At 36.6% G+C, this 72,089-nt stretch overlaps 1 long non-coding RNA gene across 2 annotated transcripts; it reads left to right on the top strand.

The window, feature by feature from the left end:
* Positions 1-19,903: 19,903 nt before the first annotated feature.
* LOC109275246 (uncharacterized) lies at positions 19,904-38,808 on the top strand. Of its 2 annotated transcripts, none has more exons than XR_002084015.2 (3): positions 19,904-20,014; positions 37,088-37,301; positions 38,225-38,808. It is a non-coding gene; the product is annotated as an uncharacterized LOC109275246 (long non-coding RNA). The 2 variants fall into 2 exon arrangements; XR_002084014.2 differs by lacking the exon at positions 19,904-20,014 and adding an exon at positions 23,907-23,979.
* Positions 38,809-72,089: the final 33,281 nt, after the last annotated feature.

Here is a 72,089-nt window from a genome sequence, read left to right as displayed (position 1 = left end):
AGAGTGTAGCTTTTCTTTTTCCATTTGTCTATCTTGGCCTTCAGGATATAAATTTCCTCTTCATAACTATGTAGTTTCTATCCTCATAAGTAAACATCTCTTCTAAGGAAATTTGCCCCCTTACCTTGAGCTGAACAGCTCTATTTTCCCTTGTTCAGTCTCATCCTTCTACCTCCTTGTCTGAAAGCAAACCTGAGCTGGATTTTACCACCTTGTTTTAAAAATATACTTTATTTTTTAGGCAAGTTTTAAGTTCACAGCAAAATGGAACATAAGGTACAAAGACTTCCCATATGTCCGCTGTTCCCACACATAGATAGACTTCCCCATTATCAACATCCCCACCAGAGTAGGTACATTTGTTACAGTTGGTGGACCTATATTGACACATCATTGTCACCTAGAGTCCATAGTTTACATTAGGATTTGCTCTTAGTATTTTACATTCTATGGATTTCGACATGTATCCACACCGTTATAGTTATCCTACAGAGTAGTTTCATTACCCTAAAAGTTATCTGTTCTCTGCCTATTTTTACCCATCCTTCCCCACTAGCTCTTGACAACCACTGATACTTTTTACCATCTCTGTAATCTTGCCTTTCCTAAACATCTTATAGTTGGAATTGTACAGTATGCAGTTTTTCAGATTGGCTGCTTTCACTTAGTAATATGCATTTAAGTTTCTGCCATGTCTTTTCATGGCTTTATAGTTCATTTCTTTTTAGTGCTGAATAATATTCCATTGTTTGGATGTACCACAGTTGATTTATCCATGTGCCTACTGAGGGGCATCTTAATTGCTTCCAACTTTTGGCAATTATGAATAAAGCTATAAACATCCATGTGCAGGTTATTTAGTGGGCCTGTGTTCTCAGTTCTTTTGGGTAAATATGAAGGAGTGCAATGTTTGGATCTTATTGTAAGGGCTTATAAAGTGGTTTGGTATGAAACTGCTGGACTGTCTTCCAAAGTGGCTGTTCTCTTCTGCATTCCCACTAACAATGAATGAGCATCGTTGTTCTTCCACATCCTCACCAGCCTTTGTTGTCAGTATTCTGGATTTTGGCCATTCTAATAAGTATATCATGGTATTTCATTGCGTGTTTTCAAATGCCATTTACTGTGCTTTTTTTTTTATCACATGTGTAAATTCGACTTCTCAGATAGCGTTTCAAGAACAGGCTTTTGAAATGCCTTTTTTGGTCTTTGTATCTGCAATAATTTAAATGTGTTGGTTTTCTGCTCTAAGCAGAGAAGATGGCACTTTCTATTTCTAATATAGTCTCCTTTTGCTTTTTGTTAATTTATACAATCTACTCTTTTGCTATGAGTGAATCAACTAAAATCTATAGTTAGATCATATATAATTTAATCATTCCAAGCCAAGTTTGGAACATGTAGAGCAAACAATCTTGAAAAGCTCATAAAAAGTCACCTTTCTCAGGTATCTTCTGTGGAACTGAATATAGTGTAGAATGTAGAGATAACAATAATGTGATTGAGGGCAGCCAGTATCAGGCTGAAAGCTCAGTAAGAAAAGAAAATTTGTGTTTTGCCACCCAATTGAAGAGGTCCATATAAGAAAGAATTCTTTTTCCTTGATTCAGTTGTTGGCCTTATGTGCTTAGTGAATGATGGGCCAACATAGATCAAGGAGAAGCTACAGAAGTTCCTCATTGGAGCCTACATCATCTAAAGCTTGAGCTTTTGCTGATTGTGACTGTGCTGCCTTTGTAAAGCTAGTGAAGACTGCTATGGCTGAATTTATCTTGTTGATGTCCTTGAGACCTCTTGGAATTTGCTAAGGCCCAGCATGCTTGAATAAGGCTAACTAGCTCATTTAACCCAGCCACCAGCCAGTAGAAGAAACTAGTTTTATCAGTGAAAAAAATCCCAAAGCACTTAGGGCTGAAAGTGATATTTCTAGGACACACAAGTTACTACTAAAATATGATAGTCAATGGACCGAATCAGGGCTTTTCAAAAAAAAAAATCATAGGTGAGCTAGTACTCAAAATCTTTTTAGATAGCAGTTAGTAGTTAACTCAAAAATCATTCACACAGAACAATTTAAACTGCTGAAAACCACCCAGTTTCAACTAGAATTTAGGTATTATTGTGTTTCCCAAACTCCACTTTTTCATCCAACCTCAGTTCAAAACTCAATGTGATAGGTCTTTTCATTTTCCAGATAGGAAATTACTTCTACATTCCTTACTCCCTGCCTCCTGCAGGAACAACCCTTACCTTTTAGGATATAAGGCACAACGGAAGAAAGAATGCATGCTGTCTGATGTCTAAAAGACAGAAGTGACTGAGCTAGACATGTCTGGTCCTTTCTCAGTCACTTCTTTCCCCAAAGAAGGAGTGAGGAAGTAAAAAATGATCTGGCATTTTATCATAATAATGGAACTCCCTTCAGAGAAGTCACATGGGAGTAGGGAAGGTGTATTTACTCTCTGCATTATTCCCCCCCCGCCACACACACACAAAAAAAAGACAAAACAAAACATGATAAGGAAGAAAGCATGGCATAGAAGTTTCCTAGGAATTTTGCTTCACATGCTTATTGATTGAATTGGCAGGTTGGACAGTTTTCTACTAAAAGCTTTTGACCAAAAAGAAAATTAAATTGAACATAAGTAAGTAAATAAATCTGAGACCAGTCCCTATTTGGAGAACCTGTTTCTCTGAAAATTATAGGCTAGTTTTTGTACTAAGGTGAAAAATGCTTCTGCCAGGATTAGAAAGCTCAGTTAATAACTGGGAGTAGAGCTGGGTGGGCCTAACAGGAAGGAATATGGTTTCCAGATTAGGATTTTATAAGTGAGAGAATAACAATAGAGAATCTCTAGAAAAACTTACTAATTATTTAAGCACATGATAACCAGATAATTTTAACCATAGACAGGGCTCTTTTTCAGAGAGAGAGAGAGAGAAAGAGAGCGTTTTGTGTTGTTTTACTCAGTTGTCTCCAGTTTCTCACTGATTTACCAACATTTGAGAAACCCTACTGTCTTTCCTGTGTGGTGCTGAGGAGAACAGTTTTTCCATTTTATTTCTTTAAATTTATCTCTTTTAATCAGTATGCACCTGAATTTTATAGTGGTTTTGTTGCTTTATATTTTAATCCATTTAAACAGGAAGAGAAAAATGATGACTTATCTAAGAGGGCACAATAAGCTAAAAAAGGATGATTAGGCATTAATTATTACACTATGGGTTTCCACTGAAGTAGAGCAATGGAAAAGAAAAAGTCTGAATACAAAGGCATGAAGAAAGATATTCAAGGGAAATGTAAACAAAATGTAAGCAAAAATGACACTACAAATATAAGACATAACAGAATTCAAGGACAACATCATTAAACAAGACAGAGCTTTTTATTATACAATGATAAAAGGTGCAAGCCAAGAATATATCTATAGTTATAAAACTTTATGCACCAATCAACATACCAGACAAGTCTATAAACTCCTAAGAACACAGAGAAGACTGTAAAAATTTTTTTAATTTATAGTGGGTGATAGTAATATGGTGTCTTTTTCAGAATTTGCAAACCAAGTTGGTAAAAAGAGGTAGATTAATAATATAATCAATAATTCTGTTTTAACAGATATTCATAGATGTTTATATTCTAGAAAGAGGATTTTCCTTTGTTTTGGGCATATTTAACAAAATTTTATCGCATTTGCCAGAGGCAATCTTATAAACCAAAAAATATTATTTTGTGAAATTCTATGGAGTACATTTGGAATAAAATTGATTTTTTTTGGTAAAATAAACAGAAATTGATACAAGAAAAGGAAGAAACTATGAGAGAATAATAACCATGAAAAAGAAAAATAAACAGGGCTTTAAAGCTAAATTCTATTTAAATCTTAAAAACAATACTCCATATGTTATTTAATTCATATTATAGAAAAATATGGAAAATGCCTTATTCTTGTTAGAATCCCTAGACAACTTTAATACTAATGTCTGGGAGATACTGTGCAACATTCCTAATAGAGATATAGAAAATCTTCTTTACAAAATAAGAGCAAAGTCAATTGATAAATGTATTAAGAAAACTGACACACAATGAACAAGTGTGAAATTACAAGGATGGTTCACTATTATGGAGAATATCAGAGCAACTCATGTTAATGTGTCAAAGAAGAAAAAATATATGATATGATCAAAAGATGCTCCGAAGACACTGGGAAATTCCACAAACTTTTTTTTTTTTTAGTTTCTTTTAATGTTTATTTTTCAATTTTGAGAAAAAAGAGAGAAAGTGGGGGGCAGAGAGAAAGAGAGCGGGGGAGGGGCAGAGAGTGAGGGAGACACAGAATCCAAAGCAGGCTCCTGGCTCTGAGCTGTCAGCACAGAGTCTGAACCTAACCGGGAAGCTGAAGTCAGACAATCGCTTAATCGACTGAGCCACTGAGGCACCCCTCAACAACCATTTCTAACTGAAGCTCTACATAAAGTAGGAAAAGAAGACTGCCTAGAATAATAAGGATTGTCTAACAGAAATCAAGAACAAATATGTTAAATTATAAAATACTACAACTTCCATTAAAATTAGGAATGAAACAGTAACATTCATGACTAATATCATTTAGCATTGTAGTGGAGATACCATTGAATAAGATAATATAAAAAATAAATAAATAGGATAAATAGACAATTTATGAATTGTGAATAGACAATAATATTTTAGCTCCAAATTATATAATTACCAAAAGAGACTATAGGAAAATATTTTAGTATTAGAAAAACTACAATGTGTCCTTTATAAAAATATGTACACTCAAAGATCAGTAGCTATTTTATACAGTGTTAATCAACTGGAAATGGAAACATAAAAAACATCCATCCACAACAGATTTTAAAAGTATTTGGATTAAGTTAACTAAAAAACACCAAGACATTATAAATTATCATAGCAGTAAATAAATAGAATTTCCACACTCGAGCAATATAGAATACCTCTAAAAAGGTAATGTCTTAAAGTTGAGAAACCTTTATAAACTGACATGTAGTTAATGCAGTTCCAAACAGTACCCTGGAGTACTGACAAAACTGACTTCACCTTTGGCCCTCCACCTTGTTCATTTGTGTTTACTCAGTGACCTCTCCTGGGGCAATATATTCGGGGCCCTTTGGAGATTAATATACGTACCTTAGAATTCCCCACCAGGGCCAGTATCCGGGACGACTTGCTTTGACTTCCCATGAATCTGTTAGAGAAAACCTCATCTTTCTCCTTCCTGATGCACAGGTGGTGCCACAAGTTAGAATGAAAGGATAGCTGTCAATTAGGAGGATGCAAGCCCCTTGAGGTGCATGCAAACCCTCTGATGTCACTACAGTGGCCTTCTGTGGGTCCCCTCACTCTATGAAATCTGTGGACTGAGGTCTATAAAATCTAAGGTAGGGTCCAGATTTCATGGAGAATAACTATTCAGCTATGGATAGTCCTCTGCCAGATCCTCCTGTCAGTAGTTACCCTGAATAACTCTGTGAAAACAGTGACCTGCTTTATTTTCTGGTTTCCACATGCCTTCTCAGGTGAAGAATACTTTCTTGCCTCTCCTCCATCTTCTAACAGTATATTTTAGATTTGGACATATAAGCCGTTGTAATAACAGAGAATATTTTGAAAATGTATGGTGAGGGGTATTTACAAAATATTGTAATTTGCTCTACAACGACTCTATTGCAAGCAATATATGGGAACAAGATAGCTTCTATTAGTAGAACCAACATTTTGTGGGAACTTAGGAATTCATTTTAACTTGGTGAGAATGAACGATTTCTGCTTACAACAGTGTCACACTTCATGTCTACAACAAAGACAAAGGAAGAGTACATAAAATATAACCAGGGTAACTTTAAAAGACATGGTTTTGTTCAAAACCTAACTAATACCTCTATCTCTTAGAAATTGGAAAAAAAAAAACCCACAATGTAGAAATAGGAATAAAACTATAGGACTCTTGCTCTGTATCAGAAACCAGCAAAGGTGGCCAGGGGTTCTATTGCACAGGGCATGAAATCAAAATGCCCCACTGAACAAGGGGACTGGAATGGGCTCGTTGCTTGAAACTAACACCAGAAACATAGGCCAAAACAGTTGGAGCTAAAGTTTCTGTGAATTTGCACGCTGCAAGGGCTAGAGGACACACACACCTCGCGGTGTGGATGTAGGGCATCACAAATGAAAATAATGTGATCTGTGGTCTCCCCAGTTTCAATACAAGAAAAAACTGATGGATTGGAGGCCCCAGTGGAGTTGGTGGAGGCAAAGGGTTACAATGACTTTGTCAAACAGACTTCCAAAGTGTATAAATAAAACAAAAATGATTTTGAAATATGTGTTTAGGTTGTGAAAGGCAGAATGCCATCTGTAGAGAATGAGAAGACATTATGAGAACAATGGACAACCAACTAAAAAAAATGGAAAGAAGTAATTATTCTTACATATGAAAAGAGAATATTTTAGAATTTTTGGAAGTTAAAAATACAGGCTCTGAAGGGAAAAAAACCCACCTCCACTAGATGAGATATGCTCACGTTTGTACGTAGTTGACAGGAAGATTATGTAGTAACTGTCCTGGTATAAGTGGCTTGCTTGATGAAAGAGAACAAATCATAGACACCTTCTTGCTACCAGATATCAGCATAAATTTCCAATGCTTTGGAGTTTTAAAAATTAAGTTAAAACATATAAGAAATTTTTAGAAAGTATTTAGAAGAAAGATTTAGGGAATATATATAGTGTCTTCTGGTATGAAGAGATACGAGACTGAAAAAACATAGGCTGTAGGAAATTTTATATCCATCTATAAATACATTAGATAATGTCCCATATTGAAAACTACAGAAATTCAAAAATGCTAAGAAACTATTTCTAACATTTATGTACATATAGATTCTACAAACTGATAAGTAAAAGGCAAATAAAATAGAAGAGTGGGCAAAAATATGAACAGAAAAAAGAAAGCCAGATGGGCGGAAAAACTATTTCTTGACTGGCAGTCAGGGAAATGCAAATTATAACTACAATGAGAATACTTTTTTTTACATATATACCAGATTGGTGAGTATAAAAAATCTGATTTCCAGTACTGGAGAGTGTGATGGGTAATATGTGATCTCATAGATCGCTGGTGAAAACATGAGTGGCTACAACAGAACTAGAGCTGGGATGTAATCTAGTGGTATCCATACAACTTGAAATACCTTTTAACCTAATCTATTTTGGTAATCTTTAGGAATAAACATATTAGTTTATAAGGATCTAGCATATTTACAGTGAAAACACATTGAAGCAACATGTTTTATAAATGTCCTCATGGAGGAGAATGCTATGCATCCTGCAGGTAGGTAGGCTTTGAGAAAATATGGGGAGAACAATGCCTACCAAGATAGTACAGCTGGCTAGTTACTGCTAAGTTGTGCTGATGTTCTGCTAAACTAAGGAGAGAATGAAAGTTGTTTACTAGAAGTTAGTTGCTAAGTTTGGGAAGGAGAAAGCCCAACTGGTGGTTTCTAAAAGAGACTATAATCACCTGTAGTAGAAAGGCAGGCATAATTGAAAGGCAGACTGAAGATCTAACTGTGAGAGCTCCGAGATAGTTGCAGTCTCAGCCAAAGCAGGTCTCTATGCCAAGGTCAGGGCCCTGGTAGGGAAAACCTAAAATCCTGAAAACAGGAATAAAGACATCTAGAAGGATGTACCCAAGGATGTTGATTCTGTGGTCCCCTCAGGTCTCCAGGCCTGCAGAGGTAGCCCACATTTCCCTAGTAAGAGCTAGCATACCCACTGTGGTGGAAAGTACTGCAGAAGCCTCTCCCCCACAAAGTAGCAAATGCTCTCACCAGAATCTTCCCATCTCATCTCTCAGCTCCCATGTTGACTGATAGGATTAAATCCCAGCATAACTCAACTGGTGACATGCTGGCACAAATAAAGGAGAAAAGAGACTATACATGTAAAGGATTATAATTACTAGCTGGCATACACTTGCAGGAGACAGGAAACTACTCTGAGACTGGATGTTGAGTGCTTGATCAAAGGACTGGAATGATAGTTTAGATAGCAAAAATTCATTGACTTGGGGATACTTTCTCTGACAAGGGATTTAAGACCCCGGCAAGAACCCCAGGGGATGGGTTAAATTCACTGCTGGGTAGTTCTTAGGAACCTGGAATAAACAGTGGCCAAGTCTCAATGAAATAGATGCTTAAGTTTCTTTAGCAGAACATAGAGGACATAATATAAAGGTGGAGGAAAGTAAGTGGTAATGATTATTTATTAGGTAAAGACAAATTTATTAAATGAGGTCAGAAAATCCCCTAGAGGAGTATGAGCCACGAGAGGGTTTCTGAGGAATGTGGTGGTGAGAAGGGCACCAACATTACTAAGAAGTTCAAGGGTGCTTGGGTGGCTCAGTCAGTTAAGTGTCCAACTTTGGCTCAGGTCATGACCTCATGGTTCGTGGGTTCGACCCCCACGTTGAGCTCTGTGCTGACAGCTCAGAGCCTGGAACCTGCTTCAGATTCTGTCCCCTTCTCTCTCTGCCCTCCCCTGCTAGCACTCTGTCTCTCTCTCTTTCTCAAAAATCAAAAACATAAAAAAAATTTTTCTTAAGTTCAGCAGTGACTCTTCTGTGCAGGCCAGGCATGAGGGTAGAAGCAGCATTCACACAGTTGAGCTCATGAACATCTGTGGGGATGAAGGGCCCTGAATAAGTCATAGAGGCCAAATGGCAGCGCTTAATCACTGGAAACTAGGACCCACAATTACCAAAATATGGACAAAGTAGGAAGAGAAGCCAAAGAGGCTTAACTTGTAGGAAGTTGTAGAGATGGATTATATAGTCCTTAGAGGTAAACAGATGGGAAATAAAAAAAGCCTAAATTTCTGCTTAAAATCTATAATACTAAAATAAATTGAAAATGTTGAAGCAGGTGATAGAGAATGGTCAACCCAAGAAAAAGTTGCTTTCTCTTGCTCAGTTCCAAGATCTGAACCAATTTTCAGATCCAGAACCCAGTGATTGAAGAAATGGCTGGTTCTCTAGGAAGAGGGAGCCTGAAACGCCATGATAAATATCTATTGTCATGATTCATCCACCCTTCCAAAGTAACCTATGGCCATACTTGGGCTATTCTACTTTGGGAATGGGAAATAACCAAACAGACTATTAAACATAGTGTCTGAGTTGACATTGATACTTTAAGACCCAAAGCTTCCTCTTGGTACTCTGGATACAGTGGGAAGTTATAAAGGCCAGGTAATAACTGGGTCCTGGCTAAAATCTGGCTCCCAGTTGGCCCACATATCCAAGATACATTGGATGAGCAACTTCCCAGTCACTGAGTACATAATTGGCATTTGTAATAACTCCCACGTTGGACTTTTTATTTGCAAAATAGCATAGTGATAAAGCTAATACAGTGGTAAAGGTCAAATGGAAACTTCTGTAACTGTCCTACCTGTAAGATAGCAAACCAAAACCAACACCATATTCCTGGAGAGATAATAGAGATTGGTGCTACCATTAAAGACATAAAAGATATAGGGTGGTGGACTTCTTCATAGCTGTTTAATTCTGACTGCTGAAGAAATCAGAGGGATCCTGGAGAATAACTACAGACCATACTATAAGTAGAGCTAGATAGCAACCCCATCACAGTTGCTGTGCCAGAGATAGTATTATTGTTACAGTGAATTAGTAAGACCTCAGGTACATAGTATGCAGTCATTCTATTTCTTCCCAATTAGAAAGAAGGATTAAAAACAGTTTGCATTCACATGAGAAGACAAAAATGTTCTTTAAAATTTTGCATCAAGTTATGTTAACTTCCCTGCCCTCTGCCATTATGTAGTACAGTGAGATCTGGACCACCTGAGAATCCCATAGAATGACACTCTGGTCCATTCCATTGACATCCTTCTGACTGGACAGGACAAGTAACAGGTGGCTACTATACTGGAATCGTTAGTAAGATACATGTGGTCCAGAGGGTTGGAGATAAGTCCTATAATGATTCAGTGACTGAGCAATTAAGTGAATGTTTTAGAGTCCAGTGGTCAGAGGCATACTGGAAAATCCCCTCCAAGGAACAAAGGGCTGCATTTCCCATCTCCCGCTACAAAGAAAGCAGCACATTTTTTGGTAGGCCAATTTGGGCTCCTGAGGCACCATATTCCATAACTATATACTCACACTGCAGGTAACACGGAGGGTTGCCAGCTCTGAGTTGGGCCTGGAACAGGAAAGGGTAATGCAGTAGACTCAGGCTGAGTACAGTAAGCACTGCTGCTTGGGCGTTGTCTTCCATCTATCTACTAGTCCCCATGGTGTTAGAGGTGTCAGTAGGAGGACATGAGGCAGTATGGAGTTTACAGCAAGCTCCAGTGAGAACACCATGTTATAGTCCCTTAGGAATCACAAACAAGTCCTTGCCATCAGCAAGAAAGGATTACACTTCCTCGGAGAAATGGCCTGTTATGCAACTCTGGTTGAGATGAAATTCTTGACCACAAGCTACCTGAGTTCTCATGCATCTAGAACCACCCATTTTGGATTGGGTTCAGTCAGACAAACCAAGTCATAATTTGGACAGGCCCTATTTCCTTCCACATCAGCATTTTCTTTAACACAGTTTTTGCTTTTTTAAATTTTTTTTTTCAACGTTTTTTATTTATTTTTGGGACAGAGAGAGACAGAGCATGAACGGGGGAGGGGCAGAGAGAGAGGGAGACACAGAATCGGAAACAGGCTCCAGGCTCCGAGCCATCAGCCCAGAGCCTGACGCGGGGCTCGAACTCACGGACCGCGAGATCGTGACCTGGCTGAAGTCGGATGCTTAACCGACTGCGCCACCCAGGCGCCCCAGTTTTTGCTTTTTTAATCTTACATTGGCATCTGCTTCTCAGAGGACCTGCACTAAAACTAATACCTACTCTATTCAGTTTTTCCCAAATGTTTATTGAGAAATTATCAGATCGAGAATATAGCTCTCCCATAATCCATGAAGACAGGGATTTTCTATCTGTTTATCTGTTTCTGGAACCGTGCCTGACTTTCACTGGCACCTAAGAGATAGGTGGTGTTCAATGAATGAAAGTGTCACACGGGGTAATAAAATAAATGGGACAAGGATTTCAAACTCACATACATTCTCTGGCCAAGCAGCAGATTATTTGAGTGTTGGAGAGTAAGGAGCAGACAGGACTGAGTAGAAGTGGAAATCCCCTACCTAAAAGCATTTAAGCTTTAATGTTTTAATAACACTTCACTGACCAATTAAAACAAGTCCAGCAGTTAAATCTAGTTAGTGGACTGCTGGTTTGTAACCTTTGAGTAGTGTAAAGTAAAAAGCGATTCTCATGGTAATAACCTGCAACAAGATGAGATGCCCGGAGTGAATAACAAGGGCAACTGATAACACGCAGGACTCAATTAGTCAGCATTTACTGAAAATCTTAAAGCCAGGGTCCACCAAAAAGCAGTGTGTTTGCCTTCGCCTCAAGGAATTTAGATTAAGAAGACAAAACATGTGCCTGAGAAATAGTATGACAATAATTGCGGTGTTTCACATAGTCAAATGCAAAATAAAACAACATAGGGTCAACTGTCTGTGCTCCCAGTGCCTGATTTATATGGTGATTAGAGAGCTGTACCCCTTAAGGTTGGAAAACAAAGCTCTGTTCTGGGTGATTCACAGAAGTCTGAACCTGGGGGCTGAAGAAGTGAAGGTCCAAGTTAGAAAATTTAATTACTTTCTATTAAGCTTGGGAGGGCACCACTCCAAACTAGGAATTTTAGAAGCATCTCATGTATTTAAACAAAAGAAAAGAATCGTTTTGTGACCTCTAAGAACCCTTTGGTTTCACTATTAGAAATAGAGTACGTGAAGTGCAGCCACCTCTCTACAGGCAAAGCCAGCAGTGGTTTGGGAACCATTCTCTGAAGCATAAACTTTCTTAAAAATGCTTAGAAATGTCTTTTAAAAGGCTAGCTACACAGAAAGTACAATTCTGACTTAAATTCCCCCTCAAAGTGGGAGATGACTAATTTTCACTGTCCAGCTGGTAACAATAACATCTTTGTAGAAACAAAACAAAGCAAAAAAACCTTTAAGAAACCGTGAGGAACTCAAGAAGAAAATGAAGAATTAGCTATTTTTTTTTAATCCACAAAGAAATTCACCTGATTTAATGGTACTTGAGGAATACTTATTTTTCAATAGGTGAGAGTTTTGCCTTCCTTTGCCAGATTACAAACTCAGGCAGAGAAAAAAAAAAAGGAATGAAAACATGCCTGCAAGGTGTTTCATTCAAATATGAGGGAATATCACAAAAGTCAGTGAATGTGACTATCAGGATAGGAAATAATAGATCTAAAAAGTTCTTATGGATCCAAAACAGCAAGAAATGAAGATGCTTGTTTTCAGAAATGCTTCCAAAAGTAGGCATGAAAAATGTACTTTCAAATGTATGACAAAAGCTGATTAAATTCACCCTGAGAGCATGTCAATTTGAAAAGGGGATTATAAATGCCCATGCCACCAGGTGCTTCCCTCTGCAAGGGGGTGGGGGTTGCATGTATCCATTTAAATACTGTGTTAGCACTAGCACATTTGGAACAAGAGCAAAACTGGATGAGAATTGGAATAACATTGGCCTTCTGGAGGGTTAAGGAGGCTGTCCCTGCAGCAGGTTGGCAATTTGTCACATCAGCTCCTTCATGAACTATCAACCTCATTACCGTGGTTCATTGCACAGTTGGCCCTTGGGAGTCTAATACTAATAGCATGTAGAGGGTGATGAGGCTTGTGGTCTCAACTACTTCATTATTGATTCACTTAAAAACATACCACCTACATATTCGAATAAAATAGGTAATATATTAGAGAGGTAGAAACACCAAAACATCTAAAATCAATTGAATTAGGGAGGAAAAAAACGAGAAAGGGATGTAGGCAGTAATAGCACCGTGAAAGCAAGTCGTCTTGGAAAGATAGAGGGTGAATAATTTTGTGTGACAGCTACCATTTGTTTATTCTGGTGTGTGAGGCCATGTATCAACCAGTAACAGCTATAACTGTACATTAAGTAGGACTACTAAATGAAATAAGTCTTGGGGATATTTTTAAGACACTGCAAAGACACACAGAGCTAGGGTGTTTGAAGGACATACATTTAATCAACAAAAAAAATTTGAGATTTTCTTCAATGACTTTAGACAAAAAAAGAGAAAAAATGGCCCATTTCCAAAGTTCCAAGGTGATAGGGAATGTATGGAAATGTACTGATACATTAGTAAATATGAAATATTTTTCTTTTGTGTCAATCCCCCAAATCAAACACTTCATAGAGACCCTTCTATGGAAAAATAGAACTTATAGATAGTATTAGAAATGACTATCTGGTCACTTAAGAGTCTATCTTTATCCAGCAGCAATGGTTTTTACTATATTGATTGCTTTAAGCTTTGACAGAACAAATATACATATATAAGATATATACATCAAGGGGTTAGAATGTTAAGTTTCCTTTGTATTTGATATTCATTTATTTATTGATAATGCAAAAAATATACAAGCACAAAACTAAATTCTCAAAAAGGTTAATATATACACTGAAAACATATTTGGACTACTTGCAGACTTTATATTGTACTGTTCAATACAGTAGCCACTAGCTTCATGAGGTTATTTAACTTTAACTTCAAATTAATTGAAATTAAGTAAAATTTAAAATTAACTTTCTCAGCCACACAAACCACACGTAAAATGGCCAATACATACGACTTGTGGCAACTATATTGAATAGCACAGATACAGAACATTTCTATTAAGTACAAAGTTCTATTAGATAGCAATGCTTTAGAGGATAACTTCTATTTCCTCTCAGTAAAGTCTCAAATAATGTATCTGAAAAGAAATCCAAAGTAAATTAAAATACAGAGCAAATTTGAATTTTCATAAAGTTACATGTTTTTTTCTGGCATCAGTCACTCACTGTATTTTCGACACCATCATCTAAAAATATTTTGCATTTAACACATATATTTAAATTACTCGTGGTGAACATTTGTAAAATGACTAAAATATGGTTCTCAGATTTGATCATGCAAATGTTCTTTTTTACATGGAAATGTGGATTGAGGCAGCTAAATTTTTTTTGGTAGATGTAGGGAACCTTTTCTTGTAATTGCAATTATAAATAGTTTTATTACTAGTCATCACACTTATGATTTTAAATGAAGCAGGATGGAATTTCTAGTTGTAAAGTGCCAGCTGCTGAAAAATCATTAGATTTTCAATACTTTAAGGTATGCACAAAAATGTCTGAAAGTGGTTTAAAGCAGAACTTTACTAAATTTAGAAAGTCAATTAAAATGTGTTTTAGCATTACAGCTTTATAACATATCCCTATTTCTAAGGTCATTTCTATGGAAGAAAAAACTAGTGAGATAACGTGTGCATGAGGCCCCACACCAGGAGATAAAGCTAATCTCTTCTGATATTCTTAAAGATGTCTGTAACTTTTCTTTTCTACAGGCTTTTTGTCCGGTGGAGTGTGTGTGCATGCGTGCCTGCACGTGTGTTTTAAGATAAGGCAAACCCATATTTCAGGAATAAAAGGAATGGAAGTTTTGAAACAGTGTGAAAAGTGGTTCAGCATAGCTGGAGGCTACCTGAAATCTTAGGAGGATTTGGATAAAAATATTTCTAGCTCAGTCTGACAGAATTCTGAAGATGGAAATTGCATCAGAACTTTTGAACCTGAGGCTTTGTTCCCTCTGACTGTCCCCTTCGGGGCTGCAATAGGCTTAAAGAAAAAGTATTCACCACATTCAAAGTAGCTTGTTGCTGTATGTCACATATTTTTCTCAGCCGTAATTATGGCTGCTTGTGATTTCGTGGGGCTTCTTCTCCTTGAATATTGTTTAGGTTGAAATATCTTCATTTCCCTTTTTATCATCACTGTTGAAAGAGATCTGGAAGACCTGCTGTATGTGGTGACTGCTTCACAGTGTCCCACTTCCTCTATTGTTCCCTACTACTTTCAAGCTGAAAATAAAGTCCATAGGTTAGAATTCACGGTTTTCTCCAATCTTTTTCAAGTTCATGATTCTCCTTTATTCACCTTCTGCTTCAGACTAGCCTAATCATTGCTTCTCCCAAGTCCTGTCCTTTTCACACCACTATCCCATTAGAGGGACTCTGTCTAGAATATTCTCCATTCTCAAAATACCACATCATCCTTAAAAATTCCATAAAACTGTCATGACCTGTTATCATCTAATTGACCCTCTTTTCTTAGTTCTCAGAAGAACATATAACACAGTGTTTAAGAAGATGCTAGGTCAGACTGCCCACACTCTTAACCAAGCTGGGCTAGATCTTAGATGACTTAAGCAAGTACATCAACAAGTTTAGGGTCTCAGATTTATCATAAACATAATTCCAAAATCTATCTCAAAAAATAATTGGCATGTAGTAAAGACTAAATAAATATTAACTATTATCATTGTTTAGTATTTTTATTACAGACTCCTTTGTGACAGGCCTAATTGCCTAACCAACTAAAACAGAAACTACTTGAAAGCAATAACTTTTTTGGTATTAGTGGGTTCAGTTTTTCCCCTCACAACATCTAGTGCAGTATTAAGCACCCTTTAGCTACTGATAGCTAAATTGTATGCAAAGAGTATATTAGAAATAATGTTACATACTTCAAAAATTACTTTAATTTTGGAGCTCTAAAACAATAAAGTAGACAAGGAAAATATGATTCATTTCCAAATTTCAAAAAAATTACTTCGTGTACATATGGTAGCAACTCAGAGCCTGACAAGTAATCTAACAACTTTAAGAACAATAAAAGTAAAAAATCTAGAGGTTAAGTCCAAGAGTCATTTTTGTAGTAAGGAAAGGAATGATGCTCACTGATGCTCTTTCTAATTAAATACAATATGAAATAGAAGCAGAGGTGTTATTTTGTTATAGGAGACAGTATTCTGATTATTGATTGACAATATTATTTTTTTTTTAATTTTTTTTTCAACGTTTTTAATTTATTTTTGGGACAGAGAGAGACAGAGCATGAACGGGGGAGGGGCAGAGAGAGAGGGAGACACAGAATCGGAAACAGGCTCCACGCTCGGAGCCATCAGCCCAGAGCCTGACGCGGGGCTCGAACTCATGGACCGCGAGATCGTGACCTGGCTGAAGTCGGACGCTTAACCGACTGCGCCACCCAGGCGCCCCTTGACAATATTATTTTAATTGAAATCCTCGAAGAATCAAATTAATAGAAGAGTTGAATAAAGTGACTAGATACAAGATAAATACCCCTAACGCAATGGTTGCCCATGTACCACCAATAACCAATTAGAAAATATAACAGGAGAAAAAAAAGAATAAAGTATCTAGTATGCATCAGAAGTTATTGTAATCTGCTGAAGTTATGGTGTTCTATTTCTATAATAAACATAGAAATTTATAAAATCTATCATGAGAATATTTTATTATTAATATAAAATAATGGTGGTTTTCTTAAAAAAATGGGGAGATTGAGTAAATATTGATCATTGAGATTGGAAGTAATAGCTGACTGTGTAACTTTAGCACTTTCTCCATGGTTCAAAGTGTAATTCTCCAACAAGCTCAGAGTGATTCTATATATGATGAGGATAGTCAATTTTGTTTAAAATAATTAAAAATTCAAACTTTAATTCAATATATCTGCACACATTATTAAAAATACACATTTTTGAATACCATTACTTCCTTACATGTATTCACCTCAATATATCTGTAGTATTAGTAATGGACTCTTTTCCTTCACAAAAACAAAACAATCTTTTGAGCTGTTATTTGTCTGTGATGTCCAACCCCACCTTCTATACTTTCTGTGATCTTGGGGCTGAGTCACCACAAAGTCTTCTTCCTGGGCTCCCTTTTGAACTGACTTCCAGCTGGAAGGGGAGGAGGATACACTGCAAATTGAGGGTGGAAAGAGGGGAGAAAAAAGTCACTTTCTTTGTATTCTAGCTTTTGTCAGTGGCTCTTCTGCAGCAAAGGACAACTGTGACTCAAACCTCCAACTGTTTTTTGGCACTTCTAGCCATGACCACCCAGACATACAAGAACCAGCCAGCTTTGTCCACATTGGTAACCCAAGCACCAGTTGCACACAACCTAGTTTTTTGTATTTAACATTTTTTAATGTTTATTTATTTATTTTGAGAGGGAGAGAGAAGGGGAGAGTGGGGGTGGGGAGAAAGAGAGAATGCAAGGGGGGAAGGGGCAGAGAGAGAGAGGGGGAAAAAGAGAATCCCAGGGAGGCTCCACTCAGTGCAGAGCCTGACATGGGGCTCAATCTTTCAACTGTGAAATCCTGACCGGAGCCAAAATCAAGAATTGGAGGCTTAACCAACTGAAGCACCCAGGCACCCCACACATCACTTAATTTTTTAAACTCGTGTCTCAAAAAAATTACAAACTACTTTAGTAAATTTGTTTTTGAGATCCCTTGGATGATCAGAATAGATCTGCTGAAATGCCAAGAATCTATTATATTTCAATAGAAGTTTCAATTATGAGTGCTGTTTCCTTGCACTTTTGTGACATTAATTTAACAGATTAAACTAATATTCCTAATAGATTTTTATATTGTCAGACAAAAGTAACTCAGTTAATAACTTGTAACGTACATCTAGAAATATATTTCTAGCAAGGTTTTAAAAGGTAAATGCCTTTGAATTATGTGCAAAAATTAAGAAACAGTGAATAATCACATAATACAATTATTTACATATTTGTAACTAAGGAATAAAGTTGGGAATTTGCACAGAATTTCAGTTATATGTCAACTTTGCTTTTCAAGACCTGAACTCATTTTGTATTTTGCCTAAGACTAGAGAGACCTCATCAATCTTTTTCACATTCGTTCTTTCCCTTACTAATTTACCTCAAACCCTTATCCTCCCAATGTATCCTTTCTCTGTTTATGGGATTTTGATAATGATACATGTTTCAAAATAAACGATTTTATGTTGTACTTCCCTTATTTATATACAAAATATGTAATTGTTCCTCCATCCATGAAAATACTTTTACTAAAATAAAACTGTATTATGATGTTTGTGCCTTTGATTAAGGGAGATAATAGGAGTTTACATAACTCAAAAGAGTAGATAATACCCCAAACCACGTACATGTTTGTCTGCAGGTAAATTTTCTATTTGTATTAATATATGAATATGTTTGTTGTTCTGCTAATACAAAATTTTTCAAAAATAAAAAGAATAAAAATAACATTGTGAAAAGCCAATTTAGAAGGAACTGGAAAGTTATTTTGCCTAACTCATTTTTATCCTCCATTTCACAATGCAGATGGAGAAATTATGTTGTATTTTTAACCTGAAGACTCACATTAGCATTTGCATTTTTCCTGCATTTCCTTGGGGAGTAGAGAGCTTACTGGGGAGAAAGACAAAAATGGGAGAAAAAGAAAAAGAGTCTCTTCAGTTCCTCTGTTTTAGTGCCTGCTAGGATGGACCCTCACTTAGAATGAAACTAATATGAATCTTTAAGGAAAAACAAAAACTTTTCTTTGTCTCTGAGAGTTTAAATTTTGCTTGGAATTCTGCATTGAAAATGGATTATCTGTTCATATATAATTTGAAAATAGCTGTAATTTCAATCTTGATTCACTTCAGATTGATCAAAGCCAATTGGGGTAAAAATATAACTGAGTACAGTGTTGATAGTAATAATAAATAGGATTGTTTGTCCTCACTACATCGAAATGTTGAAGCATAATATGATTTTTGGAGGTCTGTAATATTACTTCTTATCTGTGTTTCAAGCTTATGAATGTTCCCAAATGAATAGCCTATTATTAAGTACACAAAGGGGACCATTCCATTTGACCCCTGAGGTGATCAGTCCAAGCCTCAAGTTGGAGAGTTCATTACATGGAGGTTGGCATGAATAATGATGAATGCTATTAGTCATCATAAATTTTTTCAACAGCCCTCAAAATTCTAGCCACAGCATTTGATTCAGCGACCTCCAAAGACAATTAACCTCACAGACTAACTGTGTACTATGTAATGAAAGATTTTTTTTCCATTTATTCTATATTAATATACCATTAAGTTCATATACACTAGATGACAATATATACATAGCAGAAATTTAAACTATTCAGTATTTTCTGGATACAAAACCTTGATAGAATATAAAACAATACCATTGTCTTCTAAAATATCTTTTAATAAAAATATTATTTTATTACCTATGGGAGATATGACCAGATTTCTGTAGCTTCCAAAAGAGATCTTACATTGACATAATACTTATGTTATTCCAAGATTCCATTTGGTGATTTACAGCCTGACCTAAAGTTAAGAGTTATAATTTTCGTAATATATGAACAATATTTTTGCAAATAGGACATGATAGTGTAGACTATATTTAGTAATTCTTCAGTCCCTTCATATTTCCCTGATCCATTGATGTTGGACTTCACCATATGACTTGCTTTTCTAAAGAAAACAGAACGAGAAATTGGGCATTTTCACTTCTAGCTGGTAACCTCGGGATAAATTTCAATACTTTTTTTCTGGAAACAATAGGTTAGAAAATGATATTGATGCATGAATTGTACTTAAAGTATTTAACAGTTATGAGAGAGGAAATTAAACAAGTAGTGAGAACAAAACAAGGTATATCTACTTTCTGTTAGACATTTTTGGTAGATTGGATTTTTTTTCCAAGTTAATCCTCTGATGTTTTTTTAGAAATTTCTGTTTATCTGATTAGAGTAATAGGTCATTCCCCAAATTCCTTGCAGTTAAAAACAGCAACAGCAGCAACAACAGCACTGACTTTTTCTTCCCCTTCAAATGACTGGCTCCTTTTCCTTCTTCAGACCTCAGCTTAAATACTACATTACTTTATTACGTCTGCAAATACTCAATCTAGGGTAGGAACCCCACACTAATATTTCTAATCTCTCTTCTTTTTTCTTAAGAAGATTCACCAATATTTTAATTTATGTGTTTCTCTGTTAACTTTTTTGCTTAAATCCCGTCTGTTCTTCTAGACAATGTACTCATTAAGTGCTGGCTATTAACAAGTCAGCACTTAGGGCCTGGACTAGTACCTGGTATCTCTTAGGTACTAATTAAATACTTCTGACTATTAAATACTAAATTTTCTGAACATTAGTTAAATATTTCTAAATCCGTATATGAGGTGTGAGTTTGTGCTGTGGGCAGGAAGGAATCGGTGGCAGGATCTGAAAGGTCTCTCCTCAGGAGTACAGATGACACTACAGTCACTCTTACAAAGAGGCCCAATCTTGTTCTCTAATAACCTACACAGGTCATGTCTATTCTCCTTTACACTTTGTAACAAGCCTCAAAAAGCCCCAAATCAGCTTTTCCATAGCAGATAGGGAGACAGACATTCTTCATATTTTATAGACTTCCTTTCAGAGGACTGTAACTTCCTCCCAGCTTGGGGCCCGTTTTAAACAGAGGTATTCTAACAGAGTAACTGGGGAACAGAAGGGACAAGGGCAGCCACTGTGCAGATGGTTAGCCATAGGAAGCCATCCCACTTTTAGCCACTCCTTCATGTTGAATGGCAGGGGGTGCAGTCTGAACGTTTTCTGTGTCCATCCAATTCACCATCACTTGATTATTATTAATATTATACCACAGCGTATTACAGAAGTTCGTTTCTTAAAATCTTTGATCTAATCTAAGAGTATAATTTACTTCTTTTGTCTAGAGACCACTATACGAGGCCTTAAAAGTATACTATCGATAGCTCTGCTTCCGCCTTCTGCAGCTATTTTCGTTTTTAAATGAGAAAATAGCACTAGTCTACCTTATATAATTCACTCTCAGATATAACCAATAAAATGATTGCCAGTTACTTTTCAAGGGTTAAAAAGGATGTAAAATATGTACAATAACAACAATAATTTCCTTGGAGAGCAACCAGTGTCATCATACAAGAGCTTAAAGAAGCTCTAAAAAAGTGGTTTATTAATTAAAAATATACAAAATATAATTATTATGTACCAAACTAAAGCAGTAGAAACTGATATTAGTAGATTTTAAATTAACATTATCAGTTTAAGTCCTTTTGGTACAGATAAAAATTCCTTTTTGTCAACACTTTACAACTCACAACAAAGTAGTTTTGGTTCTTTTTTTTTTTTTTCTTTTCTTTTTTTAAGTCTTGTTGTTGCTCTTTCCATAGATATGTAATGGAATTATTCTATATCTTGCTTTTGAAGACATTGCCACTGGTGGAGTTAATTATGCTAACTCTCAAATTACTATCTGGTTTCTCTTGAAATGAGGCTTAAAGGGATATAGGAAAAAGAGAGACTTACTATATTTACTAGTCAAAGCTTGCCAGAGAAAAGAAAATGAGAATATAACAATGGCTATTTCTGCCTTCCAGGCACACCTCTTTCACTCCATCCAACTTTCATGACCTTTCACTTACACTGCTGGTTTGAAATGGCCGCTCTGTTAGTAATCCATTCTTCTGCTCTTGTATTAAATGGTGTTATTCTCAAGGAGCATCTTGTGAGCCTTCACCCCATGACATTCTCTGCCTCCACTGGATGCCCTTGGATGGCCCTTAGTTTATTTCCCCACCTTGCATTAGACTGATAAAGCATTTGCTTTATGTTCCCAAATGAGATTGTCAGATCCTTTACATCCCTTACATCATATAACATAGTGCTTTGCATATAATACATACTCAATAAATGCTTTTAAATCAAATTGAACGCTGTTCACTGCTTCACATTTGTCACAAAATGAAGACTTTATGGTGGCAATTATTACTCACTCAAACTTTATGATAAGAAAGTATTTAGAAGATTAAGACATGATTTCTTATGGACCTTCTCTCCTTTTTACTTCTGTAGGCAAAAACGTTCTTTTACCTCTACCATTTTTTTTCCATTGGGATTTCTTAATGTAGGTACCAAACTCCACACTATACCTATACAAATTGATGTTTAATTGAAATATGAAAGTTCTTTTGAAAGAAACAACTCTCGAGAGAAAAGTCTTGGGCTGGCCAGCAACACTGCTTTCTCCTCGTAGCTGCTGCCTTTAAGTAGATGTTTATCGTAAGTGAGGTTATTTATATATTCATAACGGGCTAAAAATAGCCTTGCATTTTTCCATCTTTCATCTGTGTCAAAAGGGAGTCACACAGACTTTTGAAATCCTTCTTCAGAAAATCGATTTTGAGAAGATTATTCTAATGTGCCATTTTTACGGCATATTTGCCCTACATTTTTATCAAATAGGGATGAGACCATGATCTATCAATAACCACAAATTTTGTGCTACCCTGAAGGCTAATGCTGCTCTTTAAAGTCAAGGTCTGTACAGTGATTGGAAGATACAATTCTAAACAACAAGGCAACACTTCCTAGCTTTGTAATCAGATTACAAACCTCCCCCACCCCCCGCTCATTCCCCAAATGTGGGGACCACTTTGGAGTGGTTTAATTTGTGTCTTAATAATTGTTCCAGGTCAGTTCAGCTAGGAAGCAGACTCTGAAAGGGAGGTCAGCAAGCAGAAAGTTATTGAGGAGCTTTCTCAAGATTAGCACCTGTCAAGGGAGTGGGGAAAGCCGATTTGGGCAGAGGGAGACATTGAACCGTGGTGCAGTCACAACAAAGGCCTAAATCTTCTATGCCAAAGGGAGCTCTGGAGCTGGGATGCCTCTGCAGCAGTATCACAAATTGGTACAAGGAATTCAGGCCTTTATTCCCCTGTGCTGATTAGTCACTGGTCTCTGGCTGTCCCTAGAAAGGGAGCATAAACCTGGGCAAAATGACTCTCTTCAGGCCAGGGCTGAGGACTGTTAGCTATTAATACTCCCAGTAGTTGGGGGAATGAGTGTTTCAGTCCGAAAGGGAGAGAACTGTGTGGTATACTGCAGACTTAGGACAATTGCTTATAAAGGGAAAAATTATAAAAGAATATATTACTATATATTTATGTAATTATTTATATAATTATATCTTCTTCCAATAATGAGAAAATTCTGGGATTAGAGAGAAACTCTGAAAGTCATCAGTGATCAATTATCTTTATTATTAAACCAAAAGTATCAGAATAGAGAATCGTAGTCATTGGTTTTTCCAGATGCATGAATTTAAATGGAAACAACAGATTAATAACCATAGGACCAATGTATGATCTATTCTATATTTTTATCAGTGTTCTAATTGGTCACATGATTATTAATCTTGGATTTGGAACTAATGATTTCTTCTATTTACGGAATGATACTATTTAGAAAAGTTTGTCAGAAAGTTGTATATAAATTCACTGAGTCCAAGATAATTTATATCCTCCTAACTAGCATTTGAAGATGAAAATATTGACAAGTTTTTAAAATGCCAAGTATAGATAGATATTTGTTGCCTAAAAGCTACTGGGAGGATAGATGAGTGAGGGTGTGGGGGTGGTGAAGAGCTATTAAACTGAGCAAAATTATGTGTATATACACATATCTATATATAAGCAGATATGTGTATATTTATATGTATGTGTGTGTGTGTAAAACTGGAAGGAATTTCTTTAAAATGTTCATTATGGTAACAAAAAAAAAAAACCTCTCTGGCTAAAGACAACTTGATAATTTTTCTTGTCTATATTTCTTTCATACAAAATTATATATACATGTATGTGAACTCTATCTATCTATCTATCTATCTCTCCACCAAATAGATAGAATCAAATGTTTTCCTTGGTTCACATTACATAGGAAAGCAAGCAAAGACTCAAATTATTTTTCTTTTCTCTTAGCTTGTGTATGTTGGAACATGAGGTAGAAGGGAACTCTGAACAGTTCTGTCAGCTGGAGCCATGGGAAAAAAAATAAATTCCTTACTAAAGGTAATAAAGGCCACAATGTTTTTTTTTTTTTTTTCTATTCTAAAAAAATTTTTTTTTTGAATGTTTGTTTATATTTGAGAAAGATAGAATGCAGGGGAGGGTCAGAGAGACAGACAGAGGATCCAAAGCCGGCTCCACACTGACAGCAGAGAGGCTGATGCTGGGCTCAAACTCACCAACTGTGAGATCATGACCTGAGCCGAAATCGGACGCTTAACTGACTGAGCCACCCAGGCACCCCCACAATGTTCCCCACAACGTTTTATTTTTAATTGTCTTCACATTTTCTCTTGTAGAAGATGCTTAAATGACAAAGATGAGTGACTGGATGAGCTATTAAAATAACCTTATCTCCTCTCTAACTGCAATGAGTAGTCATTTGGTTTCAGGATTTTGCTGGTATTGGATTTACAAGGAATGGTTTCAGTTTTTAATTTTTCCATTTGACACAATATTTTTCCTTATTTACATTCTTTGAACTTCAGTTCAAATGTCTGTTTTTATTTACTCAGTTCAAAACTGTGAATTTTTTTTATCTGATTTTGCCTTTACTTATATAATCATCAAAACATTTACCCTAAGAGATGTGTTCAAGAACAGAATCTCCAAATATTTCAGAAATAGGTGAACTTTCCATTTTCACTTTTTTCATACATTTTGTTACTTGTCACCTAAGGAATTGCTGAAAGGTGCCGTTGAATCTCCTGTTTTCCTCTCACTCTGCGCTCCTTTACTGCTTTCACTGATAACACTTTACAGATTGGCTTTTTAGATAGCGGGATACAGTCAACACTGATGCTCTTTCTGATCGATCAGACCAGTTTCCTTTGTTGCTCACTGGCGACAGGGTTAGTGATTTTGCTCACATCACTGTCAGACACAATATTATTGAAGTTTTTAAAAATGTATTTTCAACTATTTTTTAGACCAATTTAGAGACTGAGGGAAAGCTATAAATGTGCAATCATTTTGCAAAACTTCCTGCCGAAAACGATTAGACTTTGAGGTGAGGTTTTCTTTCCCATTGCTTCAGGAAGTTACTTGACAATTCTGATGAATTTGTTTACAGAAGGTGGTTGTAAAGCAGAAAGGTAGATGTCTCCTGGTAAATAAAGAAGATCATTTTGTGCTGAGACCCGAAACTTGAGATTTACCACTATCTGGGTTCCAGTCCTCAGCTTTTCAGTCCTAAGAACTCACCTTGTCTGTTTCCTAAATTTGATTAGATGCTGAGATCCTTAGATTTGCCTGATTAGATGCTGAGATCCTTAGATTTGCCAAGCTCACAGGAGATTTACTGTATATCATGAATGTATGTGTCTTAATTTACAGTGAGAATATTACCAAGTGGAAAAAACTACTCCTGTCCGTTCAACACGAGGACTTTCTCCCTACAGCATGTCAAATGTCAGAAGATTACTGGGTGGTCATAGAATCAGAATTATGTAGGATACAAATTTAGAATTTTCAATGGTATCAGATTAAGATAGCTTATCAGTTTATGTCCCCAAAGGCATATCCTTACCAATATAATTCTGACTTTGATGTTCCTGGTAAACATTTCCTTTCTCTTGCATGGCATTTAAAAGAAGACTATGTTTTTCTTCTATGACTCTTCATTTTCTATTCTTCCATTAAACATAAGTACTTTCTGTAGTAGATATATGGTTTTGCTCGAGATAGTAAAGCCTTCATTAAGATACAGTCACCTTTTGGCCCTAATACATTATGTGTTCATTGGTAGTTTAAGTGTTAAAGGACAATATTCTATTCCAAATCCCAAGCATTGCCTTATTTTGTTTCCCCATGAAACACTATGCTGCCTAATAATGCCAATTACTTTGAACTTACCAGTTTGACCATAGTTTTTCAACCCTGTATACACATAGGAATCACTTGGGAGAAATTTTAAAAATATAGATACTTGAGACTCATGCCATTCCAACAGAATTCAAATCTCAAACTGAAATTGGAAAGTACACTAAAAACATCTCCACAAGTTATTGTGAGAAGCCAACATGGTTTAAAACCACTAGTTTATACCCTTGACTCAACCACCAAGGTGTATGACTTTTTGCAAGGACGAGAGGAAATCAGGTACAGTATCCAGCCGCCTGCTCCATCTGATATATTTCTCTCCTGACCTGAGCTACTTTCACTTGGGTGAGTCCAGAGTAAAGCACCATCATTGCGTTCCTTCCCTATTATGCACTGAATCATTGCATCATCGGTGCTGAAAGGTGCTGACTATGGAGATAGTTTGAAATGCTAACAAGAGCTAACTTTTATCATGAGCTGACATGTTACCTGGTCATTGGGTTTACAGCAGGATTGAGGAGAAGTTGATTTAGGATAGTTAGGGAGGGCTTTCTTTTGGCATCCTAACATTAATGAACCATCACAGGAGGGCCCCAGGAAGCTGACTGGGAAAAGGACTGTAGTATACAGGTGTACTGGCAGTGCCCCCGGATCAGTGCCTGGAAGCGGCCTGCTCAGGGAGACTGGAGCTGTAAAGCAGATTCATGCAGGCCTTTGCCTGTCCCATGGGACGTCTGAAGCAGTCATAACCCTTCACGGTGTCCCCAGGTAGGATGGGGGCTGGGCATTGGGCCTTAAGATGCAGCACATCCTTGGGTAAACCTTGCTCCAAGTTAGGCAATTCCTTCGGGGGGCGGGGAGGATGGCAGTTTATGCTTTTTGGCCAGCAGCATTGAGAGCAGTAGGGAGAAATAGATCCCTAATTTCCGATGGGGACCTGGATGGTGTGTTCAGAGATCACCGTCTGATAGAGTAGAGGGGCTGAGCACCAGAATTAACTCAGTTGAAAAAAAACATTGTAAGGCCACTAAATCGGAATCTCTCAAGCTGAAGCCCAGATGACTTAATTAAATAAAAATCTCCACAAGTAACTCTTTCGATTATCCAGGTTCAGGAATCACTGATTCAAAGGGCATAAATTACTCTCACAGATTTTCAGAAATAACTGTGCTTTTCTTCCTTGGCTATTCTATAATCTCGCACAGTATATACCACTCTTTAATGGAAGAACAGAGGATGAATGCAAAAATCACATTATGAATAGCTCTGGATTCAGTGAAAGGGCACCCAAGGATTTTAAGTGTATTCCATATTGTGTAAGAACAAAAGGACTAAGAACAATAGGAAGCCCACTAAACTGCAATTGCATTTAGAAGAAATTAAAGGTTACGTTTAGACTATTACAGAGTAGACATAAAACTATGTTAATCTATAAAATCTTTAGGGAGATATACCATAAGCTACCTGGGCAAGCAGGTAACATAAATAAAGTCAATTTATGATTTTGCAGTTCAGGAGCTCCTTTACTAAGGAAATAGCATGCTATCTGTAGAATTTCAGTTCTAATACTTGGGTATAGACATGTAGCAGAGATTCACACATTAAAAACATGTATAACAGGATATTTTGTCTGGATTTGTGGCCTGTTGCTCTGAATCTATTGCTAGGAGGACTTATTGTTATGCCTTGCTCCAAATATTTGTCAGTATTTGATATTTACTGCTGTATGTTTTGGGGGTGTGCCTGTCATCTCCAAATACTTGCTTGCCTCCATAAATTTGTGTCTTCTCTCTCCTTATTCTTGAATCCTTCCACATTGAGTTTCAGTGATGTTGATGAGGGAGCATAACGCAAGCTGACACTCCTGCCCTCCTCACCCCCCACCCCCCACCCCAGGTGGGATATGTGTGACATTCCTCAGGCACTCCTGCCTGCTCAAGAACAAAGGAAAGGGGAAAACAAAAACCTCTATAGACTCCATTTCCAAGAGCCCCCAAACCACCCTCTTTTTCATAGTGATGTGGAAAACAAAGGCAAGAAGGAAATGGCAGGTAAAATTAAATTTCCTTATAACCTGAAACCCATTGACAAATACTTGAGGCAAATACAGAGTATAACATTTCTCCAGGTACCCCCTACTGTACTAATACTACCTTAGCTTGGCAAAAGCTAGGCCTCCATTATCTTCTGAGTCCTCTTTATCAAAAGAAAGTCTTTCTGGAGGCCCCCCTTTTGCCTTTACCTCCCCCAACACTATAGTATGTAACCAGTCCCTTTTCACAACCCCAGTGCAGGTCTTTCTGCCTATGGGTCCTGTCTCTGTGCTTTAATTAAAATCACCTTCTTTGCACCAAAGATGGCTCAAGAATTCTTTCTTGGCCATTGGCTCCAGGCCCTACCACCATTCCAAAACCCCATCAATATAGTAAGGAGTTTGATGGACTGGGGTAAATCTGGTTGAGACACTACTGCTGGATAGAACAGGATTCCCCTCTTTTTAGAAACAATATGCAGCTTGTGAGTGGTGTAGATTTGATTGAAACCTGACTGTTGGATTAAACACCTGCGCTCTGTTTTTTTAGACACAGCATGCAACTGGTAGGTATTCATCTTTGCCCTGAAATCAGTGAGGTTTGCAAATGGAGGTAATGTGTGAATGTTTATCAATTTAGAAAAGCTGGACACTTGCACAGCGATAACACTGTGCAAAAACAGGCCCTGCCTGTTTCTCTGTGGAATACCCATGACCAAGCATTAACAGAGAAGGAGGTAATATTTCTTCCTCAACTTTGTGGAACGTTTCTTACCTGGACCAGGAAGGAATTGGAGAGATTCTAGTCGCTGTAACAAAATTGACACTGGGTTTCCAGCTTCTTTGGGTGATAGGGGATTTAGTCGAGTCTGACTCCTCCAGTGACAGTTTAATGCAGTATTTTGATGCAGCTGAAATGAGTAGGAGGTTTTGTGGCAAACAGAATTGGATCAAATCAAGGGAACTAGTGAGTTCTGAGTTCGACCTTGAGAGGCACCTCTGAGTTCCCATGAGAGAAGCTACTGGCAGTGAAAGGGAGACAGATTCTTTGAGGAATACTCAGTAGGGAGCTTTGGTGGCATCAAGAGAAGACAATCTTTTGAAAAGACAGAATTTCTGTTTGTTAATTAACCACTGCTATGTAGGATATTGATAAAAGCGACCTCATTTCTAGGAGCAGAATGATAAAGACTGTCCATGGTATTTCTATGAAGAATCACTATGTTTAGAAAAGATGCCAAAATGCTCTTTAGAAAAGGCAATTGATGCAGGGATTGATTGCATCACAGAATACAGGATATGCAAACATTCTCTTTCAGTTTGAAAACTCTCCTAAGAAATTATTTTACCATGTTTCTAAGGGCCACAGTGTAATTAATATGAAACATAATTAAGCAAATTATTCCAATGGTTAGGAACTTTTATTTAAATTGGTGACTTTAGGTCACAAGCAAGAAAATATAAGTATACAGTTATTCTTTAAATAGCGACAGCAACTGTGTTCTTTCATTAAAGCCAGTATTTTAAATAAAAAAAAATACAACAGTTGTTTTAGGCCTCATTGTCTATGGCCGGGCATGGATGGGGTGTTCTATTGTCTTAAATGTATGACCTGCCAACTGAACTCTTTGGGTCCACCTGACACTTCAAAGAACAAAGTTCACACAGAAAGTTCTTCCCTTGAGACTTCTAGGAAGATCAGAGCCTGAGGATAGAGAGCCATTCATGCACAGAAACATCAACTTCTCCATTCTAGGAGAAGCACCCACCTACTGTCAGTTTTGAAGAGACTGCTGCATTCTCTGGGAAAATACGGTCCACTGGGTCCAATTCCCAGATGGCCACAGCTTTGCAGTTCTCTTTCTCCTGCAGTAACCAAAGAGAGAGGCTTTTTTGCCAAAAAATTTGCAGTTTTATTCCCAAAGTCTTCTTCCTAAAATAATATTAATAATATTCACCGGCATTCTTAAGGTATTATCACAGGAAAAAGGTACGCACTTGCCAAAAGAAGTGAGATGATTCAGCGGTTCTCATTGTGTGTGTGTGTGTGTGTGTGTGTGTGTGTGTGTGTGCGTGTGTGACTGTGTGGAAGAAGGAGAGAGGGAGAGTTAGAGAGAGAGGGGAAGAGAATATGTGTATGCCTTGAAAGTGTTCAGAATTTTTTATTTGAGAAAATCACTTGAATAGTATTGTTTTATTTATTTACTTTTTATTTATTTATTTTTGAGAGAGAGATAGAGAAAGGGAGGGAGAGACAGAATCCCAAGCAGGTTCCATGCTGTCAGCACAGAGCACGACGCAGGGCTCAAACTCACAAACCATGAGGTCATGACTTAAGCCCGAATCAAGAGTCAGACGTTTAACCAGTTAAGCCACCCAGGTGTCCCTGAATATGCCCATTTTATGTGTGATATACAATGAAGTGCATTTGACCACTCTTCCTGTCTTTGTACCTAGTGTGGCCTATACCTTTGACATGAGGTAAGCTCAGGTGACCTCCTTTGTGTCCCATTTAGTAAAAACTTTCCCCTAAAATGCTCAGGGAGTTTTGTAGGTTTTTTTGAGGGGGTTGATATTTGTTTTTGTTTTTTACAATATAAAGGCCCCGTGTGTAGATGCTAGAGAATTTTCGGAAAAAAATTTGGCTCTCATGATAATAAGATTCTGTCCTGGCATCTCCATCATTCTGGGGTAGGTTGGTATGAGTTCTTTCACTGAACTATTATTCATTAGTACTTATCAAGACCAACAAAATGTGAACTGATATTGAGGTAGTACGATTTCACAGGACACCGTGAGGCTTGTCCTACTGATGAAAAAGCTGTGCCGTAGTGCTATATGCTATCTTTCCTTTTGATCTAATGGGATGTTCCTGACTGAGTCAATCCCTTGAATTAGACAACAACTTCCAGGCCTTCGTGTTTAGAGTATCATCATTCCAATCCACATATATTAACGGAGAATGAAGGAAGATCCTGAAGTTTTATGTCAGGTTTCCAACAGGTAGTACTGATTATATACATTCTTAGCTAATTTTAAATTGCTAGTTTAAAAGTCGCAGGGTGGCTGAGATACAGGACAGCTAAATCACTGTGAGTAACTATGAGCATCAGGAGCGTGCACTAAGCATTTATTGTGGCAATCGTCATTTGTAACACATAAACTCAGGAGCAGGTGGTTGTCCAATGGTTAAACACGAATGCTTAAAGAGGTGAGAAAACGAGTGTACAAACAAGTTCAAAGAATGTACTAGTTGCCGAGTGAGCGGAGATGAGAGACATTCAAGAGACAAAAGTAGTAACTGCCTGAGTTTTTGGTGAATTTCTGGGTCCTGATTCTCGTTCCTACTATGCCCTGGTAGATTTTATTCTGTGATAATGCTCTATCTTGGCAATTAATCTTTGTATTACTTTGGAACTAGTTTGAATTATTTCCTGTTACTTCATGCTAAAAAAAAAGGTGAGATTATAGCATATGCTGAATAAATACAGAAAGGCAGTATGGCTGGGTGGTGACAGAATTGTGACAAAAGAAAACTCAAAGGATCTGGCAAGTGATAAGATATAAAAGAGAGGATTGATACCTGTGGTAAAGATTCTGTCTAGAGAGAGCTGACTCTAGAGGTAGATGACCTGTCACTTTTTCTCAAGATCATCCTATTCCAATATGTTTTTTTTCTTTCTTTCAAATCTAAAAGCACAACAACTAATGAAAAAACAAAGACCAAAATAAACAATAACATAATATATAAAGCCTTTGTAATTTTAAAATATTTGTCTCTTTCTATGCATTTGATGAGAAAAGTGATCCCCTCCCCCAGTTTTTATCTTTTGCTTTCTGAGTACAGGGTAATGTTTTTAGGCATTAGAATGGAGGCTATGCAATGCTTTCTTTACAAAAGAATTTTTTTACTTTTTTAATGCACATCAATTTAGCCCTATACAATGCAGTTCAAAATGGGGTGTTTCTACTTCAGTGAAGGTGTCGGGAAGACAGTGAGTATAAGGGACTTAGTTGTAAATAGCCTCAGACACAGCAAGTCATTGCTGAAGGACAGTGTATGCATTTACGTAGGATGGAAAGGACCATTAGTCACATAGCCATCTTTTCAGTCACCAAGAGAACAATCCCCATTAGTAACATCATTTTTGAATAATAAGAAAAAAATGTATGTATGTCCTTGGAAATTCAATAGATGGTGAACCTTACACCTGAAAAATTTGCAGGCACCTGGGAAAGTTAATTAACTCTTTTATACCTCATAATTTTATAAAATATCTTTCTACATCCCTAGAGTAGTATATTAAGATAAATCTTGATGATCGCAAAACAGAAATTTGGCCCCACAAGAAAAAGCTGAGAGAGAAAATATGTGAATATTACTTAACCCAGAGTCTGCACAAATAAGTTGCTGATGACAAATAAATAAGAAATGTTTTCCCAACCCATTTGAGTTGATGTCTGTAGTGTAAGATGCACCGAGCCCTGCATCAAGATAGCGAGGCCCGACCCTGGTCTGGATCACCCATACCTGCACAGCTTCAACTCACCAAGTGCTGACCGTGGTGAATTTGAAGTTCGTGCTGCTCATTTTTCTTTTATGCACACAGGGAATCCTCTAATGTTGTCCCCATTGAACCTAGTTCAAGCTCAGCCAAGAAATGTGGAAGAATTTACATCCCTAAGGACAATGTTTAAATGGGAGAGGGAGCCAGTGGAGAAAGTCTACTGTCCTTCAGGTGAACAATTAACCTAGGTGCTCTGCATGCTTCCCCAGCCAGGTGGTCCTGGCAGCTTTCAAGCCAGTGAATGCCTCCTCACACTGGCTTCTCCTTCCTTATTTCACTTTCCTTGTTTCCTCATTTCAAGTAAAGTAATCGTACCCAAGTCCTTGTCATTGGGTCTGTTTTTATGGGATCCTAAGTTAAGACAATAGGTCACTGTAAATTAAAAGGTTAAAAAAATAATTCAGGAATACTAGGATGAAATACTTTTACTTTATTTTACCTATAAAAATGGGTATATATCATTTTATACTCTGTGTTTATGAAAAGTTATACCTGAATTAAGTTTTGTAAAACATATCTGTCATCAGGAATTTTCTTGATTTCTGAAAATGAGTTTCTTCTATCACTTTATCTTTAAATTTCTATTATTCTTATGTAGTTAATAATTTATATAAATCAATGCATCCTTTATTAAATACACTAAATGGAAGAAATTTTTTTTGTTTCAAAAAAAGGATAATTCCCTTCTCAATTTGTAAGTGCTAATTTTGCTATAATAAATTACTTAATGTGGGAAGCCACAATTATTCTACAAATATTGTGTAGAGTGAACATTTTAATTTTCATCTTGAAATAGATCCCTCTTAATTTCTTAAGGAATATGTGAACTTTAAAAGAACAAAATGGGACTACTGTTCATGAATTAATTTTACTACTATTAAGTTTCTGTTATTACAGAGCTTATAAAACTGCCTAGCATACATTTTATGAGCTTCAATTGGTAGCATAAAATAAATTAATTTTAAGAAAAAATCTACTTAAATCAGACTCTGAAAACATGACAATATTGAGAAAATATAAAAAACACTTTAAAAAAGGTTATATACTTGTTAAAGATAATTTTTTAAAAAGAATGAGAAAAAAATAATTTAAAATGGAGAATGCTAGTGTAGCAGATTATAAATTTTTCAATTATTTACTCTTAAAAATATTCTCAGTTTGAATAACATCCTGGGAAACAATCACACTGAACATAAAATATTTTCTCTATATGTAGAAATTTAAATTTAAAGAAAGACTTGAGTTATTGAGAGACATAGGAATCTATTATTTTGGAAATTTCTCCCATTTCACTTTGGAAGTTTTTCATAGTGTTCTGAAACTTTTACTTAGAATCATTATTATCAACAAACATATTTATAATGTGCCAATAAATAACGGAAAATGTAATTGTATATATATATTTTTAGAAATAATGTATGTTTATATATCCAAAGTGATTATTAGCTAAAAATAAAATGATTGTAAATGTCAGCTGGAAGTAGGCAATTACTGATGAGGGACTCCCGACTTAGGAGATATTAATATTTTAAAGTAACATGTATTCCTTACTCCTATTTTTAATTTACTCCAACTTTAAATCTTAGGTTTCATACTTAGTCTTTGTCAGCCTATGACAGAGTTAAAAAATGCAGACTGCCTTTTGATTAACAATCTATACTTAGAGAATTTAATTATTTTTCTTATTTGATCAATTGGTCAACCACATATGACTTCTGGCAACATGGGATAGATTTTTTTGTATTTCTACACCTATGCTATCTAGACACATTCACCTAAATTAAGTGTAAGGATGTTTTATCAAAAGTGGTTGTAAAAAATAAAAATGCATCTACGTGGTAGGAAACAATTAACTCAACCATTCACAAAGTCTTTTAAGTCATTTGAGTTTTAAAAGAAATAATAACTTACTATTTATAATTTTCAATAGAAAACGTGTGGTATATTTATCTTAATTTTCATCTTTCTTTCCTATATATGATATAACATCTTGAAATTATTATTCAGAGGATGTTGCATTGATATCACGTGGAGAGTGGATGTCAGCTAAACTCTTTCTTCGTGGGGATATAAGAGGGAAGATTATTCATTTTGTAACAAAAATCGCCAAAATTTCAGAAAACAAAGTTAGTTCTAGAGTCAAATGAGATCCAATTCAGGGTAGGGAGGGAGGAGGGCTCCACCTCCAGTACACATAGTAAGAGGATGCATTATTAGGAGGGAATTCAAATGAAGTTCTAAAACTCATTAAAGAGGCCTGCATTTTCTTTACACAATGTGTCAGTGTTTTTGAATAATTTCAGTGACGAAATGCAGTCTTCCATTCCTAAAAATCTTTTAAAAAATGTTTTATTTATTTACTTAGAGACAGAGAGAGAGAGAGAGAGAGAGAACAAGCAGGGGAGGGGCAGAAAGAGAGGGAGGTAGACACAGAATCCCAAGCAGGCTCCAGGCTCCAAGCCATCAGCGCAGCAGCAAAACATACTGAACAATGGCACTGAAGATGGGCGGTCAAAAGGCAGGGTTGCAATATTCTAAGACTTTGGATTGTTATGAAATAGTTTAGTTGTAAGTAACTTTACACACTGTTAGATTTACCTGTTAAAATATGTACAGGTTAAACTAGGTCACACTTGTGAGCACACACAGAGAAATTAAATGTTTGAATTCCAAACGAGTAGAAGTCAAAACAAATGGGAGTATTTATAAAATGAATCAGTACAGTAGTATCCTAGGTCAGCCATCTTCCATAGGTATTGTACTGGAAATTGGAAATTATGGTGCTATTGTCATTGTTTATTATAATATGCTATTGGAATTTACTGCCAATTGGCCAGGATTACAAATGTCCTGCAGTTTTACAGTGTACTGGACAATTCCATGTAATAAAGCATTGTCTAACCCAGAATGACAAGAGACTTTCCATTAAGAAACATTATACAGTTATATTATCTGGCTTTCCTTAGGGAAGCAAACATGACAAAAATTTGTTAATCTTGTCTGAGGCTTACATTGTTGTATGCCATTCTGCGTAACTTGATCTATTTTTTTGAAACATAATTTTTCATTAATCGTTTTAAGCTCACTGAAGTGTCTTGTTGAAATTTGTGTGGATAATAAATTACATAATAGAATCCACACTGGAATGAGCCCTTAATTACAGATTTCTATTCTATGTATTCTACCATACTGTTTCTTTCTTTTTCCACCGATTCCTAAATATTTTCTCCTGTGCTGAAATTTTGGACATAATTAGAGCACATATTTGAAAACTTTCTTAGCTTAACATTTTCACCTGCAGGTTAAATTAATAAGATCGTTTATTCTTACATACCAAGACTTTTTTCCTTCTTAAACATTTTTTCTTCTCCTTTTTACCTTCTTGAAGTTCTAAATTTTGTAAAATCTTATAAGTCATATTGATTATCTAGTTTTCCCTATGTTCTACCATGTGACCCAGATCTAAAAATACATTTTATAAGCAAGGCAGTTTGCCAAGGGTTTACAGATACAGAGATACAGATCTTGTTTCTTTTTTTTTTAATTTCATTTTTTATTTTTTAAAATTTACATCCAAATTAGTTAGCATATAGAGCAACAATGATTTCAGGAGTAGATTCCTTAATACCCCTTACCCATTTAGTCCATGCCCCCTCCAACAACCCCTCCAGTAACCCTCTGTTTGTTCTCCATATTTAAGGGCTTCTTATGTTTTGTCCCCCTCTCTGTTTTTATATTATTTTTCTTCCCTTCCCTTACGTTCATCTGTTCTGTGTCTTAAATTCCTCATATGAGTGAAGTCATATGATTTTTGTCTTTCTCTGACTAATTTAATTTAGCATAATACCCTCCAGTTCCATGCACGTAGTTGCAAATGGTAAGATTTCATCCTTTTTTGATTGCCGAGTAATACTCCATTGTGTGTATATATATATACCACATTTTCTTTATCCATTCATCCTTCGATGGACATTTGGGCTTTTTTCCATACTTTGGCTCCTGTTGATAGTTACAGATCTTATTTCTCAGCAAGATAGTTTAATATAATGGAAAGTTTGAAAGGGAGGTAAAGTTAATGCACTTGACTTTATTATGGAGTTTTAAAACAGCTCATAAATAAAATGTTTTAGGTAGAGCATGAGAATGGGAGAATCTTGAAAGGAGGGAGAATTAAGTCATGGAAGATAGTCTATTGGAAGAAATAGTATCTTTTTAAAAAGTAGGAGAGTGCAAGGTATCCCATTTCAATGTTTTGTCCAGAATATTGTTGGGAAAGTGACTGTTTAACTACACTGTGGAGGGCCCTGGTTATCAGGAAAATGAGTATTAGTTCAGTAGGTAAGAGGAACAGATGAAAAGCTTTAACCTGTGTGTGGGGGTGGGAGGTGCAGAGGACATATTCAAACCTGCAATGTGGGGAGATTGACTTAAAAGTGTATGTCAAAGATTGTCATGATCTGTGATTCACTGTGAATTCACTGATGGAAGCACTAACACATTACACACTGTTTCTGTTTGTTTGTTTATGCCATAGATACTCGAAAGATGTTGAATGGAGGGATGAAGGAAGCCCTTTTTTGCCAAACATTTACTGACTACCTACACTAAGCAGAGGATTTGCTGAGTTTTAGAAATACAGTCAAATGGAACTACCCATTCATTTTACTGACTCCCCTCTCTCTGCTTTCAGTCTTGCTTGATGACAGATGTGTCCCATGGAATTCAAGTTGGTGCCAAATGGAAGACCCTTCTGAAGCCAAACCATTTTTGTGACTATCTTGTTACCTGTTGTCTTCCACCTGTTGTTAGGTGGTCTCTTTTAGCCTATAACTAAAGAGCCTTGAGATCATCCTTCTTTGCTCAGGCCTAGCCTGCTACCAAATGTGCTCTAACTACTTACCTAGGTAAGTACATCTCCTTCCCCAACTCCATCATTTGTGTGACAGGAATTCACTTATATTTGTGAAGTAAACATAAACATCATTTATAATATTATTAAGTGCTTAGGCTTTAGAAACTTCCTAGGAAAACTTTTTTTTTTTAACCAAGATGGTTTATATATATATCTATATATGTATATATGTAAATTTATGATCTACTACATACAATATACATAACATACAATATATAATTAATCTATTATATATATAGAACAAAAATAGTAAGAGGGCTATATTTATCAAGCCCACCTAGCATTGCTGAACAGAAAACCCATTTGTCTGATATCTGTTCACTTCAAGCAGTTCTGATGTTGTGACTTTAAATTTGTGAACTGCTAATCGATTTTTGGTAGAATGCTTCTTTCTAGAAAATAAAAGACAGAGATCCAAAGTACTGCCTTTCCTCTGATACTTCAGAAATTTTCAGCATTATTAGGTGGAAAGGTGACTTTACTATTGGTTTTTTTATTACTAGTGTGTGTTTTCTTCCCTATCGTCGCTTCTGGACAAATTTGAAAAGGACCAGAAAACAAGTTGTCTCTAGAGATATAAACCCAAGAGGAGCCCTGTGACATATTTCAAAATAAGTGTGATGTGAATTAAAAAAAAAAAAAAGAAATAGAAAAATATAAAAAAAGTTAAAACATTCCTTCCTGACTTGGCCCATTCCTCTGCTTGATTGGTCAGGAATGATGATGTGATTCATCATCTTCAATTCAGCTGTTGGGATTAAAACTTCCAGAAATGCTGGCAGGATGGAGAGGATGCTTCTCCTTTGTCTTCTCTTAAACTCGGTCATGGCTAATTTAGTTGTGGTGGAAGGTTTGAACATGAAATTCTAAGGCAACATTCCTTTATACAAATTGTACTGTTTTTTTTTCTTCCAGATGTCAAAACTGATAAAATAAACCATCATCAATTGACAATGATAAAATTATGAAGAAGCATTACACATGTAACATAAAATCATGCTTGCTCCAAAATAGCTGACTTCCTCAGGAAGACTGTTTTTGATTAGAACAAAGAAAATACACCAGGACTTTGCCATTTAGAAACAACCATCATGTTTTCTTCCTCTTCCCCCACTCCCTCCTCCTTCTCCCTCCTTCTTCCTACCCCCACCCTTTTTTATAGAGGAGATGATTATATCATGTATGTACTGCTGTTATGATCTGAAATATTAAATCTCCAACTTCCAAATTTTCTTTTAGTTTACTATCCCCTGAGCTTGAATTTATGTCTTTGATCAGTATGAAAACGCCTGCTGTCATCCTGGGCAACATCAGTTTTAGCCTGGAGGCTCCTGTATCAACTTTTCAAGGACATTTGAATTTCAAGCTCTAGCTATCCAAAATGGGTGGAACACAGGGTAACCTACAGGTGAAAGATACCGCACAGAAAGTATTACAAGGCTTTTCTGGGAGATGTAAAAAGACTCAAATAATGAAGAGGGTAGCATGGTTCTTGGATGGCAAGGCAAAGTATCATAAAGAAATTTGTTTTTCTAAAATGAATTATGGAGTGAAATAAACTTTCTTCATAATTTAACAAAATTGTTCTTTTTTTAAAGTTTTTTTTTTAACGTTTATTTTACTTTTGAGACAGAAAGAGACAGAGAGAGACAGAGCATGAATGGGGGAGGGTCAGAGAGAGAGAGGGAGACACAGAATCTGAAACAGTCTCCAGGCTCTGAGCTGTCAGCACAGAACCCGACGCGGGGCTCGAACTCACGAACCGTGAGATCATGACCTGAGCCGAAGTTGGATGCTTAACTGACTGAGCCACCCAGGCGCCCCAACAAAATTGTTCTTAAGTTCTCATTGAATAAAGACAAATTGAGGGGAAATTGGAGAAAAATTTAAAAATAGAATAATAGCAACCCAGGGCCATATCCATTAGATATTAAAATGTAATTAGCTTGACTCCCAAGCCTGAGCAGAATAAATAGTATGAAATGAGACAAAAGCATCAGACATTTAACTATATGTAATTTAAAACAATAAAAGTAAATTCATTGATCAATAGATTTTCATGAAAAATCATCAGAAAAATCGGTTTAATATTTTAAACAAATAAATTAAGATCATATAGCAAACCATATCAAATTAAATTTCAGCTGGTTTGAAGTACTTAATGAATGCTATAAAGTCTAAGATCTTAGAAAAGAGGTATATGCCCTTTCTGTCAGAAGGAAGGTTATTCTTAGTCTGAAATTAGTGGTAGCAGACATAAAAGAAATACAGATATGTTAAAGTAAATGATCCTGTAAGAAACTTTATTATAGCAAACTAAATTAAAAAGGCTAATTATAAATTAGCAAACATTATTAATAATAATTTTAAAAAGTACTATAGGTATATAGTTAATATTTTTATAAGAAAAATTATACAAATGTATTAATAACATATAAATGAAAAAGGGAATTAACCAATTTAAAACTAGTAAAATACATCAAGTTAGAGAACTCAGAAAATTTTATTTTTTGTACTAGAAATTAAATACATGGAAAGTTTAAAGGGCAGTCTTTTTCTTTTTTTTTTTAAGTAAAGCAGCCATTTAGAAAAGATTATGAAAAATATTGAACAGGTTGTGGTAAAAAAGATGTTTTCTTTTATTGCTGTTGGAATATAACTTGAGACAAACTTTTAGAAAAAGATTTGACTATATTTATCAAGTACAGTATCATAAAAGTAATAATGCCTGTGTAATTCTTTAAGAAAATAATCTAAATCATAAAAGATATATTTATGTATAAAAGTGTTATAACAAGTTACCTATAATACCTAAACTTGAGAACAATACCAAGTTATGTTTAAGTAAGATATTTAGCAAGTAAAACTAAATTTATACACAGTTTATTATTAAACTGTGATATAGATATTATTATCTATATTATATTAAAAGAAAACATTCAAATTGCACATATAGGATGTCTCAGCTATGTAAAGCAAGCATCAAATATGCACAAAAGAGAAATGAACCAACATTTAATAACTTATTTTATTATATGCATGCATGAGTATTCTCTAAATTTTCAGTAGTAAGCATATGGTTCTTTCACAATGGGACAATATGATAATCTAAATGAATAGCAGAATGATGCATATGGATTATTAATTGAAGTAAAAATACCCTAAATATATGTTTTTACACATAAGAATACTGAATTAATTCAAATTTTCAATTTTTCATTAATTATTATGTTTTATTGATTACAATAAAAACCAGTGAGTTTTTATATTGAATCAATTCAAGTTTTCAATTCTGTGCTAACTATGTTTTATTGATTATAATTTAAAATCAGGTTTTTTTATTGCTGCCTGTCCATATAATTCTAAATGTCACTTATATGACTATACAGATGAGATTAGAAATATTTTTCAACGTTTTAGATGCAGGAATTCTATTGAATATTAAAACATAATTATAAAACTACTATTTAAAATTTCCATAAGCAGTAAAAGAGAAGGAAGATTGATGGAATCCAGAAAGAGTACATCTTTGACTATTTTTTTTTTATATATAACTATTTTAGCCTGATAGCTTGAAATGAAGATTGGGGTTAACCCTTAGGAGGTGTAGCATCAGTGTAGTAAGAGTAAGGTACAAGGGAATTAAGTCAGGGAAGGAAGGGAAATCATGACAGATGGTGCATTAGTGTGCTGGCCGCTACCTTTATTATCATTCTTTTCATTTTTAATGTTTTTTTTTTATTATTTTTTGAGAGAGAGAGCATGAGCAAGGTAGTTGGAGAGTGAGAAGATTCGAAGCAGGCTCCCCTCTGACAGCACAGAGCCCAGTGCGGGGCTTGAACTCACTAACCCAGAGATCATGACCTGAGTGGAAGTCTGATGTTCAACCAACTGAGTCACCCAGGTGCCTTCTTCATTATTATTCTTTAAGACAAAGTCGATCACTTGGCAGATCTGTTGGCTTGGTTTCACCTCACTGAACATCTGTACACAGAAATCTACTCTGTTGCTGTCCATCAGAGGAACGAGGCTCCAGTTTCCCAGTCATCAAAGTTTTACCCACAGGAGGTGACATCTGCATATCTACATACCTCCTGAAACACACACACACACACACACACACACACACACACTTCCAGGTTGCATTATTTGGCCCCTGTGGTGGTTTCTTGGGGAACCCAACCTGTTACCTGATAGTGTGGGGCATCATTAAAGTTCAGAAGGAAGGAGCCCGAAACTGAGGACAAACGACTGGTTAGCCTGACTGTGCAGTGGCACTTAATGTTATAGCAAGGCTTCATGGCCATAAGTGGAATAGGTGAGCCACAGCGGTAATTGAGGGGAGCAAGCAGGTGCAGGAAATAGTGATGCTAAGGAAATCTGAGGAGGTGTGTATGACTCATGTAATGGTTACCCCTCATATGTTCAATTGTGTTATAATCTCTTCTATTAAAAAACAAAAACTAAAGTTCAGACAATAAAGAATTTAGTGATCATTCATTCTTCCTACCTACCATCCCTTTCTCTCTTTTATAGTCAACACTCTCAGAAGAATTACTCATAGTCACCATGTTTTTTCTAAAACCTCAATTTTCTTCCAGCTGTTACTCAGGATGCTTATCATACTAATATTTACAATTTCCTTGGGAGTTCTGGTCAGTGGTTCCACCAGCCTTTCACTATTTCCCCATCTGGTTCTTACATTCCTCTTCTTCTTTTTCTTTCTTTTTTTTTTAACTTTTAATGTTTATTTTTGAGACAAAGAAACAGAACGCGAGCAGCGGAGGGGCAGAGAGAGAGGGTGACACAGAATCCGAAGCAGGCTTCAGGCTCCAAGCTGTCAGCACAGAGCCCCACACAGGCTCGAACTTATGAACCGTGAGATTACTGAAGTCAGACACTTCACTCAGTCAGACTGAGCCATTCAGGCACCCCACATTCCTCTTTTTCAGCTCAGATCCCATCTTTAAAAATTTTTTTTGGCATTGGGGTGCCTGGGTGACTCAGTGGGTTAAGCGTCCGACTTCAGCTCAGACCATGATCTCACAGTCTTTGAGTCTGAGCCCCGCATTGGGCTCTACGCTGACAGCTCAGAGCCTGGAGCCTGTTTTGGATTCTGTGTCTCCCTCTCTCTCTCTCTCTCTCTGCCCCTCCCATGCTTGTGCTCTCTCTGTCTCAAAAATAAATAAACATTAAAAAAAATACTTTCTGGCATCCCTCTCTGTTCTTATCTCTCAACCTTTGGCAAAACTAATCACTCTCATTTTTCTTCATCATCTTCATTTTCCTGGCTTTGTCTATAATTTCCCCTGTTTTTTTTCCTCTAGCCTCACTAACGATTCTATTTCTGTTTTGGGGGGTCCTCTCCTCTGCTTCATTTCTAAAGGCTGACATGCTGCAGGGCTTTGTCCTAATGCACACAGTGAAGAGTGAGTACTTTTTCTACATGAATCAACTCTGTCGCCTGCCTGTCTCGACTTTGCTTGTGACCATGTTCACCCTACCACATACTGTTATTTTGGTTGCTCAGAAATGCCAAGGTCTGGTCATTCTCAGGGATTATACACTAGCTGGTCCTTTATGACTGGAAATCTTTTCAGTCAGAAAAGATTTGGATCTAAATTTAAGGTATCATCAGGGAAGTCGTCTTCAACCACAAATCTCTACGATTCCCCAGTTTTAACCACATTTTCCTATTTGTTTTTCTTCTTGGCATTGAACAAAAAAAAAGAATCTCATTCCCCTTTTATTGTTTCATTAGAGAAGAATCTTTCTCTCCCCACTGTAAGAGGATCTGTTGGGAACAGGGCCCTTATACATCTTGCTCACCAGAGTGCATGAAGGAGCCATAACAATGCTTACCTCACAGTAGGCATACAATGAATAGCTTTCAGTGAATAACACTAAAACAACAACGCTTTTACTGATCAAATCATTTAATATGTATGTATCAGAGATGGTATAAAGGTGTAAGTGTTGTCTGATAGTCACTCCTATACTTTGAAGATGGATATTGACATTGTTTAATGTTTATTTATTTTTTGGGGGGGGGGGGGGAGCAGAGAGAGAGAGGGAGACAGAATCTGAAGTAGGCTCCAGGCTCCGAGCTGTCTGCACAGAGCCCTTCGGTGTGCTCAAACCTGACCTGAGCCGAAGTCGAATGCTCAACCAATTGAGTCACCTGGGTGCCCCGATTCTGACTTGTTTTAAAAAAGTATTTTGGCAATACATGCCAAACCCTTCAATACATTATGCTCCTTGATTAATTATAAATAATCACCAATTAATTAATTACTGATTGACTCTAACAACGAAGGTATTTATCCCTCGAATAGCAATATTTTGTCTATGGGCAAAAATTACACATATACTGTGCAATTATCTTGCACTTGCTTTGTAATATTGTCACTTATGTTTCAGTGATATTTAGTTGTGTTTTTATATTCACAGCTTTATTGAGGTACAATTGACCAACAAAAGTTGTATAAGGTATACTACTTAACGTTTTTATACATGTACACATTGTGAAATAACTGTCACAATCAAGCTATTACCTCACATAGTTACTATTTTCTTCGTGTTTTGTGTGTCTGTGTGTGTGGTAAGAACACTTAAGATCTACTCTCTTAGAAAATTTCAAGAATGCAAAGTTGCAAAATTAAGTCACGTATTTGTACATTAGACGTCCAGAACTCACAACTGAAGCTTTGTACCCCTTGACCAATATCTCCCTTTCTCCTCTCCCACCAACCCCTGACAACCACCTTTCCACTCTCTGCTTCTATGTGTTTCCCTATTTAGATTCCACATATAAGTGAAATCATGCAGTATTTGCTTTGTGTGTCTGACTCATTTCAGGTAGCACAATGCCCTGCAAGTTCTCGCATGTTGTTACAAATGGTAAGATTTCCTGCTTTTTAAAGGCTGAATAATGTGTGTGTGTGTGTGTGTGTGTGTGTGTGTGTGTGTGTATCACATTTTCTTTATCCATTCATCTTCATCAGTCAAAGGACATTTAGGTTGTTTCCATACCTTGGCTATTGTGAATAATGCTCAATGAACATGGGAATGCACATTACTTCTTCAAGATCCTGATTTCATTTTCTTTGGATATATACTCAGAGTGGGATAGTTAGATATGTTAGTTCTGTTTTTTAAAATTTTTTTGAAGAATTTCCATACTGTTTCCCCAAATGGCTGTACCAATTTAAATTCCCACCCGCAGTGTATAAGAGTTCCTTTTGCTTTTGAAAAATGTCATTCAGGTCCATTCCCCATTTTAAAAATCAAGTTATTTTTTAAATGTATTTATTTATTTTTGCCATTACAGTGGTAACAAGCCTTTTAGATTGGCATGGAAACAAAATATACCGTTTTGCTGGTATAGATTAGGAGGATATTACAGATCACCACATAAGTAGTATGTTTACAAATATCAGAATCCATCAGACTGCCTAGCAAAGCACATTACGTAAACTGCATTTTTAATATGATAGCTCCCTTTGTCCTTTTTCCAGTGTGTGGTGTGTATCTGCCTAAAAGGGTCTATTTTCATTTTATCTTTCAACATTCCTATTTGGTAGAATACAGTGAATATTGTACACACACCACAACTAAATAAATAGAATAAATTGAGCTTTAAAGAGAAATGCAAAAGGAAAATTTCCCTTGTAAACAATAAATTTTCACTAACCTAATAATATAAGACTGCCGTGAATATACATTATTTAGTAGAAAAAAGGACCTCAGACACTTGTACGGTTCAAGTGATATGTACTGGGCACACCAACACAGGTATGCTGTGATGCTTTGGATAAGTTACATTATATTTCTTGTGGATATACAGGTAATGCTAAAACCAATAACAAGTAAAAATGGTTGTTAGAAACTTTGATCATATAAAGCCCTACATTAGCACTTAATAAGCCTGAAGAAGAATATAGGAGGCTGTTTTCTTTTGAATATAATCTGTCAAAATATATTATAGCTTCTGCTTCTTCTTCCTAAACAATTCTTGTATAGATGTAGATTTGTAATTAGCAGCAGCGTTTATACGTCTATTTATAGCAACTGGATTTACGAAGTCATTTTCATATAAGTTAAGCTGTTTAAACTATATTAAATTAACCTTGCATTTTTTAAGAATTAGAAATGCAAACTCAAGGCGCCTGGGTGGCTCAGTCGTGAAGTGTCCGACTTCCGTTCAGGTCATGATCTCACAGTTTGTGAGTTCTAGCCCTGAATCAGGCTCTGGGCTGACAGATCAGAGCCCGGGAGCTTGCTTTGGATTCTGTGTCTCCCTCTCTTTCTGCCCCTCCCCCGCTTGCGCTCTCTCTGTCTCTCTCAAAAATAAAAATAAACATTAAAAAAAAAAGAAATACAAATTCAACTCCGAGTACTAAGATCAAATCCTGACTGCTGCACTCTTTGTTAGTTCATCCATTAATGTGCTGAAAAGTCTTTTATACGACTTATGCATACTAAGAGTTTTTTTTAATGGATTTTATTTTTTTTTAATGCGCTTTACCCACATCTTTTTAATGCTCATGATTTTTTTTTGAATTTGTTAATATGGTGAAATATAATGGTATTTTAAAACATTATTCTCACTTCGTTATTTTTTTTTTAATTTTTCCTTTTTAACTTCTTTCACCCATTTCTTCCACACATAAAAAATGCTCATTTTTATGATAAATATTGATGTATTCCCTGGATAAACCAAATTTCTTCATAGTTTTTTTCCAATAATATACTGCTACATTCAGTTTGCTGATATTTTATGTATTATTTTCACATTTACATTCACTGCCAAAATTTATGTATGTATACATTTATACCCATGGACAGTTTTTGCTTGGTTATTGCAGTAAGCTAAAAATATCTCCCCAAAATTTACATGGTGAAACATAATCTCCCGTGCAAGTTTTTTAGATATGGTGCCTTTGTGAAGTGATTAGGTCATGAATGGTATTAGTGTCCTTATAAAAGCGGCCTCAGAGAGATCCCTCAGCCCTTCAATCACATGAGGTCAAAATGAAAAGAAAGCAGCCAATGAGGACATGTGCCCTCACCAGTCAGTGCCTCTGTTGACACCTTGATCTTGGACTTCCTAGACTACAGAAGTGTGAGAAATAAATTTCTGTTCTTCATAAGCCACTCATCAATTGTATTTTGTTATAGTAGCCTAAGTGGACTAAGACAGTTATAGTATTAAGGTTATAGTTATAAAATTATGTTCTATGTATTATCTTATTTTATTCTCTAGAAGAATTTGTTAAAGACTGAATCACCTGAATGTTTATTCTATTTTGTCTTTAACTGTCTGGGCCAAGAAGTTTTTCTTTTGTTTCCTCCTCCTCCCCCTCCTCTTCCTTCTCTTTCTCCACCAATTCTTCCTCTCCCTCCTCCTCTTCTTCTTCTTCTTCTTCTTCTTCTTCTTCTTCCTCTTCTTTAAATTTGAGAGAGAGAGAGAGAGAGCATGGGAGGAAGGCAGAGGGGAAGGGAAAGAGAACTCTAAGCAGGCTCCACACTCAGCGTGGAGCTGGACCCAGCGCCCCATCCTATGACCCTGGGATCATGACCTGAGCTGAAATCAATAGTCCAAAGCTCAACCGATTGAGCCACCCAGGTGCCCCAAGACTTTTTTCTTTGTAGAAAGGTTTTAAACTAATTTAATCAATGTGGTACCCTTCACTGTTCTAGTTTCTTCTTGAACCAGTTTTATTATATTTTATTTTTCTATAAACGTGTCCACTTCATTTAAGATTTGAAATAGTACTGGCATAACATTGTTCATAATATTCTCTTACTTTTTTAAATTGGCTACATTTGTAGTCACATCCCATATTTTAAGGTCAATACTTTATTTTCTTTTTTAAAAAATACATCTTACTAGAATTTATGCTTTCTCTATTGTTTTGGAAGTTATACATAATTTCTACGGTTTCTATGTTCATTGTTCACTTTGATTCTTTCATGTCTTAAATGGGATGCTTAACATATTAATTTATAGGCTACTTCTTTTCTAATTAGCAAGTAAGACCTGTAAGGATTTTTCAGTCGCATGTCACATATTTTGGTATGTGATATTCATCATCATTCTGTTTCAAGTGTTTTCTAATTTCTGCTATGTTGTCTGCATTAGCACACAAGGTGTAAGTTATATAGGTTTTTAAAGTGCTTATGGGTTTTTAAATTATTAATGCCTCTTTTTATTACATTTAATGTAATGTACAATACAGACAATGTGGTCTGTATAAAGCCAGTACTTTGAAATATGCTGATGTTCTCTCCATGACCAGTTGCATGGTCCTTTAACACAAATGTTCCATGTGAGCTTGATATCGATTCCTGAGTGCATGTTCTGTGTAAGCTGATTTTATTAATTCTATAATTTGTGTCGTTCAAATATTCTATATCCTTACATCCTTACAACCATTTGTGTTTGTTTGGGGATATCCGTATATTAACATATTCTACCACAAGCATGGATTTATCAACTTGTCCTTTCATTCTGTCAATATTTCCAAGGTAATTATCAATTGTATACAGATTAAAAACTATCCTTTTTCCCCAGTAGAATATAAGCTTTCCACTAGAAAAGTATACACAAGGGTATATTTTTTGCATCTGTTTTGTTCACTGCCACATGTCCAATTTCTGGAGCTGTGCCTGACTCCAGAAATATTTATTGGTGAATTAAATGTTTTATCATTAGGTGACTACTTTTAAAAACATCAAAAATGTAAAATCTATTTGTGTTTTTAAATAAGGTGACACAGAAATTTTTGATTAGTAATGACTGATTTTTCATTCTTTTTTTCTCAATATTTAGTGTAAAGTGTTTTTTGTTAATAGCACACAGTTTGGTACACATAGCTGAAACTCTGCTAACTAGAGAATTAGTCCACTAATTGAGAGAATTCACATATGTACCTGTCTTTATTTTTTATTCCATGTTGTTTTCTCTTTTTCGCTTTTCTTCTCTACTTATTTTTCTGCCTTATTTATGTATTTATTTTTTATGACTTGGCCAATTCTTTCCCCCTCATACTACTTTCCCCACTGTTGTTTCAGAGGTCATACATTCTTTAAAAAAATTTTTTTAGTGATATCCATAGACATCTGACATGCATACCTATTATAACAAAGTCTAAAGTAAACTTCTGTCCTTGTAAACTTAAAGGAAACTTAGAGTATTTATTTATTTATTTTTTTAGAGAGAGGGTAAGCGGGGGAGAGGGGAAGATAGAAGGGGGGAGAGAGAGAGAGAGAGAGAGAGAGAGAGAATCTTAAGCAGGCTCCACACTCAGCACAGAACCCCAAATTATGGTTAATTTTTGCTTTCTCTCTGTTATTTAGAATATACTATTCATTTTTAGCTTCCCATGTGACAATGAATTAGTACTGTATAAACACACTACAGAAATTCCAAAACTTCAAGTTGTGTTCCACAATCCCAAAGAGTTGCTTAGAATACCTAGAATAAGTATATTATAGTTCTAAAAAGTCATAGTGGCTTTTTCTCTGTAATGCATTGTTTATAAACTAGACACAAGGATCGTAGCCTTCAGGGATGGCTTGTCTTTCTGTCTAGAAGGTGAAGATCTGATTTATAGCTTTGTATCCATGAATCCCCTTAGTTCTAGACTCACCTCAATTTTTGCCCTGGTATTCTACCAAAATTGCTGTTTCTGGACATTTGCAAGTGGAATTTTCCAACAATGGTTCTATGTCGCTTTCTCTGCTTCTTGTCACAGTACCCTCCTGGAATTGCTCTAGCTTCTTTTAGTCACTTGTATTGCAGAAGTTCTAAATGCTGTTTGCATGTCCCACAACACTGGCAAAATTCCTAGAATATCTATGGCCAATTGCCTGGTCTAGGCAGAAGTGGTGAAGAAATATGAGATCTGATTATCTCTTTTCTCCATCCAAAATGACTCTAGACAATAACCTAGATAAAGCTAACTTTCCAATTTGCAAATTTACATTGAATATTTAATGTCATATCAATCAGTTCTCTCAGCCCCCAAGGGCACACTATACTTCAAAATTGTACTTCTCATGTTAGCATTTGTACCAATATATTTCTTAAGTCTTTTGTTAAATACTAAGAAACACAAAGTCTCATGTCTGAGAAATATATGTGTTGACTACCATGAATCTAATAGTTATGAAGTCATGATGAATACATACCCTAATTCAGTACTAGGAGCTAATTATTTTAATCTAAAGTTCAGTTCTAATTTGTACCTTTAGTGTAACTCTAATTTGGAAGTCTTTCAAGTGTGACTATGAAAAAATCATGGGTTCCCATTATGGCTGAATCTCTGCCCAATGTCACATTCAAAGAAACTACTGTTCAACTCCAGAAATCTATAGGATTTATTTTAAAATGTGCTTCACATTAAAAAAAAATTTTTTTCTTAAAGGCTTTAGTTTCTCAAGGAAATTACCTTTTGTAAAGAACATTTTTGAATTGTGTAAAATCGATTCTATGGGGAATAAGTTTGGAGTGTCAAACAATGACTGATTAATACCTTTTTGGATGAGAGATTTTTCTTAATTTTTGAACGACATGTACCTCCTTTTTAAGTAAAAAATGACAGGGTGCCTTTTCAAAGAGATTAAAGCCTAGTGGAGGAAAGAAACCAAAAACTAACAATAGTAGTACACGTAAATATATTGTATTTACTTTGCACAGTAGTTTTCAGGAATTCAGGAAAGAAATTTATAAATGGGCTTGGGAATGTGGAATTGCTCCTGAAAATAAAAAGATGTTTAAGCTAAGATTAAAAGATAATGAAGAATGATCTGATAGAAAACAGAGGAATAGTCTTTCGAGGGAGATAGAGCAGCCTGTGCAAAAGCACAGTAGTTTGAAGCCAAATGATGTTCTTAAAATTGCCAATAGTGTAGGTTGGCTAGAAGGAAGAGTGTTTGCAAGGGAGTGACAAGAGGGAGGTAGAAAGATGAACAGAGGGCATATTCCATAGAACTTCTATTTGACTAAAAAACCTAAATTTTACCCTTCACTGCATCAATCAATTTAAATTAAAAGAATGAAGAAATATTTGCGTTTTAGGACAAATCATTTCATTAGCATTATGAGCCATGGATGCTGGGTATTGGAATGAGAACAATTGGGGTCAGGATGCCACTTGTAGGGTGAGCTATAATGAGAGTTTGCACTATGATATCGGAGATAGATAAGGGGGAGTTGATCTTTGGGAAAGAGGCCGGGAAGGAGTTCAGAACTATTCTAAAGTTTCTGTACAAATATAAACAGGATCTACTCTCAACAACTGGACAAATACACTTTCAGGTTTGAGGGATACCTGAGATCATCACAGAAAATCTTTCAAGCAATGTTTTCAATATCAATCCCTGAGATGTTTTGTAATAAGTCATCTCCCAGAACGCAGAGCTACCTTCACTGCATAATGAGACAACAGTCCCCTCTAGCAATACCTTATGATTCACTGGATCAGACCCTCCATTGGATCACTGCTGTACTGCATCCTGCATTAAGCTCTGGAGAAGCTGGTGATTTCTTGACCAGAATACGTCTTATACTCCATTCACGCAATTCTTCAGTGGTTGGATCTTCTATCCCATGGTTCTAGGTTGTCGAGCACATCCTATAACTTATCTGGGTTTGATTCACATCCACTTGGGTAGAAAAACTTTAACTAGTATTTGAAAATATTATCTTAAGGAAAAATCCATTTTTGCTATGTTAATATAAAAACATTATTGTGGTATATCTGAAGTTATAATAATCATTTTTATAAATGGAAGCAGGCAGTTTGAGACATAATTCAGCCTATGAATAATGTATTAGGGATATTCTACATGCCAATTGTCCTGAACTTCTGAAATAGAGGGGTAAATTTCACCTAGCTCTGGCAGAGACCATTTTTTAATCTCCCTGATATACATAAACTCAGACTATATTTCCCAGCTCCTTTATTGTTGTATATGGTCATAAGACTGAATATTGGCCAATAGAAAGCAAGCAAATGTGATTTTTATCACTTCTAGTTTGGTCCCATAGTAAACTTCCTTGAAGGCTTAACACCCTTAACTTTCATACCAACTAAATGCAGAGGACAGTACATACTGGGAACCCTAGATGAAATCAATCTAGATCCTGGAATGATAATTTAGTCTCTCATAGATAAGAGGCGTTCATTTAAAAATTAAATTTGCAAGAAATAAATTTCTATTGTGTAAATCACTGAGATTTTAGAGTTTGTGCATTTCAGCATAACAAACAATTATTTGTCAAGCCCAGGTAATGTAAATTACTTACTGCCCTGAGAGTGTCTTAAACAAGGAGCATATCCAAAGAGCATGGATATCCCTAAACAAAAGCTATTTTTCTTCTCCAGAAGTTTCTGCAATGTGCAGTAATTTGTTAAAAATTGTGAAGCAGTTGAAGTTTGCCTTACCTGAAAGCTAACAAGTAAGTCTGCCATAGTATCATAGATACTGGCAGAAGACACACAACTCCTAGGTTAGAGGAAAGGACTCTTACTTAAAGCACAGCAGATAGCATCACATTGGACCTTTTTTCCTCAAGTCCCGTGGAAATGATGCAGATATAGGCCAGGATGAATTCTGTACACACACTGAGTTTGTGCCAAAGCTGAGGAACCCTGAGCTCAGGACTCTACAGTCTTCCAAAGGGGGTTGCCAGCAAACTGCTCAACTTTGCCCCAGAGGGACTTACCGTCTCTATTATTCTGTCCAGAAATAAATCCACCCTTTTCCCCAGAAGGTGACACAATCTCTATCTTCCAGGGCTGTTTTCTCTACAGACATCCTTAAAAGCAAGAGTCTGGGACAAAAGCTGATGCCAGATGTGCAGAAATGTCATGGAGAATACTCTGTCAATATGTTTTAGATTCCAGGTTGGGTAACTAAAGAGCATATCACAGAAAAATGCAATGAAAGAACAATTCGATTTTGGAAGCCACTGATTTTGTTCCTTCTCTTTGAGGATGAGGGAAGAGATAGATATTCAGAGGGTAACTGACTTAACCAAAGTCACAGGAAGCAGTGAGAACATGAATCTATTCTTTATACCTTATTCCAAAAAGAATCACATCCAGATTACTCATGCATATATATCACTGCTGTTAATTCATATACTCACCAGGCTTACATTTTGAGGTTGAAAAGCAGTACTCTGGAAGCAATGCTTACAACTGCCTGTGTTGAGAACCAGAAAATCTTTGTTCTCATCACAGCCCCGACAATAAGGGTTTTATGAAGCCATTTTGATCATGCTACCTTCAGGGACAATGAACTACTCTTTTCTTTCGGAGTACATTGTTCATATCTCTGTTATGTTAAATTGATATATTTGATTATGAATTTTTTAAAAGCAAGACTATTTCTGAAAAGCTATCTGAATAAGTTGAAAAAGTACATATGAAAAAATAATTAAAATGAGGATTGCTCCTGTGTGAATACTGTATCCCAGCTGTTATGTTCTATGCTTTCTAATATCTGAGCAGTGATTTATGTCATCTTTCAGTTATCATGTTTAGTTGTGTAGCCAAAAAACTGAATAAGATATCATTTTCATTTGTGTGCTGTTACTTTGAATCGTAGACTCAAGCTCCCAGAGATAATAACTAGTTGCTGGAAAATGTACCTTGTCTCTTCTAAACCACATTAATGATACAGTGGGTGTAACTAACCACAGCACTGCCATTACATTTCTGCAATTGGTTTATGCTTCTTTGAGGAATGAGATTGCTAAATTAGAAAAACTGGGAGAGGGTGAGGGGGTCCTGGGTGGTTCAGTCGGTTAAGCGTCCGACTTCACTCAGGTCATGATCTCGCAGTTTGTGAGTTCCAGCGAGCCCCGCGTCAGGCTCTGTGCTGACAGCTCAGAGCCTGGAGCCTGCTTTGGATTCTGTGTCTGCCCGCCCCCCCGCTTCCCCACCCCCCCCCCGCGCCCCGCATCTCTCCCACTCACTGTCTGTCTCAAAAATAAACATTAACAAAAAAAAAAAAAGAAGGAAAACAGGGAGAAAAAAGAAAGGTATATTGCATAAATCCTGTGAGAAATATTGGCCTGTGCAATATGGCTAAATGGTAAAGTTCATATTAGATTTTGCTGTTCCGGCAGGCCCAACACAGCACTCCACACCCCATCTCATACACATCCAGGTTCGCCTAAAACTGAAGGTGGGCAGGGGCAGACAAGAGCAAGAGGTTAAAGTTGGAAACATGGTTGCAATAAGTAAAACACTCTGCTTTCTCCAGATGATTACATTTTCCAAGACATCCAGCGCTACTCCCACACCCAATACTTCAGTCTGTCCTCATGTTTGCTTGTTTTCTAATCTTTCCCTAATCACATCAGGAATAATTCTATCAATTCATCATTAATGGATTATGCATTACTGAGAATGAGATTGAAATGAAAACATATGGATATAAACATGTATTTTGTATACAAAGTATTGCATGTAGCTGCCTATCTGGCAAGCTGATGTTTGACTCTACTTAGTTATTTCTGCTTATGAAAATTTTCACTAGGCACTCAATTTATTTGTATAATCAGAAAAATAATAAATGTTATTTAAAAAAATAATCTAGGACACAGGGTGGTATATGAAATACTTCATCATCATCCAAGAAGGTACATGCTCTGATTTCTTGGAAACTATTAGTAATACCGAGTAGTATGATTCCCTTCTTGAACAAATTCGTCAGGCTTCTCTGAGTCCTCTTCTTAACTAGGTCCTGATTTTGGCTTTTGGCCCATTTACAAGGCCCAGTTTTAGCAAGAATTCTAAGGCAATTTAGTTAGAATCCCCCACCCTGGACATTCAATGGGTTTCCTCACCCTCCACCTCCCCCCAGGGAATGTCCCATCAAGCGGACCTATTTTCATCAAGAATCCAGTTAGGTGACTTAGACAGAAATCTACCCTTACCCCCTGTTGTTTGGTCTCAGTAATTTTCCCTCCACTGACCCCACTCTACCCTTTGGCTATAAATTCCCACTTTTCCTCTTGTATTCAGAGTTGAGCCCCATCTCTTCCTTATTGCAAAATCTTGCAGTTGCATCCTTGAATACAGTATTCCTTACTGTTCTTTAACAAGTGTCATGAGAAATTTTCCCTTGTCAGTAGGCAGATTAATGTCCATTTATTTACTTATCCCTTTAAAAAATGCCCACATTCCAATTCTTGGAGCCTGTGAATATGCTAGTTTACACGGCAAAAGAGAATTACTTTTCTTTGCAGATGGAATAAGGATGCACATCAACTCACATTACAATAAGGTCATTATCTTGGGTTATCCAGGTAAGGGATAAGTGCTATTATAAGGGTCCTTAAAAGGGAAAGAAGGAGGCAGATAAGAACCAGAGAAATGATGGTGTGAAAAAGACTCAACCTAAATTTGCTGGCTTTCAAGATGAGTAAGGGCCTGAACCAAGGAATGCAGACAGCTATAAACACTAGAAAAGGTGAAAAAACTGTCCTGCAGTTTCCAGAAGGAACACAACTCTACCTTCACCTTAACTTTAGCCCAGTGAGACTGTGTCAAACTTCTGTCCTACAGAATTATAATATAATAAATTTGTGTGGTTGACACATCCTACATTTGTCAGAATTTTTCACAGCAACAATAGAAAATGAATACTAACTTCATGCAATTTGGCTAGAGATCAAAGCCAGGATACGGCAGGTATCCATCTCTGAAGGTCTCTGAAGAAGAGATAGAACACATGAATTTACAGTGGCTCCTAGGAAGATCGCTCCAACTGGTACTTTTTCATTGCTCCTTGTATTTAGTTCACTTCCATCCCCTAAAGAAGAAGAGTATACTTTATCAACCTCCAACTTTGGAGTTGGACCATGTGACTTGCTTTAGCTACTATAGTGAAGCAGAAACAAAAAGATGTTCCTTCAGACCAGGCCTTATTTAGAAGGCCTAGAGATTTCCCTTGTACTCTTGTACTCTAGCATCTCCATGAAAAATGTACATGCCAGCAGGCCTGCTGGTCCCCGGAGGGGTACAAGTGTCACCTGGACAGGATGCAAACAGCCTGAGCCAAACTCAACCTAGATCAGTCAACATCCCCTTATCTTCAAATATATGAGGAAAAGCATACATGATTGCTGTGATAAGCCACTGAATTTTGGAGGACTTTGCTATGCAGCAGTAGCAAACTCTCCTATCTCCAATCTAATACTTGTTGGTCTGCCTTGTTTTGTTTTTGAGTTTCAAAGCAGCATTGCAACTTTCATACTATAATGACCAGCTTTTTACCTGGAGGTCTAGCTCTGGAAACCGCTAATGCTCAGTTCTCCCCACCAGGAATCAGTTCCCTATGAACTGGCCATCCCTAGGTTCTTCTCACTTTCCTACTTTAGAAAGGTCAGACTTTTATTAAATGTAACTGCCCTCCAAACTACCCTGGGGATCGCAGATCTATATTTTCTGAGTTTTGGCAGAAAGTGTGCTATTTTAGCCAGTGTTTAAATGTCATATTTGTGCCATAATCCTTTCTACTGATATCCTGGGTGTCTGCCTATGTTATATGTATATTCCTTCTGATAAGGTTTCTGAAATGCAATGGTGCCAACCGAGGAGCAAATGTTCTTGTTATCACTGATAGAAGGAACCAGGGATTGAAGAATACTTTAAATAATGACCACGTTTCTTTTTAGCAGTGCAGGAAAGAAAGGCCCCTTACCGTCACCTTCTGTTCTCTCCCATGTTTTGTTCAGCTTTCATTCCACTGCAGGATGATTTACATAAAGACAGCTAAGACATAACTTTGCCCCCAGGTTTTGTAGTGTATCTATAATGCTGATGTTCTGCTCTTTCACTTTAGGGGAATGAAGAGAATGAAAAGTGAACAAGTAGGTTGGAGAAAATGGAATTAAATCTCCTACCTTTTCCTTCTGTGCTCACATAGTCAATAGTCATGAAAGACTTAATATGCTCCCAAACTTGGCCTCTAAAATCCTAAACACTTTCTAAAGTATGTCCAGCAACAGGAGAAAACGAGATGCATTTAATAAAAGATGTGGCAAGCTCAGGTTAACTGTCAGGCTATGAACTTTTGGGCCTCTCTTCTGCTTGACCAAAGACCTCATGAACATGGGATCAGATCTATGTTGACTGGTTGTTTGGTCCACGGTGACTAACATACGGCTTGAACCATACATCAATGATCAATAAGTACTTGGTGAATGAGAATCAATAAGTGACTGAGCTGTCCTTTAGGTATACTGAGCCACTTATGTGTAGTACAAGACTGTTTCCACTAAAATGTGAGTTACTACTAACTGTATTTTGGGTAGAGTTCCCTCTGCACATGGAAGAAACAGAATGTGGCTATACAAATAAAGAAAAACCAGAAGAGTATACAAGAGAAAGATTTTGAATCAGATATGAACCCTGGGAGGAATAGAAGCTACTTTTGACTCTTCCCCAAATTGTCCCTTTGAGGAGCCATTTCACATTGAAAATCACAGCTGCAAAGAGTTAGATACGTTGTTGTAAATGGACATGATTTTATAATGAATGCTAAGCCGGGGTTTGCTATTCATGAGTTCAATGATAACAATTTTATAGGATGCTTTTAAGATGCCTGATTATTATTTTTTTAATTTTTTTAAAGTTTATTCAGAGAATAATTATTCAGAGAGAGAAACAGTGCAAGCAGGGGAGGAGAGAGAAAAAGAGGGAGACACAGAATCCAAGGAAGCTCCAAGGCTCTGAACTGTCAGCACAGAGCCGGATGTGGGGCTGGAGCTCACGAACCGCGAGATCATGACCTGAGCTGAAGTCGAACGCTCAACTGGCTGAGCCACCCAGGCGCCCCTAAAAACACCTGATTATTTTTAATATGAAACTTGGGACAAGTGCTCTTTATCATTTAAAAAAAATTTAATGTTTATTTATTTTTTATGGAGAGAGACAAAGCATGAGAGGGGGAAGGGCAGAGAGAGAGAGATACACACAGAATCTGAAACAGGCTGCAAGCTCCCGGCTGTCAGCACAGAGCCTGACGCGGGGCTTGAACTCATGGACAGCGAGATAATGACTTGAGCTGAAATCCCACGCTCAACTTCTTGATCCACCCAGGTACCCCTATCATTTTAAACTCTTAAGGTATAGATTGCAGAGCAAGAAGAACAGAAAAGTTATTTTAACAAATATTTTCCCTTCTAGTACGTAAAGAGGATCTCTCTGTGTGTAGGGTCCAAGGATAACATTAATGCTTTCTCGTTGTCTATAGAGGAAGGATGACATATCCTGACAGACAGAACCAGTATGTTGGCATTGCACTGGATGACTGTGCATTAGATCAGACAGCAAATTAGATATTGATAGAACTATTTTGAACAGTCGATAAGCTTTTTGATGATTGATATCCTTATGCTGCCTGGTAATATCAATGCCAACATTTAGGAACTAGAGAGAGAAACTGTAATATAATATTCTCTTTGTGGAATCCTTACGTGTAACCCAAGCTCACAAGTCTCATTACTTAGATAGCAGGATTTACAGAATTGACTTTCACAGGAACAAGGGAAAGAAAATTAAAACATCACCCTTTGCTTTGTGTACAAAATTGTCCTTCCAGCCACCCTTCAGTTTGAATCAGAAGATGAAGCAGTCAAGTTCTTTAAAGTTCTTCTGTTATAAGAAAAAGAAAACTTGTTCACAGAATAAGTCAGAAAAAGTACATCTTAGAGAACAAAAATAAACAAAATGTGGAACAAATGGTTTATTTCATTATATGACTGTTTCGGATGGGACATTGAGCTCAAAACTAAGTGGCCAGGAAACCACAAAATACATCACTGTCCGCTTCCAAATAATATTTTCTGAAATGTAATCAGGAAAGTGGAAGATGACGTAAAACAACAACAACAACAACAACAACAACAACACTGTGATTTATTCAACAACCTCTGGTTTACTTTCTCCTATCTCCTCTGTCATTTTATCTTTCAGAGAGAATTTTCCCTCAAGATTAATTAATCAATCAGTTAATGAAACAAATACTTGTTTATCCATTCATTCATTTATTCATTCAGCCAATATTGAGAAAATTCCAATTTTGCATTGGCATTGTTATAAGCAAAATAGCAGTAGGAAAAACAGATATATTTACCCTCACAAAACTTCCCTCCTGGTAGGGGAATACAGGTTATTAGCCAATGGCTGAAAGCGGTTCATAGGAAGTCTATTTGTGATCAGTGCTAAGTACGTAAGTAAATTGGGTAAAGAAGTTAGAAAATCTCATGAGGTGAAATTTGTTCTTAAGAATGTCAGACGAAATATAGGATTTTCAGTTAAATTTGGATTTCACTTTGTAGTGAATTAAAAATTATTTTAGTATAAATGCATTCCAAATATTACTAAGTGAACTAATGGGAAAGGGACTGAAGATGAGACCATAATGGATTTGGTGAGCAGATGATGTTACTGTCTTATAGTGATGTCGAAGAATTAGAGAAAATATCAAACAAGTTGAGACATTAGAGGCTATAAAAATGCAAGTTGGATATTTAGATGTGAAAATTAAAATGTCTGAGATGAAAAATACACAAAGGTGTGACTAAAGGCAGAAAGACTTGCCTGAAGAAAAGATGAACGAAACTTGACAGACAACAATAGAAAATATCCCACATAAAACACAAATTGAAAAACAACAAAAAGTAAAGCATCAGTGAGCTGCAGGAGAAATTCAAGTGATCTAATATAAATACAATTGGAGTCCTCTAAGGAAAGGAGAACAATTTAAAAAAAGGAGAGGAAACAATGGGTGGACTCTTTCCAAAATGGATAAAAAACTATTAACCCACAGATACTAAGAATCTTAACAAAACCTAAGCACAAGACTCTTGAGGAAAATTACACCAAGGCACATTATAACAAAAGTGCTTAAAATCAGTGGAAAATCATTTTAAAAGCACCTGGAAAAGCATGACAGATTACATACACACTTAGGACAAAGATAAGAATTACAGCAGATTTCTAATTAGAAATAATGTAGGCCAAAAACACAAGGCATTGCATTGTTTCTGATTGGAAACTGACTGTGTGAAGAGAACCTAGAAACAAAACACAGTAAATTCTGACAATCTATAAATCTGTAATCAAGGAAAATACTTTCAAAATGAAATGAGAAATATATTTTCAGACATACAAAAGCTTAAAAAATTCATTAGCAGCCAACCAGCACTACCAAAAATATTGAATAAAGTACTTCATTGAATGAGAAGGAAAATGACATCGGATGAAAACATGGATATACATAAGGAAATGATGACAACTGGAAATGGTAGCTATGGGCATAAATATAAAGACTACTTTTTAATTTAAATGTCTTGAAAATATAATTTATTGTTTAACATGAAAATAACCATAGTGTGGATAACAATATCTACTGTGTAACTCTATGTAGAAATAAAATGTATGGCAAAAATAACAAAGACCAGGAGGGAAGCAATAAAAACATCTTGTTGGGAGATTCTTATGCTATACCTAAAGTGGTATAGTATCACTCAATTGTGCCTGTGATAAACAGAAAGCTTCCATGACAGCCCCCAAAAGAATACCTTATTTCTAGTAGTCATAGAGCTAATATTGCTGAAAATCAAACACAATGTTTTTAATGTTTATTTTTGAGACACACACACACACACACACACACACACACACACAGAGCATGAGCGGGGGAGGGGCAGAGAAAGAAGGAGACCAGAATCTGAAGTGGGTCCCAGGCTCTGAGCTGTCAACACAGATCCTGATGCAAGGCTCGAACTCACGACCCTGAGATCATGACCTGAGCTGAAGTAGGGCACTTAACTGACTGAGCCACCTAGGTGCCCCTCAAACACAATTTTTAATCACGGGAATTGTTATATTATAATGACAGTTGAATTCGGTCTCTCTTAGTTTCTCATGTAGCATTTAAGACATTAACCAGGGAAGAATTAAGTGCTAAAGCTAGAAATGAAGACATCTCATTGAACCCAGATGAAACTGACAATCTTGAATCCCTTAGTTATTCTGAGATCCCTTAGAAGCAGAAGAAACTTTCCATCAAAGGGCCAAGTAGACTAAACTTCCTTATGTTGAAAACTCTGATAACCATAAAAGGAAAGTTCATCCTCCTCAGGACCCACTGCAAACACCCTGTTGCCATTAAGCCCATAATTACAGTCAAATCTTAGCATCTAGTAGGACAGGCACTCTTTTCTTCCACACTCCAGGAAGAAAAGGAAATAGCTTATACACTGAAAGATTTTCAAAGCCTTGATAATATAAATATTAGCAGAAATCTGAGAAATATGCAAATAGATGTTAAGAGTGTTAGACAAAAAAAGGGCAGAATATAACACAACATTGGGCTGAATTCATTGATAAAGGTACACTTAATAGAGATTCCAGATTTAATGCATTAAAGTTTGTGCATCTCAACATGGCCCTAACTGCTTGATTGCTTATTTGAGTGACTATGAACTCAATCATAGCATTCGCTTAATGAAACAGATGCCAGAGCTACCCTGATATGAAGTGAGAAGAAAATGCAAAGGCCCAGGAAGACAGGAGTATTGGACAAGGACTATTAGGTATAAACTGCACACCCCTACCAGAACTATGATCCACAAGAAGACTTAGAAAACCTCTTATCACTAAGGCATTGATAAATACATTAGTGACAGGAGCATCTCTGAAAGGCTCTGTGGTCGCTCTCCAGTATCAGCCAGCTGTGACTACAGGGGATGCCACAATTCAAATGGGCTCCCTGATTTCAAAAACGAAGGATAGAATCACAGAATAGCAGAGGTCAAGCAGCAGCACTTAATCATCAAAGGCAAGGTGGTCACATCATCCATAAAGAGAAACAGGGATGTGCCAGTAATTAAAATGCACTGACCTGCAGAGATCCTTAGTAGTGGCTAATTGATCACAGTGTCTCTAGGAATGATATAAATGGACAGTATTGTTTGATTTACATAATAAGAAAAACTCTAAGTTCACTAACAAGGAATCTGACTTGGATTGCCAAAATAGAGACATATGGCTTCTCACCTAGTATCCAAACCTAAGTTCATTCACGGACTCAGAGCCCCTTGATGGCAAGAGTTCTGGTCCCTTTGGGGGTGGCTATAGTGCTGGCTCAACACTATATTGTACAAGCACACACTGTACATCTTCCTCCAAGTCTTTCCCAAAGATATATTCACCCATGTACTAAAGTGACTTTGTATTGGAGAAAATAAACACAAAGGTCTTTCAGGGAATACTTGACACTGGCTCTAAACTGCGGCTAGTCCTCGGTGACTTGAAATACCACTGTGGCCCACCAGTTAAAATAGGGGCCTATGTTGGTCGGGCAGTCTTAAGTGTGAATCAGAGGTACCAGTAGATTTGTAGACACCATGTAGTTATTCCCTAGCTCCTGAGTATTTAACTGGGATAGACAAATGACAACAGGTACAATGTCCACGTTAGCTCTTGAGCCCATGTAGTGACGGGCCCTTCTGGTGGAAAGGGCAAAGTGGAAGCCTTTTGAACTTCCTGGGAAGATAGGACAGTAAACCAGAAGCAATACAACAGCCATGCAAGACTGAAGAAATGAATGCCACCACGAAGACTTGAAAGAAGCAGGAGTGCTGATATCCCCATTTGATTTACCAATTTTACCTGTGAAAAAATCAAATGGAGAATGACTGTGAAATATTATAAACTCGGTTGAGTGCTGGCTCCAATTTTAGCTGCTGTACCAGATGTAGTAACTTTACTGGAGCAAATCAGTATAGCCCCTTGTACTTGGTATGTCACCATTGACCTGGCTCAGGTCTTTTGTCCATGCCAAGTTTTAAGTATGACTAAAAACTGCTGACTTTTACCTGCCATGGCCAACAGTATAATTCACAGTACCGCACCAGAGGTGTTAAACAAGTCCACCGCTTTTTGCTGTAGTATTGTCTACTTAGGTCTTTATCATCTTGACATTCCATAAACCGTCATACCAGTCTAATATATTGACACTATTATGCTGATTGTACCAGAGAAGCAAGCCATAATTTTAGCCACATGAATAGGCGATTCTGATTCCTTTCACATCAACCCTTGCTGCATTGTCTTCTCTCCCTCAGGCCAAGTGTTTGGACTTTTGGAGAGTTACTTATGAACTAATAACTGAGGAAGAACAAAACTTGAACTTGCTTTAAAGACGGATTACATGATAGGCACGCTTACCACCCCAAAATGGAATGTTGCAGCACTATTAATCCATTCAGCGGTGACCCTGGAGCTAAATGGTGAAGAAAAAATTTTCCCCACCAGCAGAACTTTGAGCAGTAAATTTCATTGTCCTCTATGTATTAGGTGACAATTGGGCAAAAAGACAGATTTATGGGAAGTTGATAATGGTTTGAGTAGGTGGTCATGGACTTGGAAGGAGCAAGATCGGAAGACTGGTGAAAAGTAAGAATGGGAAAGCAGTGTATGGATGAGCCTTTTAGAATAAACTTAGATTGTAAAATCATCTGTGTCTCATGTGAGTGCTTCCCAGAGGGTAGGCAATGCAGAGAAAACTGTTAATTATCAGAGTGGACAAAATAATAATCAATGGACAAAATGACACAGATCTTTAGATGCCAGCTTTCTTGTGTACTTAGTCCATTTCTTGCTCAGGAGGCCCATAGACAAAGTGGTCACATAGTATGGACATGGGCTCAACAACATGGGATTCTCCTTACCAAGAATACTGCTATTGTCAAGTGACTAATCTGTCAATAGCAGAAACCAACCCTGAATCCCTGATATGGTACAATTTCATGAAGATAAAGGGGAGCAAGCCTACCATGTGGTGGAAGATTAATTATATTTTCCTTCTTCCATTATGGAGGGGGCAAAGATTTGACCTCAATGGAGTAGACATGTATTCTGGATATGGATTCGTCCTCCCTTCTCATAATGTTTCTGCAAACACCTTTACCCATATGGTAACAGAATGACTTATTTAACATCGTGGCATTCCATATAGCATTTTGTCAAAGAAGTTACTTCTGGTGAAAGAAGTGTTGTAATAAGCTCATGTCCATAAATCAACCAGCTATTATATACCCCATCACTAGGAAGTGGCTGCTGTTAATGATTGCTACAATGACTTATTAAAGACACACTTATGGCCATATCTGGGGAACCATACACTGAAGGTATGGAGTTCTATTGTACAGGATATATTTTATTCTTTGAATCCAAGGATACTTTATGGTGTTACTTCCCCAGTGCCAGAATACATGGGTCCAGGAATCAAGCTTAGAAAGTGCAAGTGGCTACTCTCACTATTACAAATAATTATTCGTGCAGATTTTCACTTGGTACTCTGGCATCTTTGAACTCTGTTGGCTTGAAGATCTTAGTTTCCAAGAGGAAAATGCTTCCAACAGGGAAAATAACAACAGTTTCGCTAAATCAGAATTTGAAACCTTCATCTGGTCATTTTAGACTCCTTATGTCATTGAACAAAAAGGGCAAAAAAAGAGATAATCTACTAGTTGGAATGATTGGTCCTAATAGCCAAGAGGAAATCAAGGTGGTCGCTCCACATGAAGGTCACGAAGACTGTGTATGGGGAAACAAGGGGGTTCTCTGGAGTGTCCTTCAACACTGGAATGACAGTAGTAAAAATTGATAGAAAACTACAGTAACCAGAAAAGGCAGGGTGACTCAGGATTCCAACCATTAAGGAAATGAATACACATTTGGGAGTGAATAATTGCCAAGGGAAGCAGAGGAGCTGAGGTTCTGGCTGAAGGCAAGGGAATTATGGAATGAGTAGTTAAAGAGGAAAGCCATATTGATCAACTATGATCTTTGGACAAATGAGAGAAATGGAGACTGTAGTTGCTTTGCATATTTCCCCTATGCTTGCTGTATGCATGTGTTTACTTGTGCCTACTAATCATTGTATTTCTCCCTCCCATTTCCTTTTTTTTTTTAGATATCTGCTTAAGTTATTGGAGTTTACGATTTAGCCTTTTGGTAACAGAATATTTAGTAGGACCATGACTATATTTGGGGAGTGATTAATATTGTCTGCATTAGAAACAAAATCTATTGGGACTGTGTGCCCTCTCATTCTGGGGAAGAGTGAGAACTTCTCCACTTCTAAGAAGTCTATATGTATCTTGCTAGAGGGGATATCTTGTTTGGCTGTTTCCTTTTGTAAGGGAGTTAAAAAGGATATGGAAGAGTGCATATGGAAACTGAACAGACAAAGGGGTAGGCAATTAAAGTTACCAATTTATTGCCTCTTAGTTTATTGCTCCACTGTTAGCATGAATATGGAGCAAAGCAGTGTAGATATACTCCTGGTAGAGTTTTAAACAGTGTAACAACTTTGAAAAAGTTGTTTGGCAACTTCCTTGAAAACTTAAACATACAACTAACATATGACTCAGCCATTTCTATTCTTGGTATTGTCACAGGAGAAATGGAAGTATATATCCATATAGAGACTCGTACTAAAATATTCTTAGCAGCTTTATTTGCAATAAGCAAAACCTGGAAACTACTCAAATGTCATTCAACTTGATAAAGCATAAACAAATTGTGGTGCTTAAAGCAAGAAAGTATAAATTATTTTTTTTTTTTTAAATTTTTCTTTTTTTAACATTTATTTATTTTTGAGACAGAGAGAGAGCATGAACGGGGCGGGGCAGAGAGAGAGAGGGAGACACAGAATGGGAAGCAGGCTCCAGGCTCTGAGCCATCAGCCCAGAGCCCGACGCGGGGCTCGAACTCACAGACCGCGAGATCGTGACCTGAGCTGAAGTCGGACGCTTAACCGACTGAGCCACCCAGGCGCCCCAAAAGTATAAATTATTGATACATGCAACAATATGGATGAATTTCAAAATAATTATGCTGTTCGAATGTAGCCAGATGGCAAAGAGAACATACCATATTATTCCATTATAAAAAAATTTTAGAAAAGGCAAACTAAACTATAGTGACCACATGCAGATTAACGGTTGCGTGGAAATGAGAAGGTGGCAAAGTGGGGCTGAAGAGAAAGATTACAAAGAGGCATCAGGACACATTTAGGATAATGGATTTGTGCATTGTCTTTCTTGATCGTAGAGATGTGTTACCGGTGTGTACATATGTCAAAACTTATTGAATAGTACACTTTGAATATATGAAATTTATTATTATAAATTATATCTCACCACAGCTGCTAAAAAGAATCCAGGGAAAAGCAAAGCCAACACAGGGTGTATTTTTGTTTGTTTGTTTTTTATTAATTAAAAAAAATTTTTAAAGATATTTAAACAAATTTTTTAAAGTTTTTTTTTAATGTTTATTTATTTTTGAGAGAGAGAGAGAGAGGGACAGAGTGTGAGCAGGGGAGGGGCAGAGAGAGAGGGAGATACAGAATCCAAAACAGACTCCAAGTTCTGAGCTATCAGCAAAGAGCCAAATGTGGGGCTCAAATCCACGAGAACCATGAGATCATGACCTGAGCTGGAGTCGGATGCTTAACTGACTGAGCCACCCAGGTGCCCCAAGGGTTTCAGAGAGAATGGCAGGAGAGGATTATAAAGAAAACTAAAAGCAGGTACTATTGCAGTTGTTCAGGAAATAAACTATTTCAAGAAGGAAAAGAGCCATCAAACATGTTGAATATTGCTGAAAGAAAAGAAAGGGAAAGGTTTAAAGTATTCATCATATCTAAGAACAAAGTCCTTAGAAGGAAGGAATCCAGAGATCTGTGGTGGCAGAAGCCATGCTACACAGAGTGATGACGGCGGGGGGGGGGGGGGGGGGTACATAGCTAGATAGAGTGAAGGCAATTATTTCAAAAGTAGCTGTGAATGGAGAAGGAACAAGAGCTGGAGGGGAGTTTGTAGTCCAAATATGTTATCTTCAGTGTTGGTGGGGAAAAAAAGCAAGTAAAGAGACAGTGTTTGAAGGCAGAAAGAAAGGGACCAGTGAACAGAGACCTGGGATGAGTGGGAGAGGTTGGATGGCAGGGACCCAGTGTGGAGAGAAAGCAGAAGTGAGGGAGGTGGGGACTGGGAGGGTGTTGAGCGCACCTGGGTAAGGAAGCTGCTCTAGAGGATGCAGTGACAGTTCCCATAGAAGGACCGTGATCAGGTTGGGGATAAGGAAGTTTTGGTGTCAGAGTAGAATGATGCTGTGTGTGCCCCTGCAGACCTGCTGAGGCTTTCTAACGCCAGCCCAGAGTTGACAGAATATGACTGGGAGTTAGTTGAAGACATGCCTTTGACTACTCTTGTAACTCCTGGTGCCCCTGTGCTCTCTAAGATTTAATTTGAAGCATCACAAATCTCTTCGCCAACCTGCTGGGGCATGTGTATATTCTTCTCATATCTCGGTATTCTCACTGTAATGCTTCTCACTCCTTTTTCCCACACCACATTCGCTGTCTGTGGATAACATTCATCAGATAGCAATGATTCTAATTGGACGATCTTGGTTTTTAGTTTTCTTACTGTTGTTTACCACATGATGTCCAGACTCCCCAAAGAACCAAGCTTGTCGGGGCACCTGGATGGCTTCCTCATTTGAGTTTCCGGCTTTTGGTTTTGGCTTAAGTAATGATCTTGTGGTTTGTGGGAATGACCCCCTCGTCAGTCTTTGTGCGGTGGGGCGGAGCCTGCTAGGGATTCTCTCTCTCCCTCTTTTTCTACCCTTCCCCCATGCATAAGCTCTCTCAAAAAGAACCAAAAAAAAAAAAAAAAAAAAAAAAAAACCAACCAAAAACCGAGTTTGTCACTTTTCAAGCTTGCTTCAAACAACAACAACAACAAAAACCTTCACAAACTTTTATAAAGGAGCCCTCCTCACCATCCTTGATCCTTCTCCACAAACTCCCTTCATAATCATAGTAACCATAATAGTCCATTACCAATAATAAAAAAAAATAACACAATATAATGTAAGATACCAGAGTGGAGTCTTCTCAAGTTTGCCTTTTCTAGGGATCTTTTTTCTTTGCCAAAGTCGATTGAGCTATCATGATCCATTTTGTCGCTAAATATGTGTTAAATATTCACTCTCTACAGAATCTGGTGCCTGGATATTATTTTGGTACAAACTCATCCTCCTAATATATAGCATCCTAAAGAACATACATTTTATATAGCTCATGGGAACAGTTCATCCCTGAAAAAAGAACAAAAAGGATGATATAGAAATTGCGAAATATGGTTTAGAGATTCTTACAGCATTTAATCAAAGGAAAAAATAAATACCGATTATGTGAACCAGTTAAAGATTCTGATAAAAGCAAAACAATCATGGGAAGGATTATGACTAAACGTGACCTAAGGAGAGAAAGAAAAAGAAATCTTCTGCCCCAAGATTAACTCTATTAAACTAGTAAGCTTTCAGCTGATTCTTTTTAGGTGCCTGTGATATTAAAGATTTGGTACATAAAGAGAAAAGAGATCTGAACGGGGAATCTGAAGATTTGAGTTCATGTTTGGTCTTCACCATTAAATTGTTGAGTTAATTACCTATAATAAGACCATAATTAATTGTGTGTTATCTCTTGCCAGAGATCAAAATGAGGAAGTTTATGTGGGGGTTTTATAAACTGTTAAATGTATCATTCTAACAACTCTGAGGATAATTGTTATTGTTTTATTGTCTTTATGATTGTTGATAATAGGTAACAAATAAACCGAATGCAGATCTCTTAAAAAGAAGAAAGAGGGTCTAAGGGAGATGACCTACTCTTTGAATACAGATAGGTGTCCTTCGCTTTTTTGAGGATGGTCAGCAGAGGCCCAGTGAAAATCTAAGAGGATGAAAGTTGAGAGCTTCAGAAGTAGCTTTACTCTAAATTGGGAATGTGTACCTGGCGACTTCAAATATTAACTGTAAGGCAGTCATCGAGTAAAACGAAAACTGTTGCAAGCCCAATCATGCTTCAAAAGAATAAGTTAAAATATCAGATAAAAATGGCCAGAGAGACCTAAGTGTTGCTTTTCTTATTTATCTCTTTATATTAAAAAAGTTGATACGTTGTGACAAGTTATCCATTAGTTCTTTATCTTTTCCCTGGTGATTCATCCATTCCAAAGCTGACTGAGCATCGGGGCCACAGCGTGAAGTGTAGAGCACCACTGGACCTATTAGAGTCTAGCAATTTCTTTGACTCATGGTGGCTGTTGTATACTGGAATGTGTTTGAGAAGAAGCTTCCCCTAAATATACTTTTCAGATAAAAAGACAGATTTTGAGACACTGTTAATATATTAACATTTCCAAGGTAATGAATTTGGAGCATTGCTGGGATAGGTGATACAGCCCTGGGTAGCCTGACAGAAAGCTGAAATAGCTGTTTCATATTAGGATTTTATTATATTTAAAATATATGTATTTTGATTGTGCCTGATAATATTTAAAAGAACTTCGGGAAGCCATGTACTCCCATAACATAGACAAAATCACCAAATGTTATTTTTAGACATTTAGGTGCTCTTACCATAATTGTTATGTAGAAAGAAAATAATACACTCTCTAGTACTGATAGAATTAAAATGCTGTATTTAGCCTGCATGGAACTTTTCTTCTGGGAATTACAGAATGCTCTGTCCTATTTAACATAGCATATGGACATAGCATATACTATTATTGTAGTCTTCTTTTTCTATTAAAATGCTAATGAATAAGAAGGGATTTCATTTTTATTAAGGAGGGTAGAGGTACAAGTGTGGGAGAGTGAATTAAAAACAAACCTACTGGGAGAGGAGATAAGAATTCTAGACATCTGCATGATTCTTCCTCCCACATATCACACTCAGAATCATACATCCACAAGGAAGAGGAATATTAGAATACAAAAGAAAACTGAATGCAAACTTATAAAAGAATAGCAGATCACATCGAAAGGATTCAATAAAAGCAGTTTTCTTGTTCATCAAATGACTTTGATGTTCATTAAATCCAGATGCACACATAGTGGGTAGTTTTATCCTTTGTTCTTTTTGTCATTTAAAAAATTATTTAAGAAAAGTGTAATAATACCAGCATTTTATTTTTCTGGGCTTTTCTCATCACATGTCTGTATTTTCTTGCTGACTTGCCTATGACTAATTCAATATTCATTACTGCCTCCATTTGCCTGCAAAAATGTATGTGAATTTGATCCCATCTTCATCTATACCCTATCCATACCTCCCTTCCAGGTTTCAGATCCATTGAACCATTTCTCTCTTTTTTTTAAAAAAAATTAAAGTTTATTTATTTTTGAGAAAGAGAGAGAGAAACAGAGCAAAAGTAGAAAAGGGGCAGAAAGACAGGGAGACACAGAATCCGAAGCAGGCTCCAGGCTCTGAGCTGTCAGCACAGAGCCAGACATGGGGCTCAAACTCATGAGCATTGAGATCACGACCTGAGCCGAAATTGGACGCTTAACCAACTGAGCCACCCAGGTGCCCCAAAGCATTTCTCTTATAGAGCTATTCAGATGGATAAATTAAGTATCCTGAAAAAAATGACCTCAGTGTTTTTTTTTATTTTTAGAAAAAAATTAGAAACTGGCTCTCCTCCCTAAAATAAAAATGTTTTTGTGCTAACACTCAGCTGAATTATTTGAGAGACTTTTTTTTAATATAATGATCATTAACAAGAATGAAGAACCTGAAAGAAACTGCTATTTACAATGGTCTAGAGATGACTGGAAAAGAAAGACATTGTAAAGTTGGATATCCCAACTGGATTTGGATGAGATGGTTTATGTTTGATAGTTACATACGTACAATCCTTAAACAATAAAAACCCTGAAAAAAATAAGCACAAACTTTCATCTTTAAGATGCCTACTCAAAAGGTAACATTACTTTCAAGACGTAGGACTCTTAGGCTTTAATTATTCTTTTATCTGTGAAATTAAAGGTTTTTAAAATACAAATAAAAAACCTCGCATGTCCACGTGGATTGTCATATGAATGTCCCACAGATTCCAAATGTCCAAAGTAAAGAAATGCCTTTTCCAATATTTTCTTATCCCCTATGAACTTTCTTGGCGGATGATATGTAGATTCATTCTAGCTCTCAAGCAAGAAAACTAAGAACCATCTTACATGAATCCTTCTTACTCCATGGCTGACCATTCAGCAAATCTCTATTACTTTCAATTGCTTTCTGTTACTTCCTATTCCCACTGCCATTTCCTTACGGAGAAATCATCCATAATTCATTCTACTGCCAAAAGACCCCTAAAACTGAAGTCTAATCTTTACCTCTTCAATGCCGGAGAAGCCGTCAACCCCTATCATCATAACTGAAGCTTTTTGTGTATTAACTTCCAGCTCCCAAAACCAGTTACCATAGACCCGGTACCTACATATCACTTGATATACTTCATGAAATCTGATTTTTTCCCAAATTTCCTATATGTAATGTTTGATTTATACTTTCCTATTTTTGTACTACTTGTTTTTTTTTTACCTCCTTCCAGAATATTCTTTAGCCCTTCTACTTAAGGAAAAAAAAATACAGTCAGCATCCAAGTGAGGCATTACATTGTTTAGGAAATCTTTGCAGACAATACCTCCTACACATGTATTCGCACATCCTCTCTCACCTTAGTACAATGTATATGCGCTTGTATTTGCATTTATCACTCTGTACACATAAACACGAACAGCAGCCTCTCCTACAACGAGTTCCTGGAAGAACCATATAGTGTGTTATTCATATTTCTGTCTTCGCATTAAAACAAGGTTGACAAATGGAATAAATAAGACAATTTACAGGAAAATGTGATTCACGTATGATAGAGACAGGCAAATGTTAGTGTACTGAAATTGTAAAGTACGGCAGAATGACAGTATCTTAGAATGGAAAGAACAACAGTTATTGAAGGCTCAGTAGAGTATGATTTTAAAACTTGATGCTGCCCTGTTTGGGTTGTAACCATTCTGTGAGTTGATGTATTAAGAAGCCCATCTGCTTATCGCTGACTTAGCTAAGATAAGTGAATCTCTTTCTGCCTATATCCTAGAATACCTTCCTATAGTAATGAGGATAGAAAGGCCCACAGTTAATGGACTATTCAAGATTTTCTGGCTCAGATGGATTGGACCATTGTATAAAGCCCTTCTCAAGTGCTCTCTCAGGTTTCATTTTAGTTCCAGCTCATTTGACTTTTTGGTGATCCTTCTCCCCTCTTGTGACCTCCCCCTAAAAATGTCTTGTTTTTCATTTTAATTTTATTCAGTGCTGCATTCTTATTTTTCATAGGCATATTTTTTGGTTGGCTTAACAGATGGTAGATATGTTTTAAGACTTAACCTATTTAGAAGTAGTTAGGAAACATAACACTATTTATAGGTAAATATGAGATTAAATAGGAGAGCCACTCAAATGAGAACATTTGCACATTTTCATCTACATTGGAACAGAGGTAAATGTTCTAATAGGAAATTTAAAAGGTTGTAATATAATTATTGATGTTTTCAGTGTAACAAACTGATTATAAAAGATTCATACTTGGTAGGTGGCTTATTTTTTTCTCATCAGATTAGGTTTTAGAATTAAAGTTTTGAGTGACTCAAATTATAAATACAATATTAACTAAAATGATAATTTCCAACAGTGTCTGGCACACAGTAAGTCCTACATTTTGTTATTACTGAATTAGTAAATGAAGAAAAGTGTCTCATGTTTTTCATCTCTTTCTGTCTTCACCATATCCAAAAATAAACATTTAAAAATATTTCTTAACCTA

The sequence above is a fragment of the Panthera pardus genome, unplaced genomic scaffold (genome assembly GCF_024362965.1).
Source record: "Panthera pardus isolate Hobbes unplaced genomic scaffold, ASM2436296v1 HiC_scaffold_13, whole genome shotgun sequence".
Classification (NCBI taxonomy): domain Eukaryota; kingdom Metazoa; phylum Chordata; class Mammalia; order Carnivora; family Felidae; genus Panthera; species Panthera pardus.
The sequence above is the reverse complement of the archived record's forward strand: the minus strand, read 5'-3'. Positions and strand labels throughout refer to the sequence as shown.